General features: G+C 36.1%; 6 protein-coding genes and 1 pseudogene across 6 annotated transcripts; 6 read left to right on the forward strand and 1 right to left on the reverse strand.

The window, feature by feature from the left end:
- Positions 1–7,507: 7,507 nt before the first annotated feature.
- LOC104246920 (uncharacterized) lies at positions 7,508–8,585 on the forward strand. Its single transcript, XM_070174102.1, has 4 exons — positions 7,508–7,537; positions 7,614–7,817; positions 8,003–8,089; positions 8,406–8,585. Exons 1-4 carry the CDS (start codon positions 7,520–7,522, stop codon positions 8,433–8,435), a joined length of 339 nt encoding a protein of 112 aa, XP_070030203.1. The 5' UTR covers positions 7,508–7,519; the 3' UTR covers positions 8,436–8,585.
- A 1,095-nt stretch (positions 8,586–9,680) lies between these two features.
- LOC104246921 (large ribosomal subunit protein eL13z-like) lies at positions 9,681–10,307 on the reverse strand (annotated as a pseudogene).
- A 13,253-nt stretch (positions 10,308–23,560) lies between these two features.
- On the forward strand, positions 23,561–35,568 carry LOC104216775 (protein SLOW WALKER 2-like). Its single transcript, XM_070174497.1, has 16 exons — positions 23,561–24,036; positions 25,239–25,314; positions 25,407–25,526; positions 26,123–26,198; positions 26,908–26,976; positions 27,075–27,155; positions 27,913–27,984; positions 28,669–28,761; positions 28,932–29,084; positions 30,322–30,405; positions 30,529–30,672; positions 32,431–32,520; positions 32,930–33,012; positions 33,110–33,466; positions 34,137–34,359; positions 34,507–35,568. Exons 2-16 carry the CDS (start codon positions 25,241–25,243, stop codon positions 35,119–35,121), a joined length of 2,334 nt encoding a protein of 777 aa, XP_070030598.1. The 5' UTR covers positions 23,561–24,036; positions 25,239–25,240; the 3' UTR covers positions 35,122–35,568.
- Positions 35,569–40,951: 5,383 nt separating this feature from the next.
- LOC138891243 (protein SLOW WALKER 2-like) lies at positions 40,952–42,410 on the forward strand. Its single transcript, XM_070174498.1, has 2 exons — positions 40,952–41,201; positions 41,349–42,410. Exons 1-2 carry the CDS (start codon positions 41,010–41,012, stop codon positions 41,961–41,963), a joined length of 807 nt encoding a protein of 268 aa, XP_070030599.1. The 5' UTR covers positions 40,952–41,009; the 3' UTR covers positions 41,964–42,410.
- Positions 42,411–47,797: 5,387 nt separating this feature from the next.
- On the forward strand, positions 47,798–48,787 carry LOC138891093 (protein SLOW WALKER 2-like). Its single transcript, XM_070174063.1, has 2 exons — positions 47,798–48,050; positions 48,198–48,787. Exons 1-2 carry the CDS (start codon positions 47,859–47,861, stop codon positions 48,615–48,617), a joined length of 612 nt encoding a protein of 203 aa, XP_070030164.1. The 5' UTR covers positions 47,798–47,858; the 3' UTR covers positions 48,618–48,787.
- Positions 48,788–58,577: 9,790 nt separating this feature from the next.
- On the forward strand, positions 58,578–60,038 carry LOC138891244 (protein SLOW WALKER 2-like). The gene is made up of 2 exons (XM_070174499.1): positions 58,578–58,829; positions 58,977–60,038. Exons 1-2 carry the CDS (start codon positions 58,638–58,640, stop codon positions 59,589–59,591), a joined length of 807 nt encoding a protein of 268 aa, XP_070030600.1. The 5' UTR covers positions 58,578–58,637; the 3' UTR covers positions 59,592–60,038.
- Positions 60,039–65,422: 5,384 nt separating this feature from the next.
- Positions 65,423–66,550, forward strand: LOC138891094 (protein SLOW WALKER 2-like). Its single transcript, XM_070174064.1, has 2 exons — positions 65,423–65,675; positions 65,823–66,550. Exons 1-2 carry the CDS (start codon positions 65,484–65,486, stop codon positions 66,240–66,242), a joined length of 612 nt encoding a protein of 203 aa, XP_070030165.1. The 5' UTR covers positions 65,423–65,483; the 3' UTR covers positions 66,243–66,550.
- The last annotated feature ends 1,562 nt before the right edge of the window (positions 66,551–68,112 follow it).

Genomic DNA, 68,112 nt, shown 5'->3' on the forward strand with positions numbered 1-68,112 from the left:
TAATACTTAGGATATTAATTTATAAATATTTCTTCTTATTTTTAGGAAACTTTCTAATATATAGTGTCTTTAGGGGTGAATGCTTTTATATTTGTTGAAGGAATTTTAATATATTTAACTTATATTAAAAGAATTAAGTACTTTTTAATTTTATTTTCATATTTTACTTAAATAAAATGATTTTTTTAATTATTGCATGTAATAACAAAATTTTGATATTATTTATTTACTTATAATATTAATTATTAAGTAAATCTATTCATGTCCTTATTCGTAATTTGACACTTAAAAGCACTTTCTAAAAAGCTTGGTCAAACACAAATTATTTCTCAAAAGTGTTTTTCAGACTAATTAGCCAAACACAAACTGATTCTCTCCAAAAGTACTTTTTTCAAAAGCACTTTTCAAAATAAGCTGATTTCTCCAGCTTGGCCAAACAGGCTACTAATTTTTTCACAACTATTTGTTAATCATTAAAACTAATATAAGCTCGGCTCAATAAATTTTTCCTTTTGATAATGACAAATCCATATGCAACTTAGCTCAAACTTCCCACATACCTATGTGTAGTCCCCAGCTTAAGAACCAGATTAATCATTAATAGAACCTGCTTGATCAGCAGCATTGACTTTTGCAAAATGTCTGTTCTCGCATAAGTCTAGGGATTCACCTCCTATTCATTAGAATTCTATGGATGGCTAGGCGTAAGAACTAGATTGGTTCAACATTTTTCCTGGAAATAGACATTTTATGATCATAGTTAAACATTTCAACAAGTACATAGAGACATAGAGACCAAATTAATTGATCAATATATGTGCACATCCTTAATTTTTGCTTTTTGGTATCATCAAAAACTAAAATGTCAGTAGATCCATAAGTGAATAATTAACTATATCAAACTTATGACAACTCAAGTTACACTAACATGCACATAAACAAAGATCCCAAACATTTAATCTAAGGATATTATCCATTTTTGAGAACTCATCGAACCAAAAAGATTTCATTAAACTTTGTACCAATTAAGAATGAAAAGACCCAAACTAACAAAAAATTATAAAAACCTACTAACATTACCACATACAAAGAAAGACAAAATGCAAAATGAGTAACAACAAATAAACTTGTCTTAGTAGAAGGAACTAGGTTTTGACTGGGCTTAAGAAGGGACTAGAGACGAGGTTCACTTGCTAGATGAGGGTAAAGTTTGCGTAAGCCCCAACAACTTTTCAAGGCGAGCCGTGGCAGCTTCTTAATCTTTCTGCATTTTCTCCATTAGCCGCTTATGCTCATCCTTGAAAGAGGCAATCTCCTCATTTAGCTTTTATTCTCTTCCTTGGCATCTTTTAGATCAAGCTGTTGCTCTTATCACCTGGTTCTTTCTCCAGAAGGTCACACTCTTGAAGTGTTGCTCTATCAAACATGTCCTTTTTGGTCCCTTTTTTTCTACTCCCAATATAATGAGATCTTAAAGTGAGCAAATACTTAAGTAACCAGACGTCACATAAGAAAGTGTGTGCTATCTTTTTGATGGATTTGTTTCCCTAGCTCTGTGCATGATCGTGTATGATGGCAACTTGAACAACATGTTCTTATCAAGCACCTCTATCACCGCCATATCTGGGGCAGTAGCCTCATTCCTTCTTTATGGTACAGGCATCACACACTTGTTCACAAATTCGTACAATAATTTCATAACCCAAAATCCCATCAAGTCGAATGTCTTCAAAAATAAAATTGAGCTTCAAGCCCAACAATGGTAGGAACATGGAAGACCTTCAGCTATTTGACAGCATGTTGACGGCTCGAGTTAATCCGACAAATTTCACTTATACAACGCTGTTGAGTGATGGTCTTGCAGGGGAAGCAACTCATGTTAAAGTAATTATTTCTGGGATTGCACCAGATTTGCCCTTGTACAATGCGCTGCTCGACATGTATTCTAGTTGTGGTGATAGTAAAGCAGCTTTGAAAGTCTTCGGAAAAATAAAGAAACCAGATCTGGTATCTTGGAATTCAATGATTTCTGGATATGCAAACAATGAAGATGGAGAGATGGCAGAAGGTAAAAGAGACGGAGAATTGGAGGAAGGTAAAATGAGGAAGAAGAAGTGCGGGTAAATAGTTTGGGGCAGGAATAGTAAATAGTTTGGGTCCGGGCATTAAAGGGTAATTAGTTTGGAATTAATGGATATAAAGTGAGATTTTCTCAATTGAATTGGCTAATGAGAATTTAGCTATTTGGTACTAAGTCTGTTTACCCTAAAAATTAGATAACAATTAAATTTATAATGTGGTTTTAAAAACATATGATTTCACCTAATACGAATTGATGAATATGAATATTAATAATGGAAATTGACAATAAGATAAATCAAATTAGTGTTTGAATGAAATTCAACCCTTGAACTTGAGTACTCTCGGACAAGTCCGAAAACTAACTAGACCGTGCTATTTTCACCTTGTTTTCCTTAACGAACTCAAAAGAAGCCACAACTTTTAAACCATCTTAAACCTTATCCATAAGCTAAATTGAAAATGCTCACTAATGAAGATGGAGAAACTGAAGCTGGGAACACTACTAGTTGTATATTATACTTTTTTCTACTTTATTTTGAAACGAACTGGCTCTCTATAATTTGTGATTGTTTATGGCTATTGTTCTTCTCCCTCAGTTTAAAATATAATGGCAGAAAACTATCTAGTCTTAATTGGGACATTGATTTTTATTATCATCGTCAAACGGAAAACTTTTTGACTCCATCATTATTATAATAATGTATTATATATGAAAAATAGGAGTTATATTTTGTGGCTTATTTGTGCCTTAATTTAAACAATAAAACAAAGCTTTTACTACAAAAGTCATATTTAATCTAACTAAGTCGTTTGACCCAAAGATAATGTAACAAAATTAAATAGGTACACTTCAAGAATTATTTATGTCATTTATATTTAATTTATACACTCGTTAGATTGCTTTTGAAAGAACTCATCAAAGTATAAATATATGAAAGGCTCATTGGAATTTGAAAGCTTAACCCAAGTTCAATTTATTTTCCGGCGGGCTATGAAGGGAAGGGAAACTACCTGCTATCTCTATTTATAAGTAGCTCGTTATAAAAATTGATCAATTCATTACTAATATTAGCCAATTAACTATTTGTAGCAAAAAATATCAATTTTTTGCTTTTTCTTGAGTGGGTTTTATTAAAATAAATTGGTACATCTTAAGGAGCTTCGATCTCAGTTTTGGGATAGTCTGGTGAAGTTTTGAGGTGGTTTGAATTGAAAATTCGAAATAAAAATTGAACATGATAAAATTTGATATGTGTATCACAATGTGTATCACATATGTACCATATTTATATCAATTGTGTATCATATGTATATACATGTATACCTATGCATGAGATACATGTGTGATACGTGTTTGATACACGTGTCGCAGAAGAATTTTTTAAAGTCGATTTAATTACTTTGACACAAAACCAGTACAAATCATCTCCAATCTTCCTCAAATTTTGTATATTGACTTATCTATGTGTTTTCAAGGAATTTCAACTATACCCATTCAAAAAGTTTCTTTTTTGTTTAGATTTTTGGAATATTGTATATTTTTTTTATGTATTTCATCACCTTATTTGCTACCTCATCTATGAAATTTTCTTTCCGTCTTGCATCTAATGTTGCTAGTCACGCTTAAAAATATGGAAGGTGATTTTTGCATGCGATTCTTTGAGAGAAAGAATATTATTTATTTGGTTTTTCAATTTTTATATGTGCTTGGATAGTTTTGGCTAGTCTATGACGAATGGCTAGAGATTGGTAAATTAAGACTTATTTGGGACATTTGTGTAAATTTCTCAAAGAATAAGGAATTTTTACACTATATAATTGCCCAACCGAAAAAATAAGTGCCAATATTCAATATGTGTATAATTAGTATATAATATATGTATATTGACTAGCAACACTACTAGAAATGGGCCTACGGCAACGGTTTTTAAGCAACGATTCACAAACCGTTGCAATAGACGGGTACAACCGTTACAAGAGGATTGGGATGATATCAGCACACTTTAACTATACAACCGTTCCAGTTGTATTGGAACCGTTGCCATAGAGTATTTTACCGCAACGGTCTGTGCACCGTTCCAATAGACCGATTTATTGGAACGGTTCTTAAATTATTTATTTTTATGGGAACGATTTTCATTCCCATTCCCTCTTCACTTTCCCCCCAAAAATTTGGTAAACCCGCCAAATGAACCCCATTTTTTTACTTTTTATTTTTTGATTAATTTTAATAATATAAAACTTAAAACTATAATCTTTATTTTTCCTTTTCACAGCACACTCACCTGCACGCTAGAACGAGACCATCTCCAAAATCATCTCAAAATTCATTCCTCAAAATCCTCTCTTTAACTCCTAAAATCCAAATTCAGAAATAGATTCATCTCAAAATCCTCACTTTCCCTGTAGATTCATCCCAAGGATAGACCAAAATTCCCAAATTCCAAAATCTATTTTATGGTCGATTCGAAGATGCTGTCCAAACGAAGCTAGATTTTTGTGAAACAAGCCGATTTTTGATTGTAGAGGTTCTTAAAAAAGGGAGATTGTTGTTGCATGTCTTTTGATTATTCAGAGAGGTATGTTAATCTCATTCTTTTTCTTCACCTAGGTGTTGTTGGAATTACGCTTTCAATTTTGGTTTATTTCTTGTGCTTTTTTATTTCAGTATTGTTTCTTAATATTTGATTAGTTTGGTTTGATGTAATTTTATTTCTTTCTCCTTTTCTCTGTTACATTGGTATTCTTTTCTATATGTATATGTAATTGGAGCCGGAAGTAGCTTTTATTTAATACTAGGTAATATTATTGAAAATGGGAGAAACGATGTTTTCCTAAAATCGATATAATTTAAAGATGTAAAAATGATATTGGTGTAAAAATGATGTAATTTAAATGTATTCTATTTCAACGTTCTGCTCGTTGAAATTCTTTAGCATCCCATGTTTTCCTTGAAGCTATTTTTGATGTTATTTCTTAATATGTTCCGAACTTATTATCTTATATCTACTTCCTTCATATTACAAGAATATGCCATTTATTAGAAGTTAAAAATAATTTTGAAAATATCTGTATGTCGACGGGAAGCAATTGTTTTTCCCTTTGTGGATGGCAATTTGGGTGAACTGTTTAAAGAAATACTTTTTTAGTGAAAGAGTCTTTAAGTGAAATGAAGTGTAGAAACAGAGTAAGAAAAGATGAGTCTAATGTTGTGGTGTTTGAAAATTTGGGTGCTGTGTATTTGGAGGAATTATTGAGTTCCTCGGAATGGTGAAGCATGCTTCCTACCTACACTTTGTGATATTTTTCCCCAATAGTGATCTCATGCCTACCTTTTCTCCATATACAAAAAAGAGGATCTATTCTTTTGCTAGCTTTGTCAAGGATTGAGGATAAAGTTGTCACATTTACATTTCCAACACATAGGCTTGTATCAGGAGATTTAAAAACCTGAACAGAATGTAAAGATTGTGAACAGAACAGAATATTCAACACATAGGCTGATATTCATCTGTTCTTTATAGAATTATGACTAACAGAATGTAAAGATTTAAAATCTTGAATAAAATCTGAAAATGACCATCTTACCTTCGGCCATGAATTTAACATGAGTCAAGTCTGCATTTCCACCCATGAAAATCATGATTTTATGTTAAATTGGTTGCTTGGTTTTACCAATAAACTCTTCATCACAATGTTGTATTTAAGTGAATAAGTTGTCGAAGCTGCATGGAAATGTCTAATTTAAGCATTGCATTTTTTTTTTGGATTATCTCTTTGGAATCTAGAGCTTATTATTTAGGAGAACACATGGTCTATTTTAATTACATGCCTTCTTTTTCTTTGTGGGTTACAGATATCTAATCTGGTCCAGATTTGGTTTCAACGGCCAAAAGACATTGTTCGAAAGTTGGTATCAGGAGATTTAGACCTTGGCATCATTGGTGTCGACACAATCAGTGAATATTAGCTGGTACGAACTAAGTGTTTCAGCTTATTTGTCCATAAGAAGCATAAAAAAGAGCCAATTATGATCCAAACAACTCAGAGACAACTCTACCATTCCCAAATTTCATAAACTTGCACAGTAAGTACCCTTGGACTCGAATCACCATCACGGACAGTCTACTTCCTCCCAGTAGTGCAAGTTTTCATTAAATATACCTGTAGAGAGTATTTGTACTATCAAGTACTGTGCGATGCCTATACTTGTACTATCCTTTTTGCATATTTCTTTTTTTGCTCCTGCTGTATTTTGTGGATGCAATACTTCCTGAGATAACATAGCATCATATTGCATTGCATCTTCAGCCCAGATTGCAGTCCTCGTGTCCAGAATTGTACAGCAAAAAAGGTGTTGCCCATGAGTCCATGCCTGCATATTTCTGCTGCTTTTTGCTTCCATTTCCTGTAGCCTTCATCTGATTCTTGTTGTAGCCTTTGTGCATGAAATCTTAACATGTTTTGGAAGTTCACATACTACATAAAGCTGGAGTATTGATATTTCCTTCCAAAATGGCTCGCTTTTTCCTTGAACGTGCCCAATCCAGAGCTTCTTTATATTTAAGCTTAAGCAATTCCATGGTTTCATTCTCATGCTTGTGCATGTCACCTTTCCTTCTTCAAGCATACTAGTGGTCTTGTTGTTAATGCTTTGATAACTTATTTTTTATTTAAGTTTCTGAATTTGACAGGAATTTGAATAGTCATGAATCAGGAAGGACACTCAAGTAAAAACAAAAAAGCTAAAAATTGCATTGCAGCCGGATCACTTGCATCTTTGCTGAACCAAAAAGTTTCATCATTGAAAACAAAAAAAATTGTTCAATCTACAAGGACAAATGACAAGCATCATCTGAATTTAATTGAAAAACAACTTCCGCAATTAGGATCTCAAGTGCAAGAACAATTGTTGCAACTACCTCAGCCTTCTACTTCTCCTCCAACACAAAATGTACATGAACATGTGCAACAAAAGTCACTGAACTCTACCTCTCTTGCATCACAAGCAATACGTGAACAATTGCAGCAACTGCCACTAGATTCCACCACTCGTACTTCACAAACGGTACATGAACAATTTGAGAATTCTTGCAATCATGAAACAAACAAACAATCCGAGGAACAAGGCAAGAACATATAAATTTTATTTCGTTAAATTAGCAAACAATATGGACGTGATATATGGTGATTATTCTTACTTAATATTAATGCAGGTCCTTCTGACGAAAAAAGAAAAAGAGGAAAAACTTTGATGCCAAGTATTCATGGTAGGAAAGAGCGCAAGCTAATTGTGCTAAACGAGAACAATCAACATATAGGTCCTACTAGTGATGTTGTAGCAGAGTTGGGTAGCTTCCTCGGCACATTGGCAAGGAATGCGGCCTTTTGTCCTCTTAATGTGTTAAATTGGAGAAAACTTCAAACAAAAGAAGATATGTGGATATATATCAAGGTTTGAAGTTCGCAATATTCTGTGTAGATATTTCATATTTTTACACTAACCTAACTGTACCAAATTAAATTTGTAGGGAAAATATGATATTCCTGTTGCTGCAAAAAGGTGGGTTTTTGATTCGATTCAGAATGCTTGGAGAAAGTATAAGAATCAACTATTTAACGACCATTATAAACCCTATGAGAATGACGAGCTTCGAATGGAGAAAAGGTCGGTTGATGTTCCTGAATCTCAATTTAGGGATCTTCTTAATTATTGGAACTCTGATGCCTACAAGGTAAAACTAAGTACTGTCCCATGATTTGCTGAGAATGTCTGGTTTATGTTTAATTAGAAATCACTTTATTATTTTTATACATCAAATGCACTTAGGTTACATGACCTAGTGCAAATTTTAAGCTTGATTTGAATCTGTTGGGACAACTGAACTTGACAACTTTGTATTTATTGGCCGATTTGCAGAAAATGTCCCAAACCAATACCGAGAATCGCAAAAAGTTGAAATATCCACACACTGCTGGCAAAAGAAGTTTTGCTCGAATATGTGAGGTTTGATATTTTTTTTCTTATTATTATTCTTTTAAATATGAACTTATTAACTTTAGTCCAAGATATTTTTATACCACTTTTTATATAATCAGGAAAAAAAGAAAGAAACTTCTGAGCCTCTATCAAGCAAGAACATCTTTGTGGCTACGAGAAAAAGAAAAGTTGATCGAGTATACAAGGCCTCGTATGCGGATACTCTTAATAAAATTGCACGAGTTATTAATTTAAAGTTTGTTGTTATCATTTGTCTGTTCTTAGTTATTGACTCAGTGTCATATACTTTCTGATTTAATAATGACTCAATTTGGTCTTGTAGGCTGAAATAAAAAGACTACAATCAACATAAGAAAGTGAAGATGGCAGTCAATCAGTTGATGCATTTGCATCAGTCATGGGACCTGAGCATCCAGGTCGCCTAAGATTGTATGGACGTGGGGTTACCAAGACTTCCTTAAAAAGAAAAGTGGGAGATTTTGGACCCTCTTTAAGTTCTACTGATGAGGTGATGCAGCAAAAATTGGAGAAAATGGAAGAAAGGATGCAGCAAATATTGTAGGAAAAGTTCAATGCACAAAAAGATGCCATGGAACTACAAGTTGCAGTTAACATCATTTCACAACTTAAGCATATGAATCCATATTTACGGGTTGATCCCAGCATGCTAGGTTTCAATGCTCGTTCACCTAGAGAAGCTTCCTCTGCACAACAAGCTGTTTTGCAACTAATCAATCGCCTATCTACTGGGAGTAATAATCAAGGTCAGTACGTCTATCTTTGTTTGTTTCTTGCTTTCTTCTTCTCTTCCTTCTGCTTCTTTTTTAAAGTTTCACTTAAACTTATTCGGATTAGCTATAACCTTTTATAAAGAGAATAATTGGCTTATAATATCAACACATGTTGCTTCCTCACACATGTTGCTTGCTCTTTATCTTGGTTTTCTGTACAAAGCCATCTATTGATTGGCAAAAGCAACATCTATTGTGTGGTTGGCTGGTTTTTGTATCTTTGGAACCTAAATCAATTAATCAGTCAACTACGTTTCAGTTACAAACTAGTTGGGTTCAACTCCATACTTCACTGGTGACCATTTGTTTCAATTGCTTACCATTTGCTTTTTTTCTTTTCTTTCTAAATCCTCATAGTAGACTCTCTAGATTGAAGGCTTTTGTCAACTAGCTATAGTTGCGCTTCTGTTAACTCTTCTCTCGTTTTTCCTTTGTTACATTGGTTTCAAGAAAGATTTATAAGGGCATTCTTCAAAAGGATGCAAAATTTGCCTTTTCTTGTTGCTTATGTTGTGTTTAACTAGTTTCAATGTTTGATATGGAAATGGAAAATGAAAATAACTAATTGAACAGTTTGTTAAGCTGAAGAAAGTCATCTGGTGAAACACTGTTACTGTGTCTGGAAGGAAGTGAATAAGAGAAGTATTATATAAGCTTTCGGCAATGTGGTAAACTAATGAATTAGGAAAGATGAAGATAATATTATTAGGTATCAGTGGCTAGTTTTTTAAGTTGTGAATTCCTAGTTTGGAATTCTATTAAAGTTTCTTTTGCTTTTTTTTTTCAAGAGAGCAATAGGACTTATGCTATAACATAAACACCATCAAAAGATTTGCATGATTTTCCTTTTCTGCTTCAGCTGCCCTCTTCAACTTGGCTCCGATGTGTCGCGCATTTGTATGCTCGATACGCAGCTTGCCATAGGCATTGAATGATTTCATCTCATCTGTGACCTTGACAAGGTCAACAGTTGGTTGCTCCCTAGTAATAGGCATGTATGAACCCTGGACCTGGGTGGCAGTAGCAAGTTCCTATGCACTAGAATCACCAACCTTGACTTTCTTAGCACGCCTTGGGAAGATGACAAGCTTAGTTGTTCCTGCGGCGATGATCAACAGCAATGCCAATGGTTGGTGCTAGTTTCTTGGGAATACCAGCTACTTTCAGTTCTTCAAGAGAAAATTCCCTCCCAGCCCGGACTTTCATGTTGTATTTCAGTGTTTGTCCATGAAGAATAGGTCGAAGTGATCCCGCAGTTGGCCTAGGGAAAATCTTCACAGCCTTCTGCTGTCTAGCAGCACGTCTCCTTGTTTTTCTAGCTGGCTGGTTGAACCAAGTCCTTACATAGTTTTGCCAATGCTTCTTGAAGTGCCCATTGGGTATAACATTGTTGTGCTTCATCTTTTACTTGGTTAGCTACTGATTCTGGAGGCTTTGGGAGTACAAAGTCTTTTGATTCTTACACGGATTTAAAGACAACCAATTACTTGTTGTCATCTCTGACTTGTTTTTGAAAAACTTTGTGCTTTAAGATTTTTACTGGATATAAGATTGTTTCATCCTAGCGAAAAGAACTGAAGACTTAGAGATCGACATTCTAGTACATTTGAAAACTTTGTGTTTTATGCATTGTTTATGGACCATACCCATTCTTATAATGACAAACCAACTCTTGAAGGATAATGACTTTATTTATCCTCTTTTGTAGGTGGAGCAATTGAAGAAAGGGAAGATGGAGATTGTGAAGATCTAGACCTTACTTAAGAACTTTGAATTATTTTCCATGTTCTAGGAATCTTTTGTTATCAACATTTGAACTAACTCTTGAAGTGTTGATGTAAAACTTATGTGATTGGGTTAAAATATTTTGGTTTTATGGAGTAAGTGTTGATGTAAAACTTATGTGATTGGGTTAAAATATTTTGATTTTATGGAGATAATATAGATTATGAAGAGTTTTATCTTTTTATTTATATAAATTTCAGGTTATTACAAATTTTATATATCTAAATATTCATTTACAGCCAGGGCGTAATAGTCTAATAGAACCGTTCCAATAGGTCTTGCAAACCGTTCCAATAGGTATGACAAATTGCTCCAAAATAGTTTACAAGAACCGTTCCAATAGGTATTCAAAACCGTTCCATTAGGTCTTACAAATCGTTCCAAAATGTGCAACAAACTGACACAATAGTAGTTAAAACCGTTGCAAAAGAAATAAAACCGTTACAGTAGCGTAATGAAACCGTTAGAATATTTGTAAATAAACGTTGCAATAGCTTAAATAACCGTTGCAACATATTATATGGTAACGGCTGCCAACCGTTGCTATAAACTATATGGCAACGGTTTGTAACCGTTACAACTGGAAAGAAATACTCGTTGCTTCAGATAGAGGAACAACCGTTGCGATAGATATACCTTAAGCAACGGTTTGGGTAATCGTTGCAAGAACCTTTACTCTAGATCTACTGGCACGACAGCGTATGTAACGGTTGCTAAACCGTTCCAATAACTCTATGGCAACGGTTTACCTCTCTGTTGCAACTGTTTTACGGCTGTTGCAATAGGCTCATTTTCCAGTAGTGCAAATGTTAAATTTAATCGGGTGACCAAATGTATAGTTTCCTTAAGGTAATGGTATTTCAAAATTCAAAGTGCAAGCCTAAAAAACACGAGGAATTAAGAAATAGCCATTTTTTGAATCGGTAATTGAGAATTAGTCGCGGTTTCAAAACTAATTAAAACCTAGCCACTTTTTCAAGCGAAAATAATATTTGAACAAAAATACTCAAAATAATATTTGAACAAAAACATTCCCAATTTAGTAAATGCGGAAAAGGCCTCTTCTTCATATTTTTTGGTTATTTCGAACTCGAGTACCACACGGGAGTGTAAGCTTTTACACATATATTATGTTGGAGTTGGAACATGGAATGATGAGAGTTCTAGTTTTTATTTATCTTTTTCTCCTTTTCTAAATTTCATGATACTATACGGGAATTTTATTTGTTAGAAGTTTCAATTCCAACCTTTTTTGCGATCCCAACATATTTCTTGAACTTCCACCATTCACTCCAATGTTTTTCTTGATATCCAATAATTTTCTGCGTGAACTCCAATATCCTTTTTTATCAAATTCAATATGTTTTCATGAACTTCGACATTAAGTCATTAACGCTCGCATTTTATGCATGAACTCCAATATGAACTCCGATATTTTTTCATTAAATCCAGCAGTAGCTCCAATATCTTTTTAATGAATACTATTATTTTTTTCCTAAACTCCAACAATAGCTCCAATATTTTTTTATGAACTCCAACATTAACTTTTAACATTTTTATATGTACTTCATCATTTTTACGGTTCAAATTCTATAAAAAGAAGAACAAACGACATAATATGTTTCTATAATGAAACTAAAAAGTAAAAGAGAAGAGAGAACATTAAGTTCCAAAAATACAGTCTTCAACTCTTATACATTTAGAATTTTTTTTATGTAAAATAAGGTATTCGAACATATCTTAAACTAGTTTTTCGGTACGCACGTTGCGCGTGTATTGTAACTCAATGAACGCAAAATTCTTTAGAAAAAATATATGAAGATATACTATATACTACTAATCAAAGTTTTGATCCAACCGTACCCTTGAAAATCATGAGTTGGACATATATGTTTCTAAAGTTTGTAACTTGTTCATTACATTTTTTTAATTTGTGTATTTTCATTCTTAAACATAATTAATACTATTGATTTTTGGACATCTCTTATCATATTCATCTCTCTTTTTAATCTCCAAAATAGATCAAGGAAGGAAATTGAAGCATAAACTTATTATTACGGCTGTAATTTATGAATACTAAACCAGCATACTCAAGGAACAAAAATATACCATACTTTAGCATATACCAAGTAATGAAAGTTACTTCCATTTAGCACACATGATAAGTAGTCAATAATCATAAACAACATAAAAGTAAGGACATGCAAAAAAAAATAATTGTACTTTTATATCTTTTTCATTCATAAACAACTCCAAAATAATCCAACAAATCAATGTACTTCAACATAGGCAGCACGCACCGAAGGTAAACATGAAGGTGCGGCAAGGAGAAATAAATAGATTTTCATCCATACCCACCATAAGAAATTGATAATGAAGTACCACAAAAATTTTCCAATGCAAATTTATACAAAAAAGAACTTGTGGCAGCATGAGTATGATTATGAAAATAATTAATTGCTTTTGTATATCACGTTGATTGTTGAAGTTAAAGTCATTTCCAAGGAGCCGAAACCCTGTAAATTTCTTTGCATCATTTCACATACTTAGGAAAGAGTCTGCAATTTCTCTTTTGTGTTTAGCCATGTGGCAATGATGAAGGCATTGTCGACTGTTAACATAATGAGATATAAATTTCTTTAGATCAACAAATTCGTTCATTTTAAAATTAAAACTCATTCACATTTTTTTCTTTGGGAGCCAAAATGCTTGTAATACTGAAAGTCATCCATCCCATAATCATTTTCCGAGAGAATTTCCAACAATGTGTATGATACTTTTTCTACATATTAAAAATCAAGAAAATGGTAGTTGGACAACGTAAAGAAATATCTGTCCCTTTAACATTCTGTTATAACACAAAGTCATCATCTTTGATATATTTTGCTTTTAGAAAAAAAAAAGTAATAGCATTTATAGTTACTCTCTGAAATAACACAACTTTTAGAGGAGGCACTTTAAATTAAATTTTTTCTTTTATTTAACTATTATTAAATACCTAAATAAAACTATTAATTTAGAAGAATATTTAAGTAATTCAACTTTTAACTTTTAAATTTTTCACTTTTATAATTGTTAGTTTCTCGATACGTATGGCGCACGTGTATGCCAAATTCATGCAGTACACTTGTTAGTTAATATTCATATGGCCATACAAAGATTTAAATAGATAATTATAAATGGAAAAAAATTAAAATACAAGTTAATAATTAGGCAGGAAAAGAATAAAATACAATTTTCTATGAGTATTAATCAATATGAAATATCGAATGCTAACTTTTTTGTCGAAATCAAAATAACTGAATAACGTCTAAATCTACGGACATAAACAATAAAAGTTTAATTAGATACATATAATTTTTTATTTTTTTACTTATTTACATATTATGTTGTACAAACTATATCACTAATTGGCTGCCGGAGAAACTAAATTGATTTGATATTTTAACTAAATCTATGGTTGAATAAATTTCAAATCTCAAAATTCAAAATTAATTAAGCTCAATGATTGCAAGTTTTGGTCAATAGAATTCTTGCAACTGTAGTTTCTCGGCAATACAAATATGAAGATTACCAAACCATTTTCGAAATAATTCGTCTGTTAAAAAATTATGCATTTATAATGAAGTAATAAACTATATTCTGTTATAAAATAAAAGCAATGCAGTAAAATGTAAACAAGAAGAGATAGAGAGAATGGAGAAGTGTTTTCTTCTTTCACTTTGGTGTAATTTTTCATTGCAATTACATGGCTTTTTATAGGCATAAAAAGTAAAGATGATGGACATAAAATAGGAAATTTAATCTTTAAGTTATTCACAACATGGGCATCCAATGTAGCATCCAATGTAGTATTCAATGTAGTATCCAAAGTAGTATCCAATGTACAAACTATTCATAACACTCCCCTTGGATGTCCATGTAAGATAATGTGCCTCATTAAAAACTTACAAAAAAAATATTGGGATGTACATAATTATTTATAATATGCATTGCTTGTTGCCTCATTAAAAACCTTACCAGGAAAATCCAGTGGGACAAAACCTTGGTTAAGGAAAGGAGTGCAGCGTGTAGTTACTCCCCCTGATGAAAAATCACTTAATGTCTCGAAGACGACGCATTCCAATCTTATATATCAGCTTTTCAAATATTGAGGTTGGTAATGCCTTAGTGAACAGATCAGCCAAATTATCACTTGAACGAACTTGTTGTACATCTATTTCACCATTCTTCTGAAGATCATGAGTGAAAAAGAATTTCGGTGAAATGTGTTTTGTTCTATCTCCTTTGATATATCCTCCTTTCAATTGAGCTATGCATGCAGCATTGTCTTCATACAATATTGTTGGAATATTCTCTTTCGAAGAAAGACCACATGTTTGCTGAATGTGTTGAGTTATAGATCTTAACCAAATGCATTCTCGACTTGCTTCGTGAATGGCTATTATCTCTGCATGATTTGAAGAAGTAGCAACCATAGTTTGTTTTGTCGAACGCCATGATATGGTTGTACCTCCACTTGTAAATAAATAGCCTGTTTGAGATCGACCTTTGTGTGAATCAGACAAATATCCTGCATTTGCATAACCAATCAATGATGGCTTGGATTCATTTGAATAAAATAAACTCATATCAATGGTCCCTTGGAGGTATCTGAATATATGTTTAATACCATTCTAGTGTCTTTGTGTTGGCGAAATACTAAATCTTGCCAATAAGCTTACTGAGAAAGCTATATCTGGTCGGGAATTATTGGCAAGATACATTAATGCCCCAATTGCACTAAGATATGGTACTTCGGCACCAAGAAGCTCTTCATCATTTTCATGAGGTCGGAATGGATCTTTCTTTATATCAAGTGATCTCACAACCATCGGGGTACTCAATGGATGTGCTTTATCCATATAGAATCGCTTTAAAATCTTTTCGGTGTATGTCGATTGATGGACAAATATTCCATCTTTCATATACTCAATTTGTAGACCAAGACAAAATTTTGTCTTTCCAAGATCTTTCATTTCAAATTCTTTCTTCAAACAGTCTACTGTTTTTGGAAGCTCTCCAGGAGTTCCAATGATATTTAAATCATCAACATACACGACGATTATAACAAATTCAGATCCAGACCTTTTTATAAAGACACAGGGACAAATTGGATCATTCTTGTACCCTTCTTTCAACAGGTATTCACTCAGGCGATTGTACCACATACGTCCTGATTGTTTCAATCCGTATAAAGATTTCTGAAGCTTTATTGAACAAGTTTCTCGAAAATTTTTATATGCTTCTGGCACTTTAAATCCCTCAGGTACTTTCATAAAAATTTCGTTGTCTAATGATCCATACAAATAGGCTGTAACAACATCCATTAGATGCATATCAAGTTTTTCTTGTACTGCCATATTTATGAGATACCTGAAGGTGATAGCATCCACTACAGGAGAATATGTCTCCATATAATCAATTCCAGGCCTTTGGGAAAACCCTTGTGCCACAAGTCGTGCTTTATATCTAACGACTTCATTTTTATCATTTCGTTTTCGCACAAAAACCCATTTATACCCTACTGGCTTTATGCCTTCAGGTGTTCGAACTATGGGTCCGAAGACTTCACGTTTTCCAAGTGAAGTTAACTCTGCCTGGATAGCGTCTTTCCATTTTGGCCAATCATTTCTCTGTCTACATTCATTGACAGATTTTGGTTCAAGATCCTCATCTTGTTGCATTATTTCAACAACAACATTATAAGCAAAAATGTTATCGATAACAATATTATTTCGGTTCCATCTTTTCCCGGTTGAGACGTAACTTATTGATATCTCTTCATTTTCATTATTTTTAGGTACCTGGACCTCCCCTAAGGTCTTATCATTTGTTACGTCTTGGGGCTCTTCTTGAGCCACTACCTCTGTGTTATGTTCACTTTGATCACTTGCTCCTTTTCTTCTTCGAGGATTTTTATCTTTAGAACTGATTGGTCTACCACGTTTCAAGCATGGCTTAGACTAATTTGCTTTAATTAATTGTTCTATCGGGATATCAACTCGAATTGAAGCATTAACAGCTGAAATATGTGACTTAGTCACCCTTGGTAGGTTAGTGAATGCATCTGGCAATTGATTTGCAATACTTTGTAAATGAATAATCTTTTGAACCTCTTGTTCACATTGATTTGTTCGAGGATCAAAATGAGATAGTGATAATGCATTCCAATCTATCTTCTTTTTCAGCTGTTTATTTTCTCCCCCTAATGTTGGATATACTGATTCATTAAAATGGCAATCAGAAAATATTGCCGTAAATAAATCTCCAGTCATCGGCTCTAGATATTTTATAATAGAAGGAGATTCATATCCAACATATATCCCCAACCTTCTTTGAGGACCCATCTTTGTGCGTTGTGGTGGAGCAATTGGAACATATATCGCACAACCAAAGATCCTAAGATGGGAAATATTTGGCTCCTGACCAAAAGCCAATTGCAATGGGGAGACTTTATGATAACTTGTGGGCCTTATCCGCACAAGTGCTTGCTGCGTGCAAAATAGCATGACCCCATACTGAAATGAGAAGTTTTGTTCTCATAAGCATTGGTCTAGCAATTAATTGGAGGCGTTTGATCAATGATTCTGCTAGACCATTTTGTGTATGAACATGAGCAACCGGATGCTCAATTGTTATCCCAGTTGAAATACAATAATCATTAAAGGCTTGGGATGTAAACTCACCGGCATTATCAAGACGAATTGTCTTAATTGCATAATCTGGAAATTGTGCTCTTAGCTTTATTATTTGAGCCAACAATCTCGCAAATGCCATATTGCGAGTTGATAGTAAGCACACATGTGACCATCTTGTAGATGCATCTATCAAAACCATATAATATTTGAATGGTCCACATGGAGGGTGAATGGGCCCACATATATCACCTTGTATACGTTCCAGAAATGCAGGGGATTCCATCCTAACTTTAATAGTTGATGGTCTAATAATTAATTTTCCTTGAGAACACGCAGCACAAGAGAATTCCTTAAATTGAAGAATCTTCTGATTCTTCATTGCATGTCCATGTGAATTCTCAATTATTTTACGCATCATATTAGAACCAGGATGGCCCAACCGGTCATGCCAAATAATAAAATTATCTTGATTAGTAAACTTCTCGTTTACTACGGCATGTGTTTCAATCCTGCTAATACTTGTGTAGTATAAGCCGGAGGAAAGAGCAGGTAACATTTCAAGCACATATTTCTTACCGGACATTATTGTAGTAATATAAAGATATTCAATCTTTTCATCATTTGTAGTCTCAATATGATAGCCATTTTGGCGAATATCTTTGAAACTTAATAAGTTTCTTTGAGATTTACTACAATATAGTGCTTCATCAATAGCCAAATTTGTTCCTCCTGGTAGTAATAAATTGGCTCTTCCAGAACCTTCAATTAATCTTGTACTACCGGATATTGTATTAACATTCGCTTCTTTCATTACCAAATAAGAGAAATATCTCTTATCTTTTAAAATAGTGTGTGTTGTAGCACTATCCAGAAGACATATATCATCTTTATTAATCTTGAGTCCAACTGAAGACTGGGGAATTTTCATATTCTTCATAAAAAAGACAAATAATACATCATAAGAAATATGAAAGACAAGCAGGAAAAAAACATTAAGAAATACATTAGAAATGTAGAAACTAGCAACACATGATGCATTAGGAAAATACACTCAAGAAAAATAAACTAGTTGCAAACATAAACATAACAACTTTTATAGCTTCATTCCCCAGTAAGATGATTAGTTCTTCAGTCAATATCCTCAAAGAAGTCCCCAACTTCTAAATGAGTAATATTTGTTAGGCCTTCAAAATCATCATCTTTATATGCAAGATGTGCCTTAGAATCATATTTATTTGAGGGACCTGCTTCATCATCATTATTTTGAAAGGTCAAGTGTGCCTCCACATTATTTTCTTTTTTCTTGAGGGAGGCTTGATAAAGTTTGACAAAATGTTCTGGCGTACGACAAATGCGTGCCCAATGACCTCTCATACCACATCGGTGACACATACTAGCTTTACCTTTTGAATGATTAATTTGAGAACCCTTATTGTTCTCCAATTTATTTCCACCATAATGACGATAATTGTTTCGCCCCCTGCCACGTCCACGTTTACGACCATGTCCACGACCACGGTAATTATTTTGTTTTCTTTCAAACTTATCATATGTTGCTACAGCATTCACTTCCGGAAATGGAGCTGACCCAGTGGGACGGGCTTCATGATTTTTCATTAATAGAGTATTATTCTGCTCAGCCACAAGTAGGCATGTGATTAACTCAGAATATTTCTTAAAACCTTTTTCACGGTATTGTTGTTGTAGCACCACATTTGAAGCGTGAAAAGTAGAAAATATTTTTTCCAATAAGTCCTCATCTGTGATAGTGTCTCCACATAATTTTAATAGAGAACTTACTTTAAAGATAGCAGAATTATACTCACTTACGGTTTTAAAGTCTTGCAACCTTAAATGTATCCACTCATACCGAGCTTTCGGTAATACCGTAAGTTTTAGGTGGTCATATCGATCCTTCAAATTAATCCATAATTCAAGTGGATCTTTTACGGTTAAATATTCAGTTTTTAACCCTTCATGTAGATGATGACGAAGGAAAATCATGGCCTTCGCTTTATCCTGATTTGATGCTTCATTTCCTTGTATAATAGTATTTCCAAGACCTTTAGCGTCAAGGTGAATTTCAGCATCAAGAACCCATGATAAATAGTTCCTCCCGGTGATGTCAAGTGCCACAAATTCAAGTTTTGATAAATTTGACATAGTGAAAACTATCATAAAAGATGAATAAGTTAGAGAAATAATTATAATAATAAACAATTAATGAAAACAAAACGATTAAGGTAAAAGAAATGAAAATAGAGCTATATCATGTTAACAATCTACTATTTCATTTTATTCTTGCCATAAAGTAGAAATTACATACTTGTTTCATTTCACTTTATATTATTGATATATATGTGTTAATAGAACTGAACGTGACTAACATTATTTATATGTTCCAATAAATATAAAGTAATTAAACTATAAAATTATTGCTTGTCAATTTATTTCTCACAGTTCTTCAAAATGCCTTAAAGATATGTTTTGATCTAGGGAGTCCATGAATATTATAAGTATGACATTAGTGCATAGCTAGTTTGATGACTTTGAGGTCCTCTAAGAGTTGAGCACGGAAGGAAATAGTTATTTTATCACTGCAATGTACTTAAACTATTTAAGATGCCCAAGCACACAAGTAATCTGCAAACAATGAGCATATGATATGTACTGCCATAAATAAAATGATTATAATGATACATACCTTAATAAAATATAGCTCAACTTAGCGGGAGTTAAGAATAAAATTAGAGCTTCGTGCTGATAACGTGTTATAAAATAAAAGCAATGCAGTAAAATGTAAACAAGAAGAGATAGAGAGAATGGAGAAGTGTTTTCTTCTTTCACTTTGGTGTAATTTTTCATTGCAATTACATGGCCTTTTATAGGCATAAAAAGTAAAGATGATGGACATAAAATAGGAAATTTAATCTTTAAGTTATTCACAACATGGGCATCCAATGTAGCATCCAATGTAGTATTCAATGTAGTATCCAAAGTAGTATCCAATGTACAAACTATTCATAACATATTCATGTATCTCAAACTTATGCACTATTGAATTTTTTTAAGGTAGTAGCATGACAAAGTACACATACTTACTTTTTTAATTTAACAACTTAGTGCTTAATACATATCAATACTATCATTCATAACATTTTTATTATTGTAATGGTAGAATATTAAATAATTCACGAGTTTCCACAAATTTTAAGACGAATCACCCTAAACCATAAATCAAACAAGAAATATATTAAAAGTTTTTATTCTATGTTTATCAATTAAACTGGAAATTGGAAGTCTCTTAACTCTGTCAATCTAAAAAGAATCTCAACAAGGTGGTATGTACAGAGAAAGACATAAAGTTCACCAACAAATACTTTATAGGTAAAAAAAATAAAAATATAGGAAAGGTCCTTTTCCATTAGAGAAAGTTAATTAAAACTACAAGGACATTATGTGAATGAGAAAACCAAACTACCATTGTAAATAATGGAACATGTCGAAACTTCTAATGGTGCTGACACATATAAATTTTTTCCTTGAAAATTGATGAAATCTTCTTTACCTAAACACGTTGAAACTCCATCGTAAAATGTATCACGACGTTGTTTGTCGAGGATAGTGTGTGAAGATCATTGTTAACTTTTATTTTCGGGCGCAAAATTAAAGAACTCTTACGAACTAATGTATGGCTATGAGTTTGTCGTTTTTTTTTACTATGGATCTCATTTGTATAGGGTTTTGTAGCTTTTCATCTCCATTTTGTGAATGGAATACAAAAAGGAACGGTTGTGACTTTTAACAAAGAACATGAAACGTTGACTTGGTTGTTTTTTAGAATATTATTTAGATTAGTGAGGTTTTTAAGAAGGGCATTTTGGTAATTCAACTTTTATGTTAAAGGATTCCTACTTTTATAATAATATAGATAGATAGATATGTGTTACTTTTCCCACAATGTTCATATGAGCTTTATAGGGGATATTAAAGTGAAAAAGAAGAAGCAGGGAAAAAAACTAGAGTTTTGTTGTTTAGTTGAGGATATGTTTGTTCAACTTATTATAAAGTGGCTAAATTTAAATCAATCGGGAATTGTGGTTACTTTTCAATTAACTTAGGCAAAATTGTATGGGCTAGCCAGTATTCAGATTGATAATTAAAAATAGTTAGCATTTGCAAAGTAATTTTAAAAATTCACTATTTTAGCTGAAACACAAAAAGTTCCAGCATAATATGCTGGATTTTGGAGTTCCTAAGTATAAAGTTCGAGCATATTATGAAATTCCAACACGTTATGTCATAATCTCATACGTACAAAATTCGAACTCCAACATATTATGCTAGAATTTTTCTGGATTTTAAAGATTATTTTTGTTTAAATCTTATCTTTACATAAAAAAGTGACTAAATTGTAATTACTTTTAAAATTATGGCTACTTTTCAATTATCAGTTGTAAATTAGGCTACTTCTGATTTTTTAGATGGCCCAATACCAATCTTTGTAAACGCTAGAGGAGGCCCAATAGCTACAGCGGTTATAGAAAATCCAATTGCTTAGCATAACTTTAGAAGCACAGAGTACAAGCAACAGTTTCATAATTTTGGCCGGTTCAATTTTTTTCTTTTACTAAACCCTTTCCAAACCCTCCTGCAACTCTCTTCTCTTTGCAATGTCAAAGGCTAAAAATTCCAAAATTACATTGAAGCACTCCAGTCAGATGTAGCTTCTTTCGCTTCTTCACTCGGTCTTGCCACCTCCACGCCGTCTTCCAGTTTTGACGACTCTGACTTCCGCAAAAAAGGTCGCATCAAACCCCACAAACAACCACCTACAGATGATAATAATACCAATACCGAGAATGACTCTCAACATGGAAAGGAAAACAAGTTCAACAAAAAGAAAATCAATAACAACGATAAATTTGGAAAAAATCCCAAGCCGCAGCCAATGGCGGCTCCATAAAATTTGTGACCTAAAGCGTAATTTAATAAGATGTCATATACTTTTTTATTAGTATATATACACACACATATACCAAAAAAAAAAAAGAGAGATAGTATTGTCATTTTTTCATACTTGTTATTTATAGCATAACATGCTTAAATGATGAAACTTTTAACTTTACATAGTAGTATTATTATTTATATTAGTAAGAAGTAACTTAAATAAATTGGATGTAAGACATGTATTTTTAATATTTTACCTTTGATTTTGTTGTAAAAAATATATTTACTAATATGAAGATCTAAGTAATTTATATTTTTAGGGTTAAAGAGTAGATAGTCTTTCTTTCTTTCTTTCTTTCTTTCTTTCTTTCTTTCTTTCTTTCTTTTGTCCAAGGTTTATTGTTTTTTTTTTTTAATTTTTTGTTTTGCAAACTTTAATATTGTCTAACTTGAAATAAAACCATAAAATCTATTATTAAAAAATTTTGGGGGACCTAAATTAAAGCTTTACTAGTCTCCTAATCGAGCCACATGTCCATCCCCCATGCTATTCTCAATCAAATTTTATCGAGGCTCAATTAAAATAAGACAACAATCAATACATGTATTATTTAATTACCAAATGTGACATTTAGTTACCAAATGTGAATGAAGCTGTTGAATAACACGTTCATGGGCAGTGGTCTATAAATAATTGTTGATCATTAATGAGGACGACTCGGAACTCGTGGCTTAAACCTCAAATATATTAAAAGATCCTGAATTTCTTTCATAATATCCATATAATATAGAGATAAAAAAAGTAGTGAGAGAACAATGTATAACATGTGGGTTAAGCGTAAGTCATATGGTATTGAACTCCCTATAAAAAAATATAGCATTAAATGAAAATGGTAAAAGGATTGAGCCTATTATCTATCATGTTTTGAACCTTATGATACTTGTCTCCGGGTTTTCTTAGTTAAAAAAATGAGACACAAAAGAACTTGATTACATATATCAGGATCTATGAAATGTGACAAAAAAGGAATAGCTAATTTAGAGAATTTGATTTGAAATTAGAAAGTAAAATAATAAAAAATATAAAAAACAAAAGAAAGAAAAATAGAATTGACGAGAAGATTTATTTAATTTAGTAAGAGAAAAGTTCTATCCTAGTACCTCATTCAATCCTACATCTAACAAATTTAAATAAATATTAGAATTTAAAATATTTTATCAATAATTATATATATATATATATATATATATATATATGGTAATACTTCATATTTTTGGGGCCTGGAATATTTGGGGGCTAAGGCAAGAACTTCACTTTGCCTTACCCTAGAGCCGCCCTGGTCGCAGCCTAAAGCCGAACCTGAAAAAACCGACAATAATTTATGGAATACAACACACAGCAAATACAAGAACATGCCTAAGCTTCCGCTTGTGAAAGCGAGCGCGTCGGGGGTATGGTACGTTGATGCTGCAGCATTAGAAGATAAAATTATTGGAGAGAAGAAAACTGTTGAGATTAAGAATTTAGACGAATGGAAAAAGTAAGTGGAAAAGAAGAAGGAAATGGGGGAGAGGTTATTGGCGCAGTATGCAATGGACTATGAGTCGTCAAGAGGACAAAGTGGAGATATTAAGATGTTACTTACCACGCTAAGGTCAGGAGCAGCTGCTGATAAAGTGTCTGCATTTTCTGTTATGATTGGCGATAATCCCACTGCCAATTTGAGATAACTTGATGCTCTTTTAGGTATTTATTCTTCTAGAACTTTCTGCTGGTTATAGCTGAATCCTTCCATGGCTTGTTATCCAGCCTGAGTTTTCTTGGCTACTCATGCTATAGTTATATGTGATAACTGCTACGTATCATATACTGTAAAAAAAATTATCTTTTCAAGTCCATTTGTCAAAACAGTTTATTTCCTCTGCTTTTTATTTGATGAAGATTTTGCATACTTTAAATCACGAATAAGAAGAAGAATGTAAGCAGAGTCAAATCTTGACAAAAATAAGGCAAATGACTGATAAAGAGCTGAACTTTGCAGTTAGAGATAATCATTTTCAGCACTCATTGAGTCATTGTAGAGGTTTTATTTATGTACAGTTAAACATGGGTGGTCAACAGGAAAATACATTTCATGGAAGCTAATCATTTTTAATGTAAGAATAATTCATTCTGTCAGATTTTGAGTCTAGAAAGATATGTTTATTTCAATCAAGGAGGTTACTTTTAGGTGTAGTGGCATGCGAAAGGAAAAGGTCTAGACTTTGCACTGATAATGTGAGGTGAATCACTGAAAGGGAAGGAGGATTAGTTAGAGTTTCTTCCTTCCCCTTGACTGGTCCCTAAGGAAAGAGGAAAGAAATAATACGAAAGTTTTGAATTACATAGTTGTAGCTACTTGATATTTCCTTTCTAGTTCAGTTTCTTTTGTTTTTACTTCGTTTGGTTTGGCAGAAGGGGTTCAGATTTATTTCTATCAACTCCCCCTTCCCCCAAACCAACCAAAGTAAAACATATAACTCTCCCCTCTCCTCCATCGCCCTTATTTGCCTCCTATTCATATGTCTTTCATTCGCCTGCTGCTATACATGCTAAAAGTTGGGATTATTTTTAATAACTTTCTGTTTTGTTAACTTTATGTATCCTACTTAATTTTTCATCTGGTTTGTACAACAACAACAAACAACAGCAACATACAACAACAACATACCCAGTGTGATCCTATAGGTGGGGTCTAGGGAAGGTAGGGTGAATGCAGACCTTACCCTCCTGCCTTGTGACTTTATTTATCCTACTTAGTTTTTCATCTGGTTTGTATCCAAGATTATTAACTTTTTAACTGTTCGTTTCTCCTGTCTTGGAGGGGCTGAAGTATTAAGATTCTATCTGCTGGGTTTGTTTGTTTGTTGCGAGAGCTTGTTTTTAATCAAGATAAAATGACAATGTAGGGATGGTGACAGCTAAAGTTGGAAAACGCCATGCTTTGGCAGGTGTTGAAGCATTGAAAGAACTGTTTGTTTCTAGGTGCGCTAAACTTTGTTTTTCTTTCCATATCGATCATCCTTATTATGCTTAGTTCGTTCATTGTTTGACTTTGAAGAATTTCTTCTATCCAGTCTGCTGCCTGATCGCAAGCTGAAGACACTCTTTCAGCGGCCGATAGATCATATTCCGGATAATAAAGATGGTTACTCGCTTCTACTCTTTTGGTATTTGGAGGAATGTTTGAAGCAAAGGTACACTTAAGCCGAAACTTTTCGGCAAGTGTTTCATGGTTCCATTATTTGAGCTCCAAATATGGTAGTATATGTGAAGCATTGTTTTAAAACTTGAGCCAACTTTTGGGGGAGTGTCCCAAGTTGACCCATAGCCCTGCATGGTTGATGGCTGTTGAGTGGTCTTTCCTCATCTTAGTGCATCAGAGAAAGGGTTAGATACCTAAGTGGGACTCCTCTGTTCCTTTTGGTAATCGAGCAGGCTTACTCCTATCTGCTGCATTCATGGTTGGTAGTTTGTAGGTATACGAGTTATTATGGATGTGGGTGGTAGGTTGACCATGACCATAAGTTTTAGGTTGATAGGTCTCATGTGCTTTTAATGTCATGATACCATCAATGTGGGGAATGGACATTGTGCACTAGGATATATTTGATAGAACTCTAAATGTTCCTGATTTGATGATTTCAGAGAACGTGTTTGAATCTTTTTTCAATAATTCACTTTATTATATGCTTGTTTATTTTGTTACCGTGTTGATTTTCAACTAAATAAGGTTTTCTCCCATATAAAAAAAAGATGTTGATCTTCAGCTGAATAAGGTTTTCTGTTTCAGGTATGAGCGGTATATCGCTTCTCTTGAGGAAGCGTCAAGAGATGTCTTAGATATACTCAAAGACAAGGCATTAAAGGTTGTTATTGACAGTTTTATTGTACATCTGTATAGTTGCCTATCTATGTTTCTCCTCAAAGCAAATTCTTCTTCAACGTTTTTTAGCTAATTGTCTCTTAGAAAAGGAGAAAAGAATGACTCGTGAGAGAAACTTTTATTCCTTCTTGCTCTTTACGCTAGCCAATTGAACTGCTTATTTTCCCTACTCACTGGTGACCATGTGCGACTCCCCTTTCATTTAACCTCATTAGGAAGTTCAAACTTATTATCACAATGTAGTTTATGCTTTACTTTTAAGAAAGTCTTACTTTTGACTTCAAAATGTCAAATCGAGACCACAATTGAGTGAAACTCAGCAACTGCTAACCTACACATAATTTATTATTACCTTTCAAACTATTTGGAGGATCACACCGATCTTTTTCTCTGAATATACCAATTTATATGGACGCTACTTTCAACCAAATAGAGTTAATAAGCTTCTACAAAATTTGGATAGCTTCATTACTTGTCAAGATTTTGCTTTTTAAGTTACTCATTTTGCTCCTTTCATAGTATTTGCACTCGGTATTTCAGTCTGATGTGTTGATTTTGCTGTTGCATCTGCACTGCAATTGGGTTTCCTGTAGTTTGATATTTTCTGAGTGTCCATATGTTGGAAGACTTCGATTAAGTTTATGTTATCCAAAAAAGTGGGGAAATACTTATCTTTGTATTTATGTTTTCAGACAGTTTATGTTTTGCTTAAGTGCAAACCAGAACAAGAGCGTCGATTGCTTGCTGCCCTAGTAAACAAGGTGCTGTTTTACCTCATTGCTTCTGGTGCCATTTACTTTGTTCTTGAGAGTTCTTGGGACTGTGGAGCTCCAGCTGATACCTCTTCACTTTCTTGCAGCTAGGAGATCCTAAAAACAAGGTTGCATCTAATGCTGATTATCACCTATCAAAGCTTTTGGCTGACCATTCAAATATGAAGGTAAAACGAAGTATTTGGTTGAACATGCTTAGACATGCAAGTACTGATAAAAAAAGGTGATGCAATATTTTTTTTAAAACTGATAAATGTTCGTTTGTTGGCTTTGACATTACTATATTGATCACATCTAGCCTGTATATCTTCATGTTGTGAGGTCCACGATAATAAAGCAAACAACTTAATTATTCAAAAGAAAAAGAAAAAAAAGTTAACAGCTTAATTATTCAAAAGAAACAAATTAAGCAAACAGCTTTGGGCTGATGTTAGCTCTAAATTTGCAAGTTGGCTTCAAGGAGTGTCCCTCAAAAGGAAAAAGCTACTTTCAAGAGTGCTTGTTGAAAGCCCATCTGAAGGATGGTGTTCATGCATAATCTATCCCATGTAAAATGGAGAGATCGGGTGTAGTCGTTATTCCATTACAAATCAAATTGTTAGAAGTTGGTGCAAATACAAATCTAACTTAGTCGTGATGCTCGAATAAGACCAAGCAGGATAATGTGCTCTTTGAAAATGGTTATGTTTTTAGAATATTATGCCTTGAAATGCCTATTGAAATAAGGATTATATTTCTTAAGCATACACGATGGTTTGGTGGCAGGTACTATTACATCAATGTCTTAAGAGAGTCTGCTGGACTATAGACAAGCTGTTAGGAAGCACATGCCTTAGCATTACTGAAGTGCAGTTATGATTTCTATTGTGATACTTTTTCTGATGAAAGTTTGTTGTTTAACGTGTTATTTGTTTTACTGTGCAGGCTGTGGTGATTGACGAAGTTGATAATTTTCTTTTCCGGCCTCATGTGGGATTGCGAGCCAAGTATCATGCTGTATGTCGAAACTTTATTGCTATCTTTTTTGCATGTCACACTAGATACTTCGTGGTTGTGTTTTCAACTGCGAATACCTTTTGACTCTTCAAGTTTTTTTTGTTTGTGATATGATAAATCTTATTCTACAGAGTGTGTCTATCCAAATTCTTCTGTTTGGGTTGGATTGTGAGAACTGTTACTGCATATAAGTGACTATAACATAACCGATTAACACAATCCTTTTCCCAAAGTAATATCTCCAAAAATTTGGTGTCTGCTTAATGAAATTGATTGAACCGGTAAAACCTGATTCCTTAAGATAAATCAAACCAATAGGCCCTAATTTTAAATGTCATTGTGGTTTGTTCTTAGGTAGGAGGTTTTTTTCTGCTTGCTTGTTTTCAGTAAACACATTGATGTGATCCTTGTCCTTTTTCTGAACTTTACTATTTTTGAATCTTACTTTTGCTTTAATCTCTTGACTTGGCCATTTGATCAGAATATATTTATAAGTCTGTTTATAAGTATACAACGATAAACTCAGGTGGCAAGTCGTGTTGTATTTATTTATTGCTCCAATTTGCTGTTAGTGACATTTCTAAATATGCTGATGCAGATATGTAGTTTTAAAGTCGTCATCTCTAGATATTGCTGTTGCAGAATATGTAGTCCTAACGTCCTACTTATCTGTAATTGTAACAGGTTAACTTTTTAAGCCAAGTTCGTTTAAGTCACAGGGGGGATGGCCCAAAGGTGGCAAAGCGTTTGATAGATGTATATTTTGCTCTATTTAAGGTATGATCTAGAGCTGTCATAGTCCAATAAGTTAGTCCTATGCATCTTTGCTCTTTTGTCTTAGTAGAGCTGAGAGCTTCATATTTTTACGATTGAAGCTCATCAAGTGTTTTGCATAACTTCATGCAACATCCTTCTTTACCTCCTTTTATCCTGAATCAACATTTCAGGTCTTAATATCTGAAGCAGGGGATGGACAGATGATGAATAAAAAGAGCGAGGGACATAAAGAGGTTTCTGGCACTTCGAAAGAGAAGAAAGAAAAAGATTCATCAGAATCTCATATTGAAATGGATTCACGCTTACTATCAGCGCTTCTTACGGTTTGTGTTGACTAGTGTAGTTATATTTTTTTTTTTGTTAATTCTTCTGGATTACACAAAGAGTAACACTTCTATTTCTCAAAGGAGCAGTTGCATTTGTCGACTTGGTTTCTGGATTTGCATGGTTTGTGGTTGTTAAAATATAAAGATCTGTCTAGGAACTGTTTCATTGAGGTAGCTCGTTTAGTCTCTAGTCAGCAATGCAGATGTTTGGTAATTCACATAGTTTACTGGATTCTTTCTTTTAAGATTAAAAAAACTAAGGTTTATTGTTGAAAGATGAGCGCAACTGTAACAGTGGTGCTTGGCCCAGTTTGTATGTAGAGTAATCCACTGGTTACCTTCCACCTTTCTCCTATGCAGATAGCTGATAACTTTGACCACTAGGCCAAGCCTTTTGGGAAACCCTAGTGTAAACTTTTTTTCGTGGAGTCCTAGGGTACATGGTTGCAAGGAACTAAGCTTGTACAAATTCAAGGTTATAAGAGTGCAATTATATTAGTGATGACCCATCTGGTACACCGAAGTGAAGTCTAATGGGTGGTTGGGATCACAAATCTGGATTCATTCTAGAGCTTGGTATATGCTTGAATGAACGTAGGGATGCACCAAATCATTCTAATAATTAGCTTGCTATACCATTTTATGTATTTGGAATGGAGCGCATGTAGTGTAAATGACCCAAATACCGTTATGTTGCTCCTTTCTCCAACCCTACTTTAATACTCTTTTTCTACCAGTAGTTTCATTTAATTACAGTTTAGGAACTACACATCTAGAAATTCGATATTTTAGAGCAGCACAATAGAATTAAACTAGACTTTGAAAGGGCTAATTAAATTGACTTTAAATATAATCTTTCAGAATTTACAATTTTGTGTTAAGATTAGAGAATCTATTTGGATTAAAATAGTAGTAAATGGATTGAACTGAAATCAAAATATATACATTTTCAAAGTTAATAGTTCTATTATAATTTTAAAAAAAAAATAATATGACAGTTTTTACATTTTAAAGATATTATTTTCAAAAAATTTCCTTTCCCCGCTTCTTTTTCTTCTTCCACATACAACCACATTGCCGCTTTTACGTTCTATGTCCAACAACTTCGCTTTATGATTCCTCGAGCTTGCTCAATCTTTGCAGCTTCTTGCACTAGTGCTTGTTATGCTTCACGTTTCTGCTGGTTTGGAAAAAATAGTGATCTGCTTCATTTGCTCAACTTTCTCCTTTGCAGGGTGTGAATAGAGCATTCCCTTTTGTTTCAAGTGATAAAGCCGATGATCTAATTCAGGCCCATACACCCGTCTTGTTTCAGCTGGTAAGCTCTGATATATGATATTGGTCATGACGTTCTTGTGGATGACTGCTCGCTCGATTGTTGGATAAGTATCTGACGTTGTTGAATAGATTTATCATTTTATAATTTGCTTGGGATGTGCAGGTTCATTCAAGTAACTTTAATGTTGGAGTTCAAGCTCTCATGCTCCTAGATAAGATCTCAGCAAAAAATCACATTGTTAGTGATCGATTTTATCGTGCCTTGTATGCTAAGCTCCTGCTACCAGCTGCAATGAATTCTTCCAAAGTATGTGGAAACCTTCATAATTATTTTTTGTGCTTTCTGGTTCAGCTTAAGCTTTTTTGATAGGACAAACAAAATACACTGCAAGAATTCCCTTCTCCCCCTCGAACCGTGCAGGGTGATAGTAGTTTGAACTGTCTTCAATTAACACATCTGTTGTTTAGGTTTTTGTGGTTTGGGGGGTGGGTGGGTAGGGAAAGAAAGAGAGAGTGGTAGATTAACCTCTGTATTGGCATTGCTGAGGTCAAGATCTGTGTGGTCCTGCTCTTGCTTCTAGTTCCTTTTCTTTTGTAATCTTTGGTATCTGATCTTGTCTGTACAAGCTTTAGATGCACACTTGATTTGCAATCTTATTGGGATCAAAGACATATAGTGTACTTAGCGATTTGATGTGACTAATGATTATAATTAGGATTATGGATTGGTTTTTCAAGGTTGATACTTAGGTTCAGCAAGTTTGAAGATTAAATGATGCTTATCTTGGTGGTATCCATTTTTCCATTCCCAACTTCGGAGAAAGCTATGAAACAGTCGTCAATGTTATGGCCCGCAGAATTTGCAAGAAAGTGGGGAGGCAGTTGCTTGAGCTAACCTCTTACTTGCTTTTTTCATTGTTGGCTGAGGCTGGTATGAATTATGGGTTCTTGCGCATGAAGGGGGTTGTGAAAATCAAATAATTGATGGCTGGCTGTTGAGATCTGTATTAGAGTCTTGGATACAACTCTTTTCTCACTTTTATGTTATGTTAGTTTCTTTGTTGAAAACTTTGACGGATAGCATGGCTCTTGTTCCGGTGACCCATTATTCAAATTTTCTCTCTAACTTTTGATGGTAGGATAGTGGACTACCATAGTGGTGACATATTGATGAAGCTCTTACATCGAGTATAACGTTTATCCACAATTTAGACTTAAATATCTAACCGTAACATGCTTGGTCATTACTAGGTAACTTTTGCAATAATGCCATGGTTTAGAGATACCTTCATTTTGAAAACAATATCAAGCAGAGAAGGTAAGTGAGATTAGAAAAACTGTAAATTCCAAGAGTCAAAGGAACTAAAGTTCTGGTGAAGCATCCATATTTTGTTTGCAAAATGTTCTCTGAAGAAAGCCATAAACATTCATAATTAGGAACTAAGGTAGTCATTGCAGCACACATGCTTCGATTTATAGAGGAAATAAGCCCCAACACCAAGAAAATCGAAGTCATAGGGAATGAATATACAGAGCAACTTTTATGGATGTCATATGCCATATGATTGTGAAGCTAATATTATTGATGTATAAAGTGAGCTGTAAAAGTTGGCCTTCCCTGAATTTAGTAGCTGCATCATGTTGCTGTTTCTGTCACAGATCTTGAGAAAGTTAAGTTGTGAGGAATTAGGTCCTCCTCCTTTCTGAAGTTTGCTACTACTTTACCTGGTTACATGATAAAGTTCCCATTTGCTTTCTTAAAAGAAGTTTTATCAGACCTGGAACTTCAGACATTATTTCTTCTAGTACTTCCAGCCTTAGTTGTACTTCTGCTGCAACCCCCTCCCTGCTGACAATGGAAAACATATGGAAGAGTTCTTGTTGTCTTGAACTAAATTTTGTCATAATGCATCACTTGGCAATGCTGATTATGACCTGTATTCATTCAATTGATGACCAATTGCGCTTCAGTTAGGATCTAACCTAAGTGAAATGGCTGTTTTTCTTCTTTGCTACCTTAATCTTTACCTGATTATGTCTGAGCATGTTCTGGTTTTATCTGCAGGAGGAAATGTTTATTGGCCTGCTACTAAGGGCTATGAAAAATGATGTAAATGTGAAGCGAGTTGCTGCATTCTCAAAGCGATTGTTGCAGGTTTGTTCAAGGTGTAAATTTGTTTTTATGTGAAATCTTGCAATGTTGGCAATATAGAAAGAGCAAGTACGCTAGGTGTATTTAATTTGAGGCAGATGTTTGTCAAGTATTCTCCTGCAAGTATATCAAGTTTAGGCTTCCATTGGTTTTATATAAATTTGTGTGATAGACTATCAAATAGCTATTCCGAATTCACTGAAGAACCACACTGATTCAAACATAGTTTAGGGAAAAAGAAGCTACTCAAAGCTGTATAATGTATTTTTTTTTCCCATCAAGGAGCGTACTCTTTTGGTCCTGTGCTTAAATTTCCATTTTATTTGATTTAAAAAACCCACATACTAGTTTTGCCCTCTTGAGAATTTGTTTTTGTTCTTACACCTTACTATGGAGTGTCTGGTATTAACAGGTTGCAATTCAGCAGCAGCCTCAATATGCATGTGGGTGTCTGTTTCTTCTGTCTGAGGTCCTCAAGTCCAGACCAACTCTCTGGTAGGGTTGTAGAAATAGTATGTTGCCATTGACGAAGTTTACGACATGGCTAAAGGATCTTTCTTGCATCATGAAATGTCTTACCTTTTTCATGCAGGAACATGATGCTTCAGAGTGAGTCTGCTGATGAAGATCTTGAGCATTTTGAAGATATTACAGAAGAAGATGAAAATCGACCCAATCCACCAAAGCGAACAGATAATGCAAGTGAAGTTGCTCAAGAACCTAACCACTTGCAAATTCGCAATCATTCCCTGCAGGAAGATGGTAGTTCTACTTCCGAGTCCGAGGATGATTCACTCCAAGCTAATGTGTCGCCTGCTAGAGGTGGTTTAGATGAACCAAAGGATTCTAGATTGCTGGCCGGATTTAACAAACTTCTACCTGAAGGTTCAAATGAAAAGCACTTATTGCCCGGAGGATATGATCCACGGCACAGAGAACCTTCATTCAGGTACTGTTATTGCCCTCTTTCTGGCCTTAAATATTTATTAAGTCTGTGAAATGTCAGAGCAAAGATCAAAGAGTCTATCTTGCTTATCGTGCTGCTTTCATTTGAATTGGCTATGATTCCTTTTTGGCTTCTGGCTTCGCAAAGGTAGATAATTTTTTTTACATAAAAAATACACTGTCCATAAAAATATAAGTTCTGTTACTTCCTCTTTTTCCTTTTATATGACAGTGTTTGTTTGGAAACATAACCAAAGTACCCTTTGTGTCTTTTGGTCTACAACATGCCATGTCATTCCTGTAAGAGATTCTCATTTAGGTTCGCAAGCTGGCCAAGAAACCACTGTTCCAAAAAAATAGGACATCATTTAGGGTAAAAAGATATACTAAAATTAAAGAGTTTCTAGATGTAGAAATCTAGAAAGGTGGGAATGGATAAAAACGGAAGTGTCATATTAAATATAATGGAGGGAGTATGTGTAGAATACACCTTAGAAATGCGAAGTCATAGGTAGTTGGTATCTGACCTTGTGTAAATGGGGATATCCTAATTACTGCACTCTTGTTGCCAGCACGCGAACCTCTCTACTGCAAGTAATAGAATATTTTATCAATTTCTTCTCTGAGTATACAGGAAATGTAATTTTTCTTTGTTGACTTGTACAAATAAACAGCAATGCAGATCGTGTTAGCTGGTGGGAGCTGATGGTACTGGTATCGCATGCGCACCCATCAGTTGCTACCATGGCTAGAACCCTTCTTTCAGGAGCAACCATTGTGTATAATGGTAACCCCCTGAATGATCTTTCGCTGAATGCCTTCCTCGACAAGTTCATGGAAAAGAAACCAAAACAAAGCACTTGGCATGGTGCCTCCCAGATTGAACCAGCTAAGAAGGTTAGTTGTTATAGATAACAAAGGATATTTACCAATACCACTTTGATTCAGGCTTTAATTGATTTACTCCGTCATTGCTTGCACGTAAGTTTGACGTGATTATTTAATATCTCTTGTTTTATCACATTTATCTTGTTTTTCTTGCAGCTTGACATGCAAGGGCAGTTGATTGGGTCAGAAATTCTCTCCTTGGCTGAAACAAATGTACCCCCTGAGGATCTCGTCTTCCACAAATTCTACGTAAATAAGATGAAGTTGTCGAAGAAGCCTAAGAAGAAAAAGAAGAAGACGTCAGAGGATGAGGCTGCTGAGGAGTTTTTGACTGCGGATGGTAGCGATGTCGAAGATGAGATTGATGAAGAGGCTGCTGATGAGAGTGAAAATGAGGAAATCGACAGCATGTTAGAGTCCGGTGGGATTCCCTTGGAAGCCAACGGTGAATATGATTACAGTGATTTGGACGAGGTTGCTAACGAAGATGATGACGAGTTGCTTGGTGATAACAGCGATGATGAGATGAATGCTCTTCTGGAACATGATGGAGCTGACATTAATTCCGGCAGTGATGATGAAAATGATGCAGAAAAGGCAGATGAAGTTGATGAAGAGGATGTTGTACATCTAAGGAAAAAGAAAAGGAAGTCAGACAAGCGTGCCGGAAAATCCCCGTTTGCTAGCCTTGAAGACTATGAACATTTGCTTAACAAGGACAGCGCAGAAAAGCCCACTAAATCAAGAAAGAAGAGAAAGAGTTCAAATTAAGCATGCCCCTAGTTTACATTAAAGAGTTGCTGATTTTGATAGCCTATTATCACAGATTCTCCCGAGATAGGTGAAGGAACTCTTTATATACCCCATATTCTATTGCGAGGTGGAACTAGAGTTGAAGAAGAGAAAGCCAAATGAAACAGCACACAGTGTGATGGCAACAATACTCCAGACAATCCAATTCAGGGATATACCAAATGCAACAAACACTAACAACAATCTCGATTGAAATTTAGAAGAAGCAACACTGCCTAACGTATTGACAATAGATGAGCTTCAGACAAACAAGACCAAGTTTCTGATTTCCTAATCTGTTTTATCTCTTTCTTGCTCTCTTTCTATTTCTGTCAACTCTCTCTTTTTCTTTTCTATCCTCACAGTGTATGTATTTCTCTTCTGTCTGTATCTCTTTGTATGTATTTCAAGCTTTCTCTTTCAAAACTCCTCCCCGTGTGTGTATTTTTCTTTCCCCCTCTAATTCTGTATCTCCCCCCCACCTCAGTCAGATGTCTGCCCCTTTTATATGCCCTCCTTACCCCTTTTAACAGCCTGTTTTAAACTATCACCATACCCCTCCCATGTGCCTTCCATTTTCAGTTCCACCTTAGCTAATTAAGTATTAAACCCATCAATATTCCCTGGCAGACTTATCTTTCCTATTTTATTAACTAAAAGCAAGTATGGGCAGTAGAATATATCTGACAGCATATGCTGTCAAACCATTTTTAACTCAAAATCCCTTTTATGCAGGAAAACAGGCTGTGCACAAAGCACATGAGGTGCATCAATGCACATGCTGTGCACGAGTGCACATGCCCTCCAATTCAGAGTTTAAACCAAACATCCCTTTTACATTACTGATCCAAATCAACAGCTATAAGTAAGCAAAACTGGTTCTTAATTGATTCAGGTAAAATGTTCAACAGAAGCAAATCGATTTACTTTGTTCAGACAGTTGAAACTAATTGACGACATATGTCGGCTCGACTATATTAGCATTAACATACACAATCGTAGCAAAAAATCAGACATTTAAACAGTATCGATACATGGTTCGAATTATACTGACTAAGCAGAAATGCACTCGAGGAGTCAACTAGTCAGTACAAACTTGAAATTCAAACCTATTTCACAACAAATACATATGCCTTATCAGAATATGAGGGGGGGATTCAGACGAACACAGAGGTTCAGGTAAAGTGGATAAACAAAAGTTGATAAAATTAAAACAAAATATGAACAGACTTTTAAAACAAATCACACGGACTAAAACAAGTAAAGGAAAGAAAGCAGACTCACCTTAAAACTTGAAAAGTCAAAAGTTTGAACTCGGATTTGGACAGGCCTTTCTTAAGGCTGAACGGACTTTAATCGAAGTGTTTCTCAGAAGAGAAACACTTCGATTAAGGTCCATTAGACCTTAATCTCTGTGGCTCAGACTGACATGGACCAGTGATGAAGAACTACAAAGTTCCGAAACTCAGATCTGGGATTCATGCTTCCCTGATCAGATTCGGACCAAACCAAGTATGGTTTGGTCACGAGGAGGGTCTGGGGAGTGTCTGGTGTGAAGCTGGGGTTGGTTGGTGTAAACCGAGTTTTGACTCGAATCTTCAAATGAAGATTCGAGGACCTAAGGGATGATTCGAACTAAGCGGTCAACAGGTCTATGTTCAGGGTGGTGAGGGGGTTCTATGGTGTTAAGGTGAAGGTCACCGGCGTTCATGCCGCCGGTTTTCATGGTGGGGGATACAGGGGCGGCTCTAGGGTTTGATGGGGATGAGGTTGAAGACGGAGGCTGGGGTGTCGGATGGGGGGGGCAGGGTAAGGTTAAAGGGTTTATATATGGAATGGGTGGGTTGATCTCAGCCGTTGGATCAACTGAAATCAATGGCTTGGATCTGATGGTCTTAAGTGGAACGGTGTCGTTTTGAGGTAAAGGGTTTTGGGTTGGCCCGGGTGAAAACGGGTCGGGTTCCTTAGTGGGTTGTGGGGAAGTGATCTTGGCCGTTGATCAATCTGAGATCAACGGCCCAGATCACACTGGACTAAAACGGCGTCGTTTGGACGCCCTGGGTATCAGGTGGTCTGGACCGGGCAGGCCTGGGTTTGGGCTGTTTGTTTGGGCCAATTTTGTTAAAATTGGCCCAAGTCCGGAAGGGAAGGGCCCCCTTTTTTTCTCTTTTTTTTTCTTTTTCTTTTATTATGAAAATACAAAACTAAGTAAAATCAAATTAAAAATAAACACCTAATACAACTATTTGCACACACATTAAAATAATTCAAAACAGGTAACATTAAAAAAAACAAAATCACGGACAAAGATGCTTGTTTATGCTTTTCTATTTAAACCATGTTACGGTTCAAATTATGCATGACACGTACACATTTTTTGAATTTTGTTTTAATAAAGTAAATAAATAAAAACGGGCCAAAGTCACAAATAAATCAACAAAGTGCCGCAAGGAAATCCAAAAATTGTACAGCAGGACCAATTTTTATTCTTTTGGAGCGACTGTTGCGCAAAAAACAAAAATCACGTGCTCACAGCTGCCCCTCTTTATTCGGAAACACGAAGAGTTTTCGTGCAAAGATAAAGTGAGCGTGTACGAGCGATTTTTGCCTATGGACCACTCTATATGAAGCATGTTTTTTGAAAGATCTGACCGAATCTTGCTTCAAAGATTTCCTACATATCCTGGGCTAAACAGGAATCAGGTCAATGTAGTTCGAGAAGTTTTGGTAGCTGGGACTACCATGGGATTGCAATGCTTGCCGCTACTGCTGTTGCTGTTGTCACTGCTGCTTCACTGACCGCCTTATTACAACCAAACGAAAATTGGAAACCGAACTAACTACTTATAAGCATGTCAGCTGCTAGTTACAAGATTCCTATCTATGATTCTTTTACGACTTGATCTTGGGTCTTAGCTGATTCTGCTTGTAGACTTCGATCTGAATCTTGATGCTTGCGAGTTGCGTCGACTCGTTTAAACTCTGGGATACTGAGTGAGACGTGATTGGCAGGGTTCAGGACCATAATCCAATGTTGGAGTCAATCCGCCTTCCATCTACTCCGATATCTCGGGACATCTTCTTTCTTTTTCTTCTTTTCTTCGTTGATTCCGAACTGGGACTCATCTCGTGGGTCATTTCGATCCATGTGGCTCGAGGTTAGACCTGCGGGAGAAAACAAACGAACGAAATTTTCTGCCCCAGTTTCACTAGGAAAATTTCGTTAATTATTCGCCAGGAAGTTCATAAAATTGATGAAAGAGGATATGCATGCTCAGTTCAGGGTTGGAGCCCTAATACCGACTAGCTGGGGAAAGGTTCAGTTTAGGATTTAAAACCCCGACGCCGAACAAAGGAAGAATTCAGTTTAGGGTGGAAAAACCCTAATGCTGCCTAAAAGGAAAAAGTTCAGTTTAGGGTTTAAAACCCTAATGCTGACTAAAAGGAAAAAGTTCAGTTTAGGGTTTAAAACCCTAATGCTGACTAAAAGGAAAATTCAGTTTAGGGTTTAAAACCCTAATGCTGATTGCATGGAAAAGCTCAGTTTAGGGTTTAAAACCCTAATGCTGGCTGAAAGGGAAAAGTTCAGTTTAGGGTTTAAAACCCTAATGCTGACTAAAAGGAAAAAGTTCAGTTTAGGGTTTAAAACCCTAATGCTGACTAAAAGGAGAATTCAGTTTAGGGTTTAAAACCCTAATGCTGATTGCACGGAAAAACTCAGTTTAGGGTTTAAAACCCTAATGCTGGCTGAAAGGGAAAAGTTCAGTTTAAGGGTTTAAAACCCTAATGCTACCTAAAAGGAAAAAGTTCAGTTTAGGGTTTAAAACCCTAATGCTGACTAAAAGGAAAAAGTTCAGTTTAGGGTTTAAAACCCTAATGCTGATTGCATGGAAAAGCTCAGTTTAGGGTTTAAAACCCTAATGCTGGCTGAAAGGGAAAAGTTAAGTTTAGGGTTTAAAACCCTAATGCTGACTAAAAGGAAAAAGTTCAGTTTAGGGTTTAAAACCCTAATGCTGACTAAAAGAAAAATTCAGTTTAGGGTTTAAAACCCTAATGCTGATTGTATGGAAAAGCTCAGTTTAGGGTTTTAAAACCCTAATGCTGGCTGAAAGGGAAAAGTTCAGTTTAGGGTTTAAAACCCTAATGCTGACTAAAAGGAAAAAGTTCAGTTTAGGGTTTAAAACCCTAATGCTGACTAAAAGGAAAATTCAGTTTAGGGTTTAAAACCCTAATGCTGATTGCATGGAAAAGCTCAGTTTAGGGTTTAAAACCCTAATGCTGGCTGAAATGGAAAAGTTCAGTTTAGGGTTTAAAACCCTAATGCTGACCAAAAGGAAAAAGTTCAGTTTAGGGTTTAAAACCCTAATGCTGACTAAAAGGAAAATTCAGTTTAGGGTTTAAAACCCTAATGCTGACTAAAAGGAAAATTCAGTTTAGGGTTTAAAACCCTAATGCTGATTAAAAGGAAAATTCAGTTTAGGGTTTAAAACCCTAATGCTGATTTCATGGAAAAGCTCAGTTTAGGGTTTAAAACCCTAATGCTGGCTGAAAGGAAAAAGTTCACTTTAGGGTTTAAAACCCTAATGCTGACTAAAAGGAAAATTCAGTTTAGGGTTTAAAACCCTAATGCTGATCGGCTGGGGATAAAGTTCGAGAATACTACATGATCTATTTTTTTTGAGTTTTCTTGTTTTAATAGAAGATAAAAGGGAGTTTTGCGGGAACTTACCTTTTGAGTGAATTCTTTATTGTCAAAATGTTTCTTGTACCCGTGTACCTTCATCTTTGGGCGACACCTGCTTCTTGCACGGTTGTCTTGGATTATACCTGTTTCAACTTTTCAGACAAAGAACAATTGTTAGTTCGGAAATGACGGTCGGTTCGGTGACCTTGATCGTTCCCAATTGCTTTGTTGCGTCTCTATTTCTGTTGCGAAGTCCCGCCACTGATTTGATTCGAATGGCGAAACCTTTAGACTGCTCAGGCTGGTATTTCCGGATTCTGTGATGACTTGCTTCGTTAGGCTCTTTTTTTTTTTTTTGTGTGTCCCGTTTTGCTTGGAGGTTCTCAACGGGGATTTTATTGGAGGTATTTTGTGGGAATTTGTACAAAAAGGAAGCTCTGTGGGGAATATTTACAAAGTGGATTCTTTGTGTGGATTTTTGTACAATGGGGCATGCTGGGGATTTATTTCAAAGCGGGATTTCTAGGATTTGTTGGGGTAAGCTTGCTGGGGAATTTTTACAAAAGGACTCGCTGGGATGTGCTGGGGAGATTCCATTTTTTTATTATTATTTTTTTTGTATATTGGGGAGACTCTGTGGGAGATTGTACAATAGAGACTCCATAAAAATATAAGTTCTGTTACTTCCTCTTTTTCCTTTTATATGACAGTGTTTGTTTGGAAACATAACCAAAGTACCCTTTGTGTCTTTTGGTCTACAACATGCCATGTCATTCCTGTAAGAGATTCTCATTTAGGTTCGCAAGCTGGCCAAGAAACCACTGTTCCAAAAAAATAGGACATCATTTAGGGTAAAAAGATATACTAAAATTAAAGAGTTTCTAGATGTAGAAATCTAGAAAGGTGGGAATGGATAAAAACGGAAGTGTCATATTAAATATAATGGAGGGAGTATGTGTAGAATACACCTTAGAAATGCGAAGTCATAGGTAGTTGGTATCTGACCTTGTGTAAATGGGGATATCCTAATTACTGCACTCTTGTTGCCAGCACGCGAACCTCTCTACTGCAAGTAATAGAATATTTTATCAATTTCTTCTCTGAGTATACAGGAAATGTAATTTTTCTTTGTTGACTTGTACAAATAAACAGCAATGCAGATCGTGTTAGCTGGTGGGAGCTGATGGTACTGGTATCGCATGCGCACCCATCAGTTGCTACCATGGCTAGAACCCTTCTTTCAGGAGCAACCATTGTGTATAATGGTAACCCCCTGAATGATCTTTCGCTGAATGCCTTCCTCGACAAGTTCATGGAAAAGAAACCAAAACAAAGCACTTGGCATGGTGCCTCCCAGATTGAACCAGCTAAGAAGGTTAGTTGTTATAGATAACAAAGGATATTTACCAATACCACTTTGATTCAGGCTTTAATTGATTTACTCCGTCATTGCTTGCACGTAAGTTTGACGTGATTATTTAATATCTCTTGTTTTATCACATTTATCTTGTTTTTCTTGCAGCTTGACATGCAAGGGCAGTTGATTGGGTCAGAAATTCTCTCCTTGGCTGAAACAGATGTACCCCCTGAGGATCTCGTCTTCCACAAATTCTACGTAAATAAGATGAAGTTGTCGAAGAAGCCTAAGAAGAAAAAGAAGAAGACGTCAGAGGATGAGGCTGCTGAGGAGTTTTTGACTGCGGATGGTAGCGATGTCGAAGATGAGATTGATGAAGAGGCTGCTGATGAGAGTGAAAATGAGGAAATCGACAGCATGTTAGAGTCCGGTGGGATTCCCTTGGAAGCCAACGGTGAATATGATTACAGTGATTTGGACGAGGTTGCTAACGAAGATGATGACGAGTTGCTTGGTGATAACAGCGATGATGAGATGAATGCTCTTCTGGAACATGATGGAGCTGACATTAATTCCGGCAGTGATGATGAAAATGATGCAGAAAAGGCAGATGAAGTTGATGAAGAGGATGTTGTACATCTAAGGAAAAAGAAAAGGAAGTCAGACAAGCGTGCCGGAAAATCCCCGTTTGCTAGCCTTGAAGACTATGAACATTTGCTTAACAAGGACAGCGCAGAAAAGCCCACTAAATCAAGAAAGAAGAGAAAGAGTTCAAATTAAGCATGCCCCTAGTTTACATTAAAGAGTTGCTGATTTTGATAGCCTATTATCACAGATTCTCCCGAGATAGGTGAAGGAACTCTTTATATACCCCATATTCTATTGCGAGGTGGAACTAGAGTTGAAGAAGAGAAAGCCAAATGAAACAGCACACAGTGTGATGGCAACAATACTCCAGACAATCCAATTCAGGGATATACCAAATGCAACAAACACTAACAACAATCTCGATTGAAATTTAGAAGAAGCAACACTGCCTAACGTATTGACAATAGATGAGCTTCAGACAAACAAGACCAAGTTTCTGATTTCCTAATCTGTTTTATCTCTTTCTTGCTCTCTTTCTATTTCTGTCAACTCTCTCTTTTTCTTTTCTATCCTCACAGTGTATGTATTTCTCTTCTGTCTGTATCTCTTTGTATGTATTTCAAGCTTTCTCTTTCAAAACTCCTCCCCGTGTGTGTATTTTTCTTTCCCCCTCTAATTCTGTATCTCCCCCCCACCTCAGTCAGATGTCTGCCCCTTTTATATGCCCTCCTTACCCCTTTTAACAGCCTGTTTTAAACTATCACCATACCCCTCCCATGTGCCTTCCATTTTCAGTTCCACCTTAGCTAATTAAGTATTAAACCCATCAATATTCCCTGGCAGACTTATCTTTCCTATTTTATTAACTAAAAGCAAGTATGGGCAGTAGAATATATCTGACAGCATATGCTGTCAAACCATTTTTAACTCAAAATCCCTTTTATGCAGGAAAACAGGCTGTGCACAAAGCACATGAGGTGCATCAATGCACATGCTGTGCACGAGTGCACATGCCCTCCAATTCAGAGTTTAAACCAAACATCCCTTTTACATTACTGATCCAAATCAACAGCTATAAGTAAGCAAAACTGGTTCTTAATTGATTCAGGTAAAATGTTCAACAGAAGCAAATCGATTTACTTTGTTCAGACAGTTGAAACTAATTGACGACATATGTCGGCTCGACTATATTAGCATTAACATACACAATCGTAGCAAAAAATCAGACATTTAAACAGTATCGATACATGGTTCGAATTATACTGACTAAGCAGAAATGCACTCGAGGAGTCAACTAGTCAGTACAAACTTGAAATTCAAACCTATTTCACAACAAATACATATGCCTTATCAGAATATGAGGGGGGGATTCAGACGAACACAGAGGTTCAGGTAAAGTGGATAAACAAAAGTTGATAAAATTAAAACAAAATATGAACAGACTTTTAAAACAAATCACACGGACTAAAACAAGTAAAGGAAAGAAAGCAGACTCACCTTAAAACTTGAAAAGTCAAAAGTTTGAACTCGGATTTGGACAGGCCTTTCTTAAGGCTGAACGGACTTTAATCGAAGTGTTTCTCAGAAGAGAAACACTTCGATTAAGGTCCATTAGACCTTAATCTCTGTGGCTCAGACTGACATGGACCAGTGATGAAGAACTACAAAGTTCCGAAACTCAGATCTGGGATTCATGCTTCCCTGATCAGATTCGGACCAAACCAAGTATGGTTTGGTCACGAGGAGGGTCTGGGGAGTGTCTGGTGTGAAGCTGGGGTTGGTTGGTGTAAACCGAGTTTTGACTCGAATCTTCAAATGAAGATTCGAGGACCTAGGGGATGATTCGAACTAAGCGGTCAACAGGTCTATGTTCAGGGTGGTGAGGGGGTTCTATGGTGTTAAGGTGAAGGTCACCGGCGTTCATGCCGCCGGTTTTCATGGTGGGGGATACAGGGGCGGCTCTAGGGTTTGATGGGGATGAGGTTGAAGACGGAGGCTGGGGTATCGGATGGGGGGGGGCAGGGTAAGGTTAAAGGGTTTATATATGGAATGGGTGGGTTGATCTCAGCCGTTGGATCAACTGAAATCAATGGCTTGGATCTGATGGTCTTAAGTGGAACGGTGTCGTTTTGAGGGTAAAGGGTTTTGGGTTGGCCCGGGTGAAAACGGGTCGGGTTCCTTAGTGGGTTGTGGGGAAGTGATCTTGGCCGTTGATCAATCTGAGATCAACGGCCCAGATCATACTGGACTAAAACGGCGTCGTTTGGACGCCCTGGGTATCAGGTGGTCTGGACCGGGCAGGCCTGGGTTTGGGCTGTTTGTTTGGGCCAATTTTGTTAAAATTGGCCCAAGTCCGGAAGGGAAGGGCCCCCTTTTTTTCTCTTTTTTTTTCTTTTTCTTTTATTATGAAAATACAAAACTAAGTAAAATCAAATTAAAAATAAACACCTAATACAACTATTTGCACACACATTAAAATAATTCAAAACAGGTAACATTAAACAAAACAAAATCACGGACAAAGATGCTTATTTATGCTTTTCTATTTAAACCATGTTACGGTTCAGATTATGCATGACACGTACACATTTTTTGAATTTTGTTTTAATAAAGTAAATAAATAAAAACGGGCCAAAGTCACAAATAAATCAACAAAGTGCCGCAAGGAAATCCAAAAATTGTACAGCAGGACCAATTTTTATTCTTTTGGAGCGACTGTTGCGCAAAAAACAAAAATCACGTGCTCACAGCTGCCCCTCTTTATTCGGAAACACGAAGAGTTTTCGTGCAAAGATAAAGTGAGCGTGTACGAGCGATTTTTGCCTATGGACCACTCCGTATGAAGCATGTTTTTTGAAAGATCTGACCGAATCTTGCTTCAAAGATTTCCTACATATCCTGGGCTAAACAGGAATCAGGTCAATGTAGTTCGAGAAGTTTTGGTAGCTGGGACTACCATGGGATTGCAATGCTTGCCGCTACTGCTGTTGCTGTTGTCACTGCTGCTTCACTGACCGCCTTATTACAACCAAACGAAAATTGGAAACCGAACTAACTACTTATAAGCATGTCAGCTGCTAGTTACAAGATTCCTATCTATGATTCTTTTACGACTTGATCTTGGGTCTTAGCTGATTCTGCTTGTAGACTTCGATCTGAATCTTGATGCTTGCGAGTTGCGGCGACTCGTTTAAACTCTGGGATACTGAGTGAGACGTGATTGGCAGGGTTCAGGACCATAATCCAATGTTGGAGTCAATCCGCCTTCCATCTACTCCGATATCTCGGGACATCTTCTTTCTTTTTCTTCTTTTCTTCGTTGATTCCGAACTGGGACTCATCTCGTGGGTCATTTCGATCCATGTGGCTCGAGGTTAGACCTGCGGGAGAAAACAAACGAACGAAATTTTCTGCCCCAGTTTCACTAGGAAAATTTCGTTAATTATTCGCCAGGAAGTTCATAAAATTGATGAAAGAGGATATGCATGCTCAGTTCAGGGTTGGAGCCCTAATACCGACTAGCTGGGGAAAGGTTCAGTTTAGGATTTAAAACCCCGACGCCGAACAAAGGAAGAATTCAGTTTAGGGTGGAAAAACCCTAATGCTGCCTAAAAGGAAAAAGTTCAGTTTAGGGTTTAAAACCCTAATGCTGACTAAAAGGAAAAAGTTCAGTTTAGGGTTTAAAACCCTAATGCTGACTAAAAGGAAAATTCAGTTTAGGGTTTAAAACCCTAATGCTGATTGCATGGAAAAGCTCAGTTTAGGGTTTAAAACCCTAATGCTGGCTGAAAGGGAAAAGTTCAGTTTAGGGTTTAAAACCCTAATGCTGACTAAAAGGAAAAAGTTCAGTTTAGGGTTTAAAACCCTAATGCTGACTAAAAGGAGAATTCAGTTTAGGGTTTAAAACCCTAATGCTGATTGCACGGAAAAACTCAGTTTAGGGTTTAAAACCCTAATGCTGGCTGAAAGGGAAAAGTTCAGTTTAAGGGTTTAAAACCCTAATGCTACCTAAAAGGAAAAAGTTCAGTTTAGGGTTTAAAACCCTAATGCTGACTAAAAGGAAAAAGTTCAGTTTAGGGTTTAAAACCCTAATGCTGATTGCATGGAAAAGCTCAGTTTAGGGTTTAAAACCCTAATGCTGGCTGAAAGGGAAAAGTTAAGTTTAGGGTTTAAAACCCTAATGCTGACTAAAAGGAAAAAGTTCAGTTTAGGGTTTAAAACCCTAATGCTGACTAAAAGAAAAATTCAGTTTAGGGTTTAAAACCCTAATGCTGATTGCATGGAAAAGCTCAGTTTAGGGTTTTAAAACCCTAATGCTGGCTGAAAGGGAAAAGTTCAGTTTAGGGTTTAAAACCCTAATGCTGACTAAAAGGAAAAAGTTCAGTTTAGGGTTTAAAACCCTAATGCTGACTAAAAGGAAAATTCAGTTTAGGGTTTAAAACCCTAATGCTGATTGCATGGAAAAGCTCAGTTTAGGGTTTAAAACCCTAATGCTGGCTGAAATGGAAAAGTTCAGTTTAGGGTTTAAAACCCTAATGCTGACCAAAAGGAAAAAGTTCAGTTTAGGGTTTAAAACCCTAATGCTGACTAAAAGGAAAATTCAGTTTAGGGTTTAAAACCCTAATGCTGACTAAAAGGAAAATTCAGTTTAGGGTTTAAAACCCTAATGCTGATTAAAAGGAAAATTCAGTTTAGGGTTTAAAACCCTAATGCTGATTTCATGGAAAAGCTCAGTTTAGGGTTTAAAACCCTAATGCTGGCTGAAAGGAAAAAGTTCACTTTAGGGTTTAAAACCCTAATGCTGACTAAAAGGAAAATTCAGTTTAGGGTTTAAAACCCTAATGCTGATCGGCTGGGGATAAAGTTCGAGAATACTACATGATCTATTTTTTTGAGTTTTCTTGTTTTAATAGAAGATAAAAGGGAGTTTTGCGGGAACTTACCTTTTGAGTGAATTCTTTATTGTCAAAATGTTTCTTGTACCCGTGTACCTTCATCTTTGGGCGACACCTGCTTCTTGCACGGTTGTCTTGGATTATACCTGTTTCAACTTTTCAGACAAAGAACAATTGTTAGTTCGGAAATGACGGTCGGTTCGGTGACCTTGATCGTTCCCAATTGCTTTGTTGCGTCTCTATTTCTGTTGCGAAGTCCCGCCACTGATTTGATTCGAATGGCGAAACCTTTAGACTGCTCAGGCTGGTATTTCCGGATTCTGTGATGACTTGCTTCGTTAGGCTCTTTTTTTTTTTTTTTTTTGTGTGTCCCGTTTTGCTTGGAGGTTCTCAACGGGGATTTTATTGGAGGTATTTTGTGGGAATTTGTACAAAAAGGAAGCTCTGTGGGGAATATTTACAAAGTGGATTCTTTGTGTGGATTTTTGTACAATGGGGCATGCTGGGGATTTATTTCAAAGCGGGATTTCTAGGATTTGTTGGGGTAAGCTTGCTGGGGAATTTTTACAAAAGGACTCGCTGGGATGTGCTGGGGAGATTCCCTTTTGTTTTATTATTATTTTTTTTGTATATTGGGGAGACTCTGTGGGAGATTGTACAATAGAGACTCCATAAAAATATAAGTTCTGTTACTTCCTCTTTTTCCTTTTATATGACAGTGTTTGTTTGGAAACATAACCAAAGTACCCTTTGTGTCTTTTGGTCTACAACATGCCATGTCATTCCTGTAAGAGATTCTCATTTAGGTTCGCAAGCTGGCCAAGAAACCACTGTTCCAAAAAAATAGGACATCATTTAGGGTAAAAAGATATACTAAAATTAAAGAGTTTCTAGATGTAGAAATCTAGAAAGGTGGGAATGGATAAAAACGGAAGTGTCATATTAAATATAATGGAGGGAGTATGTGTAGAATACACCTTAGAAATGCGAAGTCATAGGTAGTTGGTATCTGACCTTGTGTAAATGGGGATATCCTAATTACTGCACTCTTGTTGCCAGCACGCGAACCTCTCTACTGCAAGTAATAGAATATTTTATCAATTTCTTCTCTGAGTATACAGGAAATGTAATTTTTCTTTGTTGACTTGTACAAATAAACAGCAATGCAGATCGTGTTAGCTGGTGGGAGCTGATGGTACTGGTATCGCATGCGCACCCATCAGTTGCTACCATGGCTAGAACCCTTCTTTCAGGAGCAACCATTGTGTATAATGGTAACCCCCTGAATGATCTTTCGCTGAATGCCTTCCTCGACAAGTTCATGGAAAAGAAACCAAAACAAAGCACTTGGCATGGTGCCTCCCAGATTGAACCAGCTAAGAAGGTTAGTTGTTATAGATAACAAAGGATATTTACCAATACCACTTTGATTCAGGCTTTAATTGATTTACTCCGTCATTGCTTGCACGTAAGTTTGACGTGATTATTTAATATCTCTTGTTTTATCACATTTATCTTGTTTTTCTTGCAGCTTGACATGCAAGGGCAGTTGATTGGGTCAGAAATTCTCTCCTTGGCTGAAACAGATGTACCCCCTGAGGATCTCGTCTTCCACAAATTCTACGTAAATAAGATGAAGTTGTCGAAGAAGCCTAAGAAGAAAAAGAAGAAGACGTCAGAGGATGAGGCTGCTGAGGAGTTTTTGACTGCGGATGGTAGCGATGTCGAAGATGAGATTGATGAAGAGGCTGCTGATGAGAGTGAAAATGAGGAAATCGACAGCATGTTAGAGTCCGGTGGGATTCCCTTGGAAGCCAACGGTGAATATGATTACAGTGATTTGGACGAGGTTGCTAACGAAGATGATGACGAGTTGCTTGGTGATAACAGCGATGATGAGATGAATGCTCTTCTGGAACATGATGGAGCTGACATTAATTCCGGGCAGTGATGATGAAAATGATGTAGAAAAGGCAGATGAAGTTGATGAAGAGGATGTTGTACATCTAAGGAAAAAGAAAAGGAAGTCAGACAAGCGTGCCGGAAAATCCCCGTTTGCTAGCCTTGAAGACTATGAACATTTGCTTAACAAGGACAGCGCAGAAAAGCCCACTAAATCAAGAAAGAAGAGAAAGAGTTCAAATTAAGCATGCCCCTAGTTTACATTAAAGAGTTGCTGATTTTGATAGCCTATTATCACAGATTCTCCCGAGATAGGTGAAGGAACTCTTTATATACCCCATATTGTTGCCTCAATTTTTCCAGCACCTAATGTATTGTGTTGTAATCTTAAAAAGTTTAGCTGATAACTCCAACCAATTTATATCTTGTCGAATCTACTATTCCGACCAATTTAATTCCAATACACATTAGAAACAACAGAAATATTTTGCAAGTTTATTTACATTAGACAACTAATTGATCACATTTTATTTATTGTTCTATATTGACAAGGTTGTGATGTGCTGAAAACCTGAAATGCCGTAAATAGTTAGGGATTGATATTACTCGACCACACCTTGTAGTTTAAGATATGTAATTTTCACAAATATATTCCTCTGAACGTGAATTGGAGGTCGGAACCCAAGGAGAGCAATTGTTATTAAACTATTTACCCTTGTCTACCCACAAAAACAAAATTATTTACCCTTGTCTACCCATTTATTTTTCTACCCATAAACTATTTACATTTCCTACCCATAATAGGTTTTGTGGGGAAATTTTTCTTTATTCTCCATTTTTTTTGTGTTTCTATGCTTCTTTTCTTTTCTTTTTTCTTTTCTCCTTTTTTCCCTCGTTTTCTTCTTATTTTTTTTCTTTTTTCCTTTTCTAATTTTATTTAACTTATGTTTTTTATATTCTTTTTCTCTTCATAATCTAATTTCATTTACAGTTTTCACTATTTTTTTTATATATATTATTACTAAAGAAAAATCAAATTGTGTACCAATTAAATGTAGTTAATACAATCAAAAAAATATTAACTAACATATGATACCGGTATAGTATATAGCTATACCAACAGGGTATATAAGTGTACGCAAAGAGTTAAAAAAAAAATTTAATTCAATTATTAAACTGAAATAATATCAGTTGTCAAAAAAAAAAATTAAAATTCTAAAAGGACCTAATTGTAAGAGTATACCATTACATCATATAGCATACTATAATTTTTTTTTTTTTGCATTTTGAGTATGCCCCTCACGCTTGGGTAAAAGCTTAAAATAAATTAAAAGGGAAAAGACAAGTGAATTTACGGGTAATAAGTATACTATTATTGTATATTGTATACTATTACAGCATATTGTTACAGTATCTTGCATATTATTACAGTATACCATAACAATATATTGTATACTATAATAGTATACTGTTGCAGTATAACTATATACTCCTATACTATATTAGTATACTGTAGCGGTATACTATTTGGTAAACTATAATAGTATAGTGTTGCAGTATAGCTATATACTCCTACAACATATTGTATACCGTAGTGGTATATTGTAGCTGTGTTCTTCTTCGATTTTCAACTGAAAATTTCGATCTCAATCACCTCAAATCAGCTCCAAACGCTATCAAATTTCAGTATAAAATTCCAGAAGGTACTATAAGAAATATTTAACAGCACCCACTTTGAATCAACATTTTCATGTTAGGAAAGAATTTGGAGTACTTTCTAAATTTTATTTGAATGACTATATTGATGGTCTTCGTTGAGCAGAATCAACCAACTGCGTGTTGGTCCCCTCCTTCAATTTTGAATCATGATACACCATTGAAGCTCTCATTTCATAGTTGTAGACTTTTATACAAAGATTCAGAAGCTCTATTGATGAATGATTAATGGAAAAACGATGTTTGACGAGTTGCATTAGTTCATTTATTTGCAACTTAATTCTCTTTTCAATCATCCACAGGCACAGGCGGAGCTAGACTTTGCTTACTGGTTCAGCCGAGCCGAGTAACTTTTGTTCAAATTTTATATTTGTCTTGTGAAATTCATGGAATATATAGAAATGATTAATTTAAAACCCAATAATTTAAAAGAACTAAAATACTGAATCCATAAACTTCAAATTTTAACTTTGCCTCTGTCTACAAAAGTTTAGCGGCCATCTAGAGAATACATAAGTTGTTTGGAAAATCTTAAAAAAGAAAAAAATGAAGCTTGAGGTAATTTATTCCAAAAGGCAACATCCAACACCGTCACCCATAGGGCATCTCCAAGGGTGCACTATTTTTTACACCAAATTTAAATTTGGTGTAAAATTTAGTATATTTTTGCTCCAATGAAACACCAAATCTTGCACCATTATAGTGCATGGTGCAACACTATTCATCAACAGCAAATTTGATTTATTATTATTTTATTCATCTTTTCATTTTTTTGAACTTTTAATTTATCATTTATTGTGTATATAATTAATTTTATATTAAGATCTTTATAATTTTAATTTTATATCCTATTTTTTTGATATATTAATTTTTGTATATATTATATTTATATAAAATTATAATTTAATTTTATTATTATTATTATTATAATTATATAAAAAGAAATATAACCATTATTTAAAAATGAAAAAAGCAAATGTAAGATATCTAAGGTTGCTAAAATTAAAAGTAAATGTCACACCTCCTTTTTGCGCGCCCGCCCCGAGGGGTAGGATGCGCGGGTGGAGTTTTTCCAATTTAAGTGACAATATTCGAAATGAGATTATTTATTTAATTCAGAGTCGCCACTTGGGAAAGGTTTGGCTTTTGGTGTCTCAAGTCACCGGTTTATCTTGAATCCCAAATCGAGGAAATTTTCGACTTTTCCAAATGAAGTCTGCGAACCAGAAATTCTAAGTAAGGAATTCTGTTGACCCGAGGGAAGGTGTTAGGCACCCTCGAATCCCGTGGTTCTAGCACGGTCGCTTAAATTGTTATAATGGCTAAATATCTGATTTAAATACATGTTGTGACTTATGTGCTTTTATTAAGTTTAAACCGCTTTTATTATTATCATTTATTTTTATAGAATTGCAACGTCGTGAAAATGCATCTCGAACCACGTCACAATCAATGCACCCGTAGTTGTTAACACATTTCGACTCCGTTGAGATTTGAATTTGGGTCACATAAATGCGCACCCGAATTTAAGAATGTAATTTAATTAAGCCGCGCCTAAAGAGTCTAACACGTTATTATTTTTGAGAAGGCCATGAGATTCACTAAACGGCCTAGCCTGAATTCTAAATATTATGATTAGTTGTTGAGGGCCCCGCAGTTTGCATTTTTATTTGGCGAGGCTCGTCTCATTATTTTTTAAAGGATAAACCTATAGTGACTATACTTTATATTAAGTTCGTCTCTAAAATTAAAAGAAAAGGGACGTGCTAATATAAACTATATGCTTTTGCCTAATCCGGATTCTTATCAATTACTGATTAATTATTTACAAAGTGGAGGGATGTCATAACTTGTGAAACATACTTCAATTGGACAAAAAAAATTACGTTCGAGATTGACCCAATGTTATACTTGCGTCCTAACGTTCCTTGAATTGAATTTAACTAGACTTATTGAAGCTGAATTTAAGGGAATTAACCACTATGTCTCGTTACTTGCGGAGGCGTGAATGCGCTTCTATATGCTGCCTAGCGAGTTATGATAAAAGAAAAAACTAAAATGAACAAGGAACATTTGTGTAAGGTGAAAATATTCTATTCTATACATGTCATTCAGTTAAACGGAAATCCAGTCAAAAATCTATACTAATTCTCCATGCCTTCTATGTATTGTATCATTACATTTTGTACTAACAAACAACTATAAACTAAGATGCGAGAGGCTAAACTTGATTGAGTATTATCTAACTAATCTTTCATTACTGAATCACACTAATCAATTTATACAACTGAAGTCAATATATCACAAGCATTACAAAACAGATATCTAAATCTTCTTCAAGAACTCCTTTCATTTCATGCTTTTGAATTGTTACAGTTAACACCAAAGTTGGATTTGAAATGTGTACCTGGAAACACTGAAAATGCAAAGGAGAAGAAGAAAAAGATGGGGAAATCAGCAGCAGCAAGAAACAGAACTAGCAGTAGCAGCAGGGCAGAAATGCAGCAGCAACAGTAAGCAGAATAGCAGCAGCAATCAGAACAGCACAACAGAAATGATTCTATTGCGAGGTGGAACTAGAGTTGAAGAAGAGAAAGCCAAATGAAACAGCACACAGTGTGATGGCAACAATACTCCAGACAATCCAATTCCGGGATATACCAAATGCAACAAACACTAACAACAATCTCGATTGAAATTTAGAAGAAGCAACACTGCCTAACGTATTGACAATAGATGAGCTTCAGACAAACAAGACCAAGTTTCTGATTTCCTAATCTGTTTTATCTCTTTCTTGCTCTCTTTCTATTTCTGTCAACTCTCTCTTTTTCTTTTCTATCCTCACAGTGTATGTATTTCTCTTCTGTCTGTATCTCTTTGTATGTATTTCAAGCTTTCTCTTTCAAAACTCCTCCCCGTGTGTGTATTTTTCTTTCCCCCTCTAATTCTGTATCTCCCCCCCACCTCAGTCAGATGTCTGCCCCTTTTATATGCCCTCCTTACCCCTTTTAACAGCCTGTTTTAAACTATCACCATACCCCTCCCATGTGCCTTCCATTTTCAGTTCCACCTTAGCTAATTAAGTATTAAACCCATCAATATTCCCTGGCAGACTTATCTTTCCTATTTTATTAACTAAAAGCAAGTATGGGCAGTAGAATATATCTGACAGCATATGCTGTCAAACCATTTTTAACTCAAAATCCCTTTTATGCAGGAAAACAGGCTGTGCACAAAGCACATGAGGTGCATCAATGCACATGCTGTGCACGAGTGCACATGCCCTCCAATTCAGAGTTTAAACCAAACATCCCTTTTACATTACTGATCCAAATCAACAGCTATAAGTAAGCAAAACTGGTTCTTAATTGATTCAGGTAAAATGTTCAACAGAAGCAAATCGATTTACTTTGTTCAGACAGTTGAAACTAATTGACGACATATGTCGGCTCGACTATATTAGCATTAACATACACAATCGTAGCAAAAAATCAGACATTTAAACAGTATCGATACATGGTTCGAATTATACTGACTAAGCAGAAATGCACTCGAGGAGTCAACTAGTCAGTACAAACTTGAAATTCAAACCTATTGCACAACAAATACATATGCCTTATCAGAATATGAGGGGGGGATTCAGACGAACACAGAGGTTCAGGTAAAGTGGATAAACAAAAGTTGATAAAATTAAAACAAAATATGAACAGACTTTTAAAACAAATCACACGGACTAAAACAAGTAAAGGAAAGAAAGCAGACTCACCTTAAAACTTGAAAAGTCAAAAGTTTGAACTCGGATTTGGACAGGCCTTTCTTAAGGCTGAACGGACTTTAATCGAAGTGTTTCTCAGAAGAGAAACACTTCGATTAAGGTCCATTAGACCTTAATCTCTGTGGCTCGGACTGACATGGACCAGTGATGAAGAACTACAAAGTTCCGAAACTCAGATCTGGGATTCATGCTTCCCTGATCAGATTCGGACCAAACCAAGTATGGTTTGGTCACGAGGAGGGTCTGGGGAGTGTCTGGTGTGAAGCTGGGGTTGGTTGGTGTAAACCGAGTTTTGACTCGAATCTTCAAATGAAGATTCGAGGACCTAGGGGATGATTCGAACTAAGCGGTCAACAGGTCTATGTTCAGGGTGGTGAGGGGGTTCTATGGTGTTAAGGTGAAGGTCACCGGCGTTCATGCCGCCGGTTTTCATGGTGGGGGATACAGGGGCGGCTCTAGGGTTTGATGGGGATGAGGTTGAAGACGGAGGCTGGGGTGTCGGATGGGGGGGGGGCAGGGTAAGGTTAAAGGGTTTATATATGGAATGGGTGGGTTGATCTCAGCCGTTGGATCAACTGAAATCAATGGCTTGGATCTGATGGTCTTAAGTGGAACGGTGTCGTTTTGAGGGTAAAGGGTTTTGGGTTGGCCCGGGTGAAAACGGGTCGGGTTCCTTAGTGGGTTGTGGGGAAGTGATCTTGGCCGTTGATCAATCTGAGATCAACGGCCCAGATCACACTGGACTAAAACGGCGTCGTTTGGACGCCCTGGGTATCAGGTGGTCTGGACCGGGCAGGCCTGGGTTTGGGCTGTTTGTTTGGGCCAATTTTGTTAAAATTGGCCCAAGTCCGGAAGGGAAGGGCCCCCTTTTTTTCTCTTTTTTTTCTTTTTCTTTTATTATGAAAATACAAAACTAAGTAAAATCAAATTAAAAATAAACACCTAATACAACTATTTGCACACACATTAAAATAATTCAAAACAGGTAACATTAAACAAAACAAAATCACGGACAAAGATGCTTGTTTATGCTTTTCTATTTAAACCATGTTACGGTTCAGATTATGCATGACACGTACACATTTTTTGAATTTTGTTTTAATAAAGTAAATAAATAAAAACGGGCCAAAGTCACAAATAAATCAACAAAGTGCCGCAAGGAAATCCAAAAATTGTACAGCAGGACCAATTTTTATTCTTTTGGAGCGACTGTTGCGCAAAAAACAAAAATCACGTGCTCACAGCTGCCCCTCTTTATTCGGAAACACGAAGAGTTTTCGTGCAAAGATAAAGTGAGCGTGTACGAGCGATTTTTGCCTATGGACCACTCCGTATGAAGCATGTTTTTTGAAAGATCTGACCGAATCTTGCTTCAAAGATTTCCTACATATCCTGGGCTAAACAGGAATCAGGTCAATGTAGTTCGAGAAGTTTTGGTAGCTGGGACTACCATGGGATTGCAATGCTTGCCGCTACTGCTGTTGCTGTTGTCACTGCTGCTTCACTGACCGCCTTATTACAACCAAACGAAAATTGGAAACCGAACTAACTACTTATAAGCATGTCAGCTGCTAGTTACAAGATTCCTATCTATGATTCTTTTACGACTTGATCTTGGGTCTTAGCTGATTCTGTTTGTAGACTTCGATCTGAATCTTGATGCTTGCGAGTTGCGGCGACTCGTTTAAACTCTGGGATACTGAGTGAGACGTGATTGGCAGGGTTTAGGACCATAATCCAATGTTGGAGTCAATCCGCCTTCCATCTACTCCGATATCTCGGGACATCTTCTTTCTTTTTCTTCTTTTCTTCGTTGATTCCGAACTGGGACTCATCTCGTGGGTCATTTCGATCCATGTGGCTCGAGGTTAGACCTGCGGGAGAAAACAAACGAACGAAATTTTCTGCCCCAGTTTCACTAGGAAAATTTCGTTAATTATTCGCCAGGAAGTTCATAAAATTGATGAAAGAGGATATGCATGCTCAGTTCAGGGTTGGAGCCCTAATACCGACTAGCTGGGGAAAGGTTCAGTTTAGGATTTAAAACCCCGACGCCGAACAAAGGAAGAATTCAGTTTAGGGTGGAAAAACCCTAATGCTGCCTAAAAGGAAAAAGTTCAGTTTAGGGTTTAAAACCCTAATGCTGACTAAAAGGAAAAAGTTCAGTTTAGGGTTTAAAACCCTAATGCTGACTAAAAGGAAAATTCAGTTTAGGGTTTAAAACCCTAATGCTGATTGCATGGAAAAGCTCAGTTTAGGGTTTAAAACCCTAATGTTGGCTGAAAGGAAAAAGTTCAGTTTAGGGTTTAAAACCCTAATGCTGACTAAAAGGAAAAAGTTCAGTTTAGGGTTTAAAACCCTAATGCTGACTAAAAGGAGAATTCAGTTTAGGGTTTAAAACCCTAATGCTGATTGCACGGAAAAACTCAGTTTAGGGTTTAAAACCCTAATGCTGGCTGAAAGGGAAAAGTTCAGTTTAAGGGTTTAAAACCCTAATCCTACCTAAAAGGAAAAAGTTCAGTTTAGGGTTTAAAACCCTAATGCTGACTAAAAGGAAAAAGTTCAGTTTAGGGTTTAAAACCCTAATGCTGATTGCATGGAAAAGCTCAGTTTAGGGTTTAAAACCCTAATGCTGGCTGAAAGGGAAAAGTTAAGTTTAGGGTTTAAAACCCTAATGCTGACTAAAAGGAAAAAGTTCAGTTTAGGGTTTAAAACCCTAATGCTGACTAAAAGAAAAATTCAGTTTAAGGTTTAAAACCCTAATGCTGATTGCATGGAAAAGCTCAGTTTAGGGTTTAAAACCCTAATGCTGGCTGAAAGGGAAAAGTTCAGTTTAGGGTTTAAAACCCTAATGCTGACTAAAAGGAAAAAGTTCAGTTTAGGGTTTAAAACCCTAATGCTGACTAAAAGGAAAATTCAGTTTAGGGTTTAAAACCCTAATGCTGATTGCATGGAAAAGCTCAGTTTAGGGTTTAAAACCCTAATGCTGGCTGAAATGGAAAAGTTCAGTTTAGGGTTTAAAACCCTAATGCTGACCAAAAGGAAAAAGTTCAGTTTAGGGTTTAAAACCCTAATGCTGACTAAAAGGAAAATTCAGTTTAGGGTTTAAAACCCTAATGCTGACTAAAAGGAAAATTCAGTTTAGGGTTTAAAACCCTAATGCTGATTAAAAGGAAAATTCAGTTTAGGGTTTAAAACCCTAATGCTGATTTCATGGAAAAGCTCAGTTTAGGGTTTAAAACCCTAATGCTGGCTGAAAGGAAAAAGTTCACTTTAGGGTTTAAAACCCTAATGCTGACTAAAAGGAAAATTCAGTTTAGGGTTTAAAACCCTAATGCTGATCGGCTGGGGATAAAGTTCGAGAATACTACATGATCTATTTTTTTTGAGTTTTCTTGTTTTAATAGAAGATAAAAGGGAGTTTTGCGGGAACTTACCTTTTGAGTGAATTCTTTATTGTCAAAATGTTTCTTGTACCCGTGTACCTTCATCTTTGGGCGACACCTGCTTCTTGCACGGTTGTCTTGGATTATACCTGTTTCAACTTTTCAGACAAAGAACAATTGTTAGTTCGGAAATGACGGTCGGTTCGGTGACCTTGATCGTTCCCAATTGCTTTGTTGCGTCTCTATTTCTGTTGCGAAGTCCCGCCACTGATTTGATTCGAATGGCGAAACCTTTAGACTGCTCAGGCTGGTATTTCCGGATTCTGTGATGACTTGCTTCGTTAGGCTCTTTTTTTTTTTTTTTTTGTGTGTCCCGTTTTGCTTGGAGGTTCTCAACGGGGATTTTATTGGAGGTATTTTGTGGGAATTTGTACAAAAAGGAAGCTCTGTGGGGAATATTTACAAAGTGGATTCTTTGTGTGGATTTTTGTACAATGGGGCATGCTGGGGATTTATTTCAAAGCGGGATTTCTAGGATTTGTTGGGGTAAGCTTGCTGGGGAATTTTTACAAAAGGACTCGCTGGGATGTGCTGGGGAGATTCCCTTTTGTTTTATTATTTTTTTTTGTATATTGGGGAGACTCTGTGGGAGATTGTACAATAGAGACTCCATAAAAATATAAGTTCTGTTACTTCCTCTTTTTCCTTTTATATGACAGTGTTTGTTTGGAAACATAACCAAAGTACCCTTTATGTCTTTTGGTCTACAACATGCCATGTCATTCCTGTAAGAGATTCTCATTTAGGTTCGCAAGCTGGCCAAGAAACCACTGTTCCAAAAAAATAGGACATCATTTAGGGTAAAAAGATATACTAAAATTAAAGAGTTTCTAGATGTAGAAATCTAGAAAGGTGGGAATGGATAAAAACGGAAGTGTCATATTAAATATAATGGAGGGAGTATGTGTAGAATACACCTTAGAAATGCGAAGTCATAGGTAGTTGGTATCTGACCTTGTGTAAATGGGGATATCCTAATTACTGCACTCTTGTTGCCAGCACGCGAACCTCTCTACTGCAAGTAATAGAATATTTTATCAATTTCTTCTCTGAGTATACAGGAAATGTAATTTTTCTTTGTTGACTTGTACAAATAAACAGCAATGCAGATCGTGTTAGCTGGTGGGAGCTGATGGTACTGGTATCGCATGCGCACCCATCAGTTGCTACCATGGCTAGAACCCTTCTTTCAGGAGCAACCATTGTGTATAATGGTAACCCCCTGAATGATCTTTCGCTGAATGCCTTCCTCGACAAGTTCATGGAAAAGAAACCAAAACAAAGCACTTGGCATGGTGCCTCCCAGATTGAACCAGCTAAGAAGGTTAGTTGTTATAGATAACAAAGGATATTTACCAATACCACTTTGATTCAGGCTTTAATTGATTTACTCCGTCATTGCTTGCACGTAAGTTTGACGTGATTATTTAATATCTCTTGTTTTATCACATTTATCTTGTTTTTCTTGCAGCTTGACATGCAAGGGCAGTTGATTGGGTCAGAAATTCTCTCCTTGGCTGAAACAGATGTACCCCCTGAGGATCTCGTCTTCCACAAATTCTACGTAAATAAGATGAAGTTGTCGAAGAAGCCTAAGAAGAAAAAGAAGAAGACGTCAGAGGATGAGGCTGCTGAGGAGTTTTTGACTGCGGATGGTAGCGATGTCGAAGATGAGATTGATGAAGAGGCTGCTGATGAGAGTGAAAATGAGGAAATCGACAGCATGTTAGAGTCCGGTGGGATTCCCTTGGAAGCCAACGGTGAATATGATTACAGTGATTTGGACGAGGTTGCTAACGAAGATGATGACGAGTTGCTTGGTGATAACAGCGATGATGAGATGAATGCTCTTCTGGAACATGATGGAGCTGACATTAATTCCGGCAGTGATGATGAAAATGATGCAGAAAAGGCAGATGAAGTTGATGAAGAGGATGTTGTACATCTAAGGAAAAAGAAAAGGAAGTCAGACAAGCGTGCCGGAAAATCCCCGTTTGCTAGCCTTGAAGACTATGAACATTTGCTTAACAAGGACAGCGCAGAAAAGCCCACTAAATCAAGAAAGAAGAGAAAGAGTTCAAATTAAGCATGCCCCTAGTTTACATTAAAGAGTTGCTGATTTTGATAGCCTATTATCACAGATTCTCCCGAGATAGGTGAAGGAACTCTTTATATACCCCATATTCTATTGCGAGGTGGAACTAGAGTTGAAGAAGAGAAAGCCAAATGAAACAGCACACAGTGTGATGGCAACAATACTCCAGACAATCCAATTCAGGGATATACCAAATGCAACAAACACTAACAACAATCTCGATTGAAATTTAGAAGAAGCAACACTGCCTAACGTATTGACAATAGATGAGCTTCAGACAAACAAGACCAAGTTTCTGATTTCCTAATCTGTTTTATCTCTTTCTTGCTCTCTTTCTATTTCTGTCAACTCTCTCTTTTTCTTTTCTATCCTCACAGTGTATGTATTTCTCTTCTGTCTGTATCTCTTTGTATGTATTTCAAGCTTTCTCTTTCAAAACTCCTCCCCGTGTGTGTATTTTTCTTTCCCCCTCTAATTCTGTATCTCCCCCCCACCTCAGTCAGATGTCTGCCCCTTTTATATGCCCTCCTTACCCCTTTTAACAGCCTGTTTTAAACTATCACCATACCCCTCCCATGTGCCTTCCATTTTCAGTTCCACCTTAGCTAATTAAGTATTAAACCCATCAATATTCCCTGGCAGACTTATCTTTCCTATTTTATTAACTAAAAGCAAGTATGGGCAGTAGAATATATCTGACAGCATATGCTGTCAAACCATTTTTAACTCAAAATCCCTTTTATGCAGGAAAACAGGCTGTGCACAAAGCACATGAGGTGCATCAATGCACATGCTGTGCACGAGTGCACATGCCCTCCAATTCAGAGTTTAAACCAAACATCCCTTTTACATTACTGATCCAAATCAACAGCTATAAGTAAGCAAAACTGGTTCTTAATTGATTCAGGTAAAATGTTCAACAGAAGCAAATCGATTTACTTTGTTCAGACAGTTGAAACTAATTGACGACATATGTCGGCTCGACTATATTAGCATTAACATACACAATCGTAGCAAAAAATCAGACATTTAAACAGTATCGATACATGGTTCGAATTATACTGACTAAGCAGAAATGCACTCGAGGAGTCAACTAGTCAGTACAAACTTGAAATTCAAACCTATTTCACAACAAATACATATGCCTTATCAGAATATGAGGGGGGGATTCAGACGAACACAGAGGTTCAGGTAAAGTGGATAAACAAAAGTTGATAAAATTAAAACAAAATATGAACAGACTTTTAAAACAAATCACACGGACTAAAACAAGTAAAGGAAAGAAAGCAGACTCACCTTAAAACTTGAAAAGTCAAAAGTTTGAACTCGGATTTGGACAGGCCTTTCTTAAGGCTGAACGGACTTTAATCGAAGTGTTTCTCAGAAGAGAAACACTTCGATTAAGGTCCATTAGACCTTAATCTCTGTGGCTCAGACTGACATGGACCAGTGATGAAGAACTACAAAGTTCCGAAACTCAGATCTGGGATTCATGCTTCCCTGATCAGATTCGGACCAAACCAAGTATGGTTTGGTCACGAGGAGGGTCTGGGGAGTGTCTGGTGTGAAGCTGGGGTTGGTTGGTGTAAACCGAGTTTTGACTCGAATCTTCAAATGAAGATTCGAGGACCTAGGGGATGATTCGAACTAAGCGGTCAACAGGTCTATGTTCAGGGTGGTGAGGGGGTTCTATGGTGTTAAGGTGAAGGTCACCGGCGTTCATGCCGCCGGTTTTCATGGTGGGGGATACAGGGGCGGCTCTAGGGTTTGATGGGGATGAGGTTGAAGACGGAGGCTGGGGTATCGGATGGGGGGGGGCAGGGTAAGGTTAAAGGGTTTATATATGGAATGGGTGGGTTGATCTCAGCCGTTGGATCAACTGAAATCAATGGCTTGGATCTGATGGTCTTAAGTGGAACGGTGTCGTTTTGAGGGTAAAGGGTTTTGGGTTGGCCCGGGTGAAAACGGGTCGGGTTCCTTAGTGGGTTGTGGGGAAGTGATCTTGGCCGTTGATCAATCTGAGATCAACGGCCCAGATCATACTGGACTAAAACGGCGTCGTTTGGACGCCCTGGGTATCAGGTGGTCTGGACCGGGCAGGCCTGGGTTTGGGCTGTTTGTTTGGGCCAATTTTGTTAAAATTGGCCCAAGTCCGGAAGGGAAGGGCCCCCTTTTTTTCTCTTTTTTTTCTTTTTCTTTTATTATGAAAATACAAAACTAAGTAAAATCAAATTAAAAATAAACACCTAATACAACTATTTGCACACACATTAAAATAATTCAAAACAGGTAACATTAAACAAAACAAAATCACGGACAAAGATGCTTATTTATGCTTTTCTATTTAAACCATGTTACGGTTCAGATTATGCATGACACGTACACATTTTTTGAATTTTGTTTTAATAAAGTAAATAAATAAAAACGGGCCAAAGTCACAAATAAATCAACAAAGTGCCGCAAGGAAATCCAAAAATTGTACAGCAGGACCAATTTTTATTCTTTTGGAGCGACTGTTGCGCAAAAAACAAAAATCACGTGCTCACAGCTGCCCCTCTTTATTCGGAAACACGAAGAGTTTTCGTGCAAAGATAAAGTGAGCGTGTACGAGCGATTTTTGCCTATGGACCACTCCGTATGAAGCATGTTTTTTGAAAGATCTGACCGAATCTTGCTTCAAAGATTTCCTACATATCCTGGGCTAAACAGGAATCAGGTCAATGTAGTTCGAGAAGTTTTGGTAGCTGGGACTACCATGGGATTGCAATGCTTGCCGCTACTGCTGTTGCTGTTGTCACTGCTGCTTCACTGACCGCCTTATTACAACCAAACGAAAATTGGAAACCGAACTAACTACTTATAAGCATGTCAGCTGCTAGTTACAAGATTCCTATCTATGATTCTTTTACGACTTGATCTTGGGTCTTAGCTGATTCTGCTTGTAGACTTCGATCTGAATCTTGATGCTTGCGAGTTGCGGCGACTCGTTTAAACTCTGGGATACTGAGTGAGACGTGATTGGCAGGGTTCAGGACCATAATCCAATGTTGGAGTCAATCCGCCTTCCATCTACTCCGATATCTCGGGACATCTTCTTTCTTTTTCTTCTTTTCTTCGTTGATTCCGAACTGGGACTCATCTCGTGGGTCATTTCGATCCATGTGGCTCGAGGTTAGACCTGCGGGAGAAAACAAACGAACGAAATTTTCTGCCCCAGTTTCACTAGGAAAATTTCGTTAATTATTCGCCAGGAAGTTCATAAAATTGATGAAAGAGGATATGCATGCTCAGTTCAGGGTTGGAGCCCTAATACCGACTAGCTGGGGAAAGGTTCAGTTTAGGATTTAAAACCCCGACGCCGAACAAAGGAAGAATTCAGTTTAGGGTGGAAAAACCCTAATGCTGCCTAAAAGGAAAAAGTTCAGTTTAGGGTTTAAAACCCTAATGCTGACTAAAAGGAAAAAGTTCAGTTTAGGGTTTAAAACCCTAATGCTGACTAAAAGGAAAATTCAGTTTAGGGTTTAAAACCCTAATGCTGATTGCATGGAAAAGCTCAGTTTAGGGTTTAAAACCCTAATGCTGGCTGAAAGGGAAAAGTTCAGTTTAGGGTTTAAAACCCTAATGCTGACTAAAAGGAAAAAGTTCAGTTTAGGGTTTAAAACCCTAATGCTGACTAAAAGGAGAATTCAGTTTAGGGTTTAAAACCCTAATGCTGATTGCACGGAAAAACTCAGTTTAGGGTTTAAAACCCTAATGCTGGCTGAAAGGGAAAAGTTCAGTTTAAGGGTTTAAAACCCTAATGCTACCTAAAAGGAAAAAGTTCAGTTTAGGGTTTAAAACCCTAATGCTGACTAAAAGGAAAAAGTTCAGTTTAGGGTTTAAAACCCTAATGCTGATTGCATGGAAAAGCTCAGTTTAGGGTTTAAAACCCTAATGCTGGCTGAAAGGGAAAAGTTAAGTTTAGGGTTTAAAACCCTAATGCTGACTAAAAGGAAAAAGTTCAGTTTAGGGTTTAAAACCCTAATGCTGACTAAAAGAAAAATTCAGTTTAGGGTTTAAAACCCTAATGCTGATTGCATGGAAAAGCTCAGTTTAGGGTTTTAAAACCCTAATGCTGGCTGAAAGGGAAAAGTTCAGTTTAGGGTTTAAAACCCTAATGCTGACTAAAAGGAAAAAGTTCAGTTTAGGGTTTAAAACCCTAATGCTGACTAAAAGGAAAATTCAGTTTAGGGTTTAAAACCCTAATGCTGATTGCATGGAAAAGCTCAGTTTAGGGTTTAAAACCCTAATGCTGGCTGAAATGGAAAAGTTCAGTTTAGGGTTTAAAACCCTAATGCTGACCAAAAGGAAAAAGTTCAGTTTAGGGTTTAAAACCCTAATGCTGACTAAAAGGAAAATTCAGTTTAGGGTTTAAAACCCTAATGCTGACTAAAAGGAAAATTCAGTTTAGGGTTTAAAACCCTAATGCTGATTAAAAGGAAAATTCAGTTTAGGGTTTAAAACCCTAATGCTGATTTCATGGAAAAGCTCAGTTTAGGGTTTAAAACCCTAATGCTGGCTGAAAGGAAAAAGTTCACTTTAGGGTTTAAAACCCTAATGCTGACTAAAAGGAAAATTCAGTTTAGGGTTTAAAACCCTAATGCTGATCGGCTGGGGATAAAGTTCGAGAATACTACATGATCTATTTTTTTTGAGTTTTCTTGTTTTAATAGAAGATAAAAGGGAGTTTTGCGGGAACTTACCTTTTGAGTGAATTCTTTATTGTCAAAATGTTTCTTGTACCCGTGTACCTTCATCTTTGGGCGACACCTGCTTCTTGCACGGTTGTCTTGGATTATACCTGTTTCAACTTTTCAGACAAAGAACAATTGTTAGTTCGGAAATGACGGTCGGTTCGGTGACCTTGATCGTTCCCAATTGCTTTGTTGCGTCTCTATTTCTGTTGCGAAGTCCCGCCACTGATTTGATTCGAATGGCGAAACCTTTAGACTGCTCAGGCTGGTATTTCCGGATTCTGTGATGACTTGCTTCGTTAGGCTCTTTTTTTTTTTTTTTTTGTGTGTCCCGTTTTGCTTGGAGGTTCTCAACGGGGATTTTATTGGAGGTATTTTGTGGGAATTTGTACAAAAAGGAAGCTCTGTGGGGAATATTTACAAAGTGGATTCTTTGTGTGGATTTTTGTACAATGGGGCATGCTGGGGATTTATTTCAAAGCGGGATTTCTAGGATTTGTTGGGGTAAGCTTGCTGGGGAATTTTTACAAAAGGACTCGCTGGGATGTGCTGGGGAGATTCCCTTTTGTTTTATTATTTTTTTTTGTATATTGGGGAGACTCTGTGGGAGATTGTACAATAGAGACTCCATAAAAATATAAGTTCTGTTACTTCCTCTTTTTCCTTTTATATGACAGTGTTTGTTTGGAAACATAACCAAAATACCCTTTGTGTCTTTTGGTCTACAACATGCCATGTCATTCCTGTAAGAGATTCTCATTTAGGTTCGCAAGCTGGCCAAGAAACCACTGTTCCAAAAAAATAGGACATCATTTAGGGTAAAAAGATATACTAAAATTAAAGAGTTTCTAGATGTAGAAATCTAGAAAGGTGGGAATGGATAAAAACGGAAGTGTCATATTAAATATAATGGAGGGAGTATGTGTAGAATACACCTTAGAAATGCGAAGTCATAGGTAGTTGGTATCTGACCTTGTGTAAATGGGGATATCCTAATTACTGCACTCTTGTTGCCAGCACGCGAACCTCTCTACTGCAAGTAATAGAATATTTTATCAATTTCTTCTCTGAGTATACAGGAAATGTAATTTTTCTTTGTTGACTTGTACAAATAAACAGCAATGCAGATCGTGTTAGCTGGTGGGAGCTGATGGTACTGGTATCGCATGCGCACCCATCAGTTGCTACCATGGCTAGAACCCTTCTTTCAGGAGCAACCATTGTGTATAATGGTAACCCCCTGAATGATCTTTCGCTGAATGCCTTCCTCGACAAGTTCATGGAAAAGAAACCAAAACAAAGCACTTGGCATGGTGCCTCCCAGATTGAACCAGCTAAGAAGGTTAGTTGTTATAGATAACAAAGGATATTTACCAATACCACTTTGATTCAGGCTTTAATTGATTTACTCCGTCATTGCTTGCACGTAAGTTTGACGTGATTATTTAATATCTCTTGTTTTATCACATTTATCTTGTTTTTCTTGCAGCTTGACATGCAAGGGCAGTTGATTGGGTCAGAAATTCTCTCCTTGGCTGAAACAGATGTACCCCCTGAGGATCTCGTCTTCCACAAATTCTACGTAAATAAGATGAAGTTGTCGAAGAAGCCTAAGAAGAAAAAGAAGAAGACGTCAGAGGATGAGGCTGCTGAGGAGTTTTTGACTGCGGATGGTAGCGATGTCGAAGATGAGATTGATGAAGAGGCTGCTGATGAGAGTGAAAATGAGGAAATCGACAGCATGTTAGAGTCCGGTGGGATTCCCTTGGAAGCCAACGGTGAATATGATTACAGTGATTTGGACGAGGTTGCTAACGAAGATGATGACGAGTTGCTTGGTGATAACAGCGATGATGAGATGAATGCTCTTCTGGAACATGATGGAGCTGACATTAATTCCGGGCAGTGATGATGAAAATGATGTAGAAAAGGCAGATGAAGTTGATGAAGAGGATGTTGTACATCTAAGGAAAAAGAAAAGGAAGTCAGACAAGCGTGCCGGAAAATCCCCGTTTGCTAGCCTTGAAGACTATGAACATTTGCTTAACAAGGACAGCGCAGAAAAGCCCACTAAATCAAGAAAGAAGAGAAAGAGTTCAAATTAAGCATGCCCCTAGTTTACATTAAAGAGTTGCTGATTTTGATAGCCTATTATCACAGATTCTCCCGAGATAGGTGAAGGAACTCTTTATATACCCCATATTGTTGCCTCAATTTTTCCAGCACCTAATGTATTGTGTTGTAATCTTAAAAAGTTTAGCTGATAACTCCAACCAATTTATATCTTGTCGAATCTACTATTCCGACCAATTTAATTCCAATACACATTAGAAACAACAGAAATATTTTGCAAGTTTATTTACATTAGACAACTAATTGATCACATTTTATTTATTGTTCTATATTGACAAGGTTGTGATGTGCTGAAAACCTGAAATGCCGTAAATAGTTAGGGATTGATATTACTCGACCACACCTTGTAGTTTAAGATATGTAATTTTCACAAATATATTCCTCTGAACGTGAATTGGAGGTCGGAACCCAAGGAGAGCAATTGTTATTAAACTATTTACCCTTGTCTACCCACAAAAACAAAATTATTTACCCTTGTCTACCCATTTATTTTTCTACCCATAAACTATTTACATTTCCTACCCATAATAGGTTTTGTGGGGAAATTTTTCTTTATTCTCCATTTTTTTTGTGTTTCTATGCTTCTTTTCTTTTCTTTTTTCTTTTCTCCTTTTTTCCCTCGTTTTCTTCTTATTTTTTTTCTTTTTTCCTTTTCTAATTTTATTTAACTTATGTTTTTTATATTCTTTTTCTCTTCATAATCTAATTTCATTTACAGTTTTCACTATTTTTTTTATATATATTATTACTAAAGAAAAATCAAATTGTGTACCAATTAAATGTAGTTAATACAATCAAAAAAATATTAACTAACATATGATACCGGTATAGTATATAGCTATACCAACAGGGTATATAAGTGTACGCAAAGAGTTAAAAAAAAAATTTAATTCAATTATTAAACTGAAATAATATCAGTTGTCAAAAAAAAAAATTAAAATTCTAAAAGGACCTAATTGTAAGAGTATACCATTACATCATATAGCATACTATAATTTTTTTTTTTTTGCATTTTGAGTATGCCCCTCACGCTTGGGTAAAAGCTTAAAATAAATTAAAAGGGAAAAGACAAGTGAATTTACGGGTAATAAGTATACTATTATTGTATATTGTATACTATTACAGCATATTGTTACAGTATCTTGCATATTATTACAGTATACCATAACAATATATTGTATACTATAATAGTATACTGTTGCAGTATAACTATATACTCCTATACTATATTAGTATACTGTAGCGGTATACTATTTTGTAAACTATAATAGTATAGTGTTGCAGTATAGCTATATACTCCTACAACATATTGTACACCGTAGTGGTATATTGTAGCTGTGTTCTTCTTCGATTTTCAACTGAAAATTTCGATCTCAATCACCTCAAATCAGCTCCAAACGCTATCAAATTTCAGTATAAAATTCCAGAAGGTACTATAAGCAATATTTAACAGCACCCACTTTGAATCAACATTTTCATGTTAGGAAAGAATTTGGAGTACTTTCTAAATTTTATTTGAATGACTATATTGATGGTCTTCGTTGAGCAGAATCAACCAACTGCGTGTTGGTCCCCTCCTTCAATTTTGAATCATGATACACCATTGAAGCTCTCATTTCATAGTTGTAGACTTTTATACAAAGATT

This window comes from Nicotiana sylvestris, chromosome 5 (genome assembly GCF_000393655.2).
Source record: "Nicotiana sylvestris chromosome 5, ASM39365v2, whole genome shotgun sequence".
NCBI lineage: Eukaryota > Viridiplantae > Streptophyta > Magnoliopsida > Solanales > Solanaceae > Nicotiana > Nicotiana sylvestris.

Bases quoted from the DNA above. Each gene is read 5' to 3' on its own strand.
- LOC138891243 (XM_070174498.1), top strand. From the start codon at position 41,010: ATGGTACTGGTATCGCATGCGCACCCATCAGTTGCTACCATGGCTAGA. The intron at 41,202-41,348 runs GTTAGTTGTTAT...TTTTTCTTGCAG, and splicing joins AGATTGAACCAGCTAAGAAG to CTTGACATGCAAGGGCAGTT.
- LOC138891244 (XM_070174499.1), top strand. From the start codon at position 58,638: ATGGTACTGGTATCGCATGCGCACCCATCAGTTGCTACCATGGCTAGA. The intron at 58,830-58,976 runs GTTAGTTGTTAT...TTTTTCTTGCAG, and splicing joins AGATTGAACCAGCTAAGAAG to CTTGACATGCAAGGGCAGTT.
- LOC138891094 (XM_070174064.1), top strand. From the start codon at position 65,484: ATGGTACTGGTATCGCATGCGCACCCATCAGTTGCTACCATGGCTAGA. The intron at 65,676-65,822 runs GTTAGTTGTTAT...TTTTTCTTGCAG, and splicing joins AGATTGAACCAGCTAAGAAG to CTTGACATGCAAGGGCAGTT.
- LOC138891093 (XM_070174063.1), top strand. From the start codon at position 47,859: ATGGTACTGGTATCGCATGCGCACCCATCAGTTGCTACCATGGCTAGA. The intron at 48,051-48,197 runs GTTAGTTGTTAT...TTTTTCTTGCAG, and splicing joins AGATTGAACCAGCTAAGAAG to CTTGACATGCAAGGGCAGTT.
- LOC104246920 (XM_070174102.1), top strand. The intron at 7,818-8,002 runs GTAAAACTAAGT...GCCGATTTGCAG, and splicing joins GGAACTCTGATGCCTACAAG to AAAATGTCCCAAACCAATAC. The intron at 8,090-8,405 runs GTTTGATATTTT...TTGGTCTTGTAG, and splicing joins GTTTTGCTCGAATATGTGAG to GCTGAAATAAAAAGACTACA.
- LOC104216775 (XM_070174497.1), top strand. From the start codon at position 25,241: ATGGTGACAGCTAAAGTTGGAAAACGCCATGCTTTGGCAGGTGTTGAA. The intron at 25,315-25,406 runs GTGCGCTAAACT...TCTTCTATCCAG, and splicing joins AAAGAACTGTTTGTTTCTAG to TCTGCTGCCTGATCGCAAGC. The intron at 34,360-34,506 runs GTTAGTTGTTAT...TTTTTCTTGCAG, and splicing joins AGATTGAACCAGCTAAGAAG to CTTGACATGCAAGGGCAGTT.